The sequence below is a fragment of the Amblyraja radiata genome, chromosome 1, assembly GCF_010909765.2.
Source record: "Amblyraja radiata isolate CabotCenter1 chromosome 1, sAmbRad1.1.pri, whole genome shotgun sequence".
NCBI lineage: Eukaryota > Metazoa > Chordata > Chondrichthyes > Rajiformes > Rajidae > Amblyraja > Amblyraja radiata.
The window spans coordinates 92,460,745-92,532,833 of NC_045956.1; the positions used below are offsets into that span (position 1 = coordinate 92,460,745).

A 72,089-nucleotide genomic window follows, 5' to 3' on the forward strand; every position below is an offset into this window, starting at 1 on the left:
AAGGACGACCCGGTGAGGGGGGACCGCTGTGAGGGCGGAGGAATGGGACCACTGTGAGGGAGGAGGGAGGGGGGGGACCGCTATGAGGGTGGAGGGAGGGGGACCGTTGTGAGGGCAGAGGGGCCGCTGTGAGGGAGGAAGGAGGGGGGGTCCACTATGAGGGAGGAGAGAGGGGGGGGGGCGCTGTGAGGGAGGAGGGAGGTGGGGGAGGGGGTGAAGAACAAAGGGGGAACTGGCACGGGCGGAGGGGGATATGTGTAGCTTTGTATGCTCCCTTCATGGGCAAGCAAATAATTTCACTGAGACTTGTCAATTGACAATAAAGTATAAAGTAAAATAAAGTATGTAGTTACCAAAAATGGGAGAATTCAATGCTAATAATATTGGGTTGCAAGCTACCCATGTGGACTATGAGGTTTTGCTCCTCCAGTTTGCCTGTGGCCTCACACTGGCATTTGAGGAGGCCAGGGACCGAACGATCTGTATGGGATTGGGAAGGAGAGTTAAAATGGTTATCAACTGAGGGATGCAACCGGAGTCCCCAAGGCGACCTTCTGTACATCGGCAGGTCCAAGCGTAAACCTGGCAACAGTTTCGCTGAAGTCTGCTGGCCTACAGGATCGCCCGGTTGCTTTGTCTTCAAATAGATTTAGAGCCCACACTGGTTGTCTGCCTGTCTGCCTGTCTGTCTGTCTCTCTGTCTCTCTGTCTGTCTGTCTGTCTGTCTGTCTGTCTGTCTGTCTGTCTGTCTGTCTGTCTGTCTGTCTGTCTGTCTGTCTGTCCCACTTTCAGTCTGCATTGTAATTAAATTTGCGCAAAAACGCTATCCTATATCGCCATGGTTTTTCTCCACCTTGCTCAGCGTTCTCCTCTGCTCCAAGCACACCAAGTTTTGTTCTGATCGGTGAAAGATTATAAAAGTTATGAAGGTTTAAAAAATCATGAGGTGAACTGATTGGTCTTCTCGCCTGTCGGTCACCGTGAAGGTAACGCCCCTTCCGGCAACTGCTGTCCGGCGGGAAGAATAAAGCTGAAGCGGACTGCGAGTGTGGGCTGTGTTCTGTGAGTGAGGTGCTGTGTTCTGCAAGCGGTGGCGGTGACCACCACGTCGACCTGGGTGCGGATGTGTGCAGCCAGGGACGAGAGCGCAGGAGAGTGAGTCTGGAGACGGTGCGTGCAGTCTGAGTTGGGGCCAGGAGCCACTGAGCCTGCACATCCCCCTCCCCCCCACATCACTCCGCTCCCCACACCATCCCCCCTCACACCAACCCCCCGCACACCACCTCCCGCCCCCCACGCCAACCCTGCCCCCCCCACACTACCCCCCTCCCCCCTACCAACCCCCCCCCCCCACACCCCCTCCCCCAACCACATACACCCCCTCCCCTACCTCACAACCCCCTCCCCTACACCCCACATCCCCCTCCCCTTCCCAACTCCCCCATCCCCCTCCCCGTGCACAACATGCCCCCTTCCCCTACACACTCCTCCCCTACACCCCCTTCCCCTACACCCCCTCCCCTACACCCCCTCCCCCTACACCCCCTCCTCCCCTGCAACCCCCACCTCTGTATGCCCCTTCACCTGCACAACTCCCTCCTCTGCAGCACCCGCCCCTGCACCCCCCACCTCCCCTGCACCCCCACAGCCCCTGCAAGCCTCTCCCCTGCACCCACCCTATACTGCACCCCCTGTCCCCTGCACCCCCCTCCCCTTGCACACCACCTCCCCTGCACCCCCCCCCCCCTCCCCTGCACACCTCTCCCCTGGACCCCCCCTCCCTTGCACTCCCCCTCCCCTACATTCCCCCTCCACTACAACCTGCCCCTCTCCCCTACACCCTCCCCTCCCCCACACTCCCCTACCCCAGCAACCCCCTCAGTCCAGAGGTTCACAAGCTGTGAGTGACTGAACTGTGTCCACATGCCGTGAGTGACTGAACTGCGAGTCCACAAGCCCTGAGTGACCGAACTGTAAATCCACAAGCCGTGAGTGACTGAACTGTGAGTCCACAAGCCGTGTGATTGAACTGTGAGTCCACAAGCTGTGGCAGAGTGAACTGTGAGTCCACAAGCCGTGAGTCAGTGAACTGTGAGTCTAGAAGGCTCACCACACCCACCCACTCACCATAATCCCCCTCTTCTTGCAAACCACCCCCTGCCTCCCCCCCCCCCCCCCCCCCCCCCAAGTGGCAGGCCATGGCAGTGGCAGGCCACGGCAGCGGTAGGCCACGGCGGAGCTTCCCGCCCCCCACTGGCCCTGGCCTGAAGCCGTCCCCCTCCCCGTCTACAGAACGCCCCCGCCAGCCCCCATCTGAAGCCTCCCCATCCCCAGCAGCAGGACTAGTCCAAGAATCCTTTCGGACCACAATGTCCATACCAGCCCTCTGGAAACCAGTCCCTTCTACAACACCCATACTAACCCTCCAGATAGCCCCACCTCCCACTGGCCACAGCCTGAAGCCATCCCCCTTCCCTGGCTGCAGGACACTCCCCCCTCCCCCACTGGCCCCCAACAGCCCCGACTGAAGCCGTGCCCCTCCCCAAGCTGCAGGACGCTCCCCCCACCAGCCCCAGACAGTCCCCGCCTGATGCCGACCCCCTCCCCCGGCTGCAGAACGCCGCAAGTGACGCATCAAGAAAGAATGGACTGAATAAATCTCTTCAACTTTTAAATTGTTGTTATATTTTAAGAGTTATTCACATCTTAAGCTAATAAATCCAGTTTCCACTTGCTGTGCCCATCAGCTGCACCTGTGTAGTAATTCCTGCGTATTCTACGTCACACTGGGAACCTAATGGGAGGGAATGGCTGTGCTGCCTGAGAGCTGCTAAGAGTGAATGGGGGGGGGGGGGGGGGGTGGGTTTAGGTGGGTGGGATGGATTGAGTGTGTTGGGGAGGGAAGGGCAAGAGGTGGAGTGGGTGGGTGTGAGGGGAGGAGGGGCGATCAGGGGCATCACAACGGGAACCCGTCAGCCACGCCTGCGCAGTTGGGGGCTATGCATGAGTGGTGGAATATTGAAATTGGTGGAGTGGAGGACGAGCCCTCCCATGTGAGAATGGGACCCAACGGGTCCCACTTAGTCTAGTTCCTTTTTAAAATCTAACACTGTGTTGACTTCTGAACTTGAGAAGAGCTTTTTGACCTTGAAAGCCACAGAGAGGATGCCAGTGCCCTGCCTTTCTCTCAGTGGTGGCAGCCCCAATGAAATGGCAGCCAGTGCCTGGTATAAGATGAGTTCTGGGTGTGAAGTGAGTCTCGTCCAGCTCTCACAATGATCAGTGCTCCACAGTGTAGGAAGGAACTGTACAGGTTGTTTGCAACCGAAGATAGACACAAAATGCTGGAGTAACTCAGCAGGTCAGACAGCATCTCTGGGGGAAAGGAATAGATAATGTTTTAGGTTGAGACCCTTCTTCAGCTACAGGTACAGGATACTTAGTTGGATGATCAGCCATGATCATATTGAACGGCAGTGCAGGCTCGAAGTACCGAATGGCCTACTCCTGCAGCTATTTTCTATGTTTCTATGTTTCTATGTTTCATACTTAGTCTTAAGATCAGTCCGATCAGTATTCCATTGCTGGCTTGAGTGGGCGGTCTGGAGATCGACTGAGAGGTCAGATGCCCCAGCTGCTGGCTGTAAGCTACATTGGAAAAAAATCAACTTTATCAGCTCAATACAACAGTGGCTGCACATTGCGACTATTGTGAAAAGCAGCTCCATTGATTTTGTTGACTTACTACTCCAGTATCAGTCAATATTACACTGCTACTAGCAGCTCAGGGACGACCCGCAGGCTCACCTCTCACTACAAACAGTGGACACTGGTTGCAAGTGGCCAGGAGCAGGTTTGAGGTGAAACTGCGGCACATGCAGCAGTTTGCTGGAGTATTGGAAGCTTCCTCAGAGCAGTATAGGTGGGAACAAACATTGACTTGAGGAATTTACAAGATCTCTTGTGGCAGTGTGACTTTCATTTAAGCCTGTCGTGCCCTGTGTGAATGTTCTGAATGGCAAAGCCATGCTGGTTCATGTGTGGATGTGATTTGTGAACCACTCCAGAATCTATCATCCATGTGGTTCAAGCTGTTGGTTTAAAAAAAAAGTGAATACTATAAATATACTGCAAGTTAGTGTGAGTTTGTGAAATGGTCCAAAGGTACCTTGTTTGTATCCCGGTAAGCTACGGCCAAACCCACCAGCAGGGCCGACTCTCCTACCGCGGACAGAGGACCAAGTACCCGCCTAGTGAGTGGCAAAGATAGGGTAGACTCCAAGGTGGCGGATGTGCGGGAGTGGGCGCCATCTGTGTATGGCAGCCTGCCCGCAGTCCGCCTCTACACCTTTCTTTATTTTATTTTATGTTAGTGGAGGTCTTCTATGTGGGGGGTGGGGGTGGGGAAGGGGGAAACTTTATTCTTAGTCCCCTACCTGGTCGGAGAGGCAGCATCCCTCCGTGCTGTTTCTTCGCCCCGTCCTCGCGGCCTACCACCGAAAGTGGAGCGGCGTTTTCCTGTCGGGACCGGCTGGGACTACAGCTTCGGCGGCGGTGGCGCAGCGCTGGGATACCAACAAGGAGCGGGCGATGCCTGCCGGGTCGCCGTGCGGTAAGCTCCGGAGCACTTTGGTCGCCGACATCCAACATCGCGGAGCTGTGGCTGCGGGCGTTCGGCCGCGGGCGGCGCTGGATTTGGATTTGGAGCGCCGCAGAGCCAGAGATCGAGTTCGCCGGGGTCGGAGCTCCAGCCGGCGCGGCCGGAGGACTACGAATGCCGCGGTCTCCGGTCTCCGGGGAGGGGACAGCCGCTCCAGACTTTTCCAAGCCGCTGAGGAATGTTTCACCCGACGCCGATGTTTCATCTTTACGGCAAGAGGGCCCTGAAAATCATCGGACTGGCTGCACGGCCACAGATGGGCCCTGACCTCGGGTGTTTCACAGAGGAAGAGGACTTAACTTTCTGGTGCCTTTCCCCCACAGTGGAAATGTTTTGATTCTGCTGTGGGGGGATGTTTGTGTTGAACTCTGTAATATGTTGTGTCCATTTTTATTCATTTTTTGTAAACCTTTTTCTATGGTTTGCAATGGAACTTATTATTTAAATTATGTGAAGCACTTTGGGGTCAATGCAAATTGACTTAAAATGTGCTATATAAATAAAGTTTACTTAGTTTACTTACTTAGACAATCAGAAACTTTATCCCAGGATGAAAAGATTGGAAGGCATAACTTTAAGGTCAGAGAGAAAAATTTAAAGGAGAGGAGCGGGCCCGTTCTATATACACAGTGTGGTGGTGGGTGCCTGTAAAGTATTGTCAGTGGTGATGTTGGATACAATTATGATGTAGCGTTCATGATGCCTTTAAATAGGGACAAGGCTATGGAGGGATATGGATCACACGCAGGCAGATTAAATTAGTTTATCTTGGCACAGACATTGAGGGCCGAAGGACCTGTTCCTGTGCTGTATTGTTTTATGTTCTATGATAGGCAGTATCTTTGGAAGGAGATACAGTGTTAATGTTTCAGTCCGACGGTCTTCAAAACTGACAAACTGCTGATCCGGTTCCTATCCACCACCGTTTATAGTTCATTCCCTCCACTATCGGTACACAGTATACTACAGCTTCTCACAAAAATCTGTCTCGCAACTGATGTCAAACTAAAAGCCTCTATAGTAAGACAGCTATTGCATGAGGATACCACTGCCTACAGGACTCCTCCAAGTGGCATAATGTTATAACTTGGGAACATGTGCCCAGTCCTTCATCACCTCTGGGTTCAAATCATGAAATATCCTTTATCGACAAGCATTATAGGAGCACCTTCTCCAGAAGGAAGGTTGCCCAGTGCCACCTTCTTGGTAGGTAATTAATGCAATGTTTTATGAGCAATAGCAGGTAGATAGAGAGACAGACAGGCTGGCAGACAGGCAGACAGACAAGCAGAGACAGACAGGCAGGCAGGCAAATAACAAGATAGATAAAATGACAGACAGACAGACAGACAGACAGGCAGGCAGACAGACAGACAGACAGACAGACAGACAGACTGATAAAAACAGCTGACGACTCAATTTATCCTGTTTCGCTAAATCTCACACTCTGATGAGAGGCCGCTCTGCTGCAATTGCTTGCAGCATTGGTAAGAATTCTTTGACATCAAGCTCCTTCTGCTCTCGGAGATTGCCAGCACCTGCATAACTTGTGCAGGTCAAGTTGGTGCGCAGGCAGCATTCACGGGTCTCAGTCAATTCATCTCTGCCAAATTTTGAAGTGTTCCAGAGGTACAGCAACAGTGTAATTCAGCCAGGCACTCATTCCTGAGGCCTGAAATAAGCTGAAGCAGCATTATGGAATCAGCAGAGCTGACAGTACTATCTATATCTCTTACCCTGAGGGCAAGAGTGAAGTGAAATGCTGCTGAATGGTGTTAAACCTGCAGAACTACACTGTAGTCTCTGCAATGTGTTCTTTCTGTGAGAGCCAGCTTTTAAACTGTTTGCATTATAAGAGAGATCTCTAGGGAAATTAGGCAGTTAAGTAGTTATAACATTGTTTCAACAGTTGTGGATCGTAGAAAATAAAAAAATGAATTATGTGAAAATGTAGGGCTGAGAATCTGATGATGCTATGCTGCTTCACGAATGTCTAAGAAAATAAGAACATAATAAAATGTTAGACTTTAGACCTCTAGAGATACAGCGCAAAGACAGGCCCTTCGGCCCACCGAGTGTGTGCCGACCAGGTATCATTCCACACACTAATGCCCCAGTCCCACTAATGCCCCTGTCCCACTTAGGCAACCTGAACAGAAACCTCTGGAGACTTTGCGCCCCACTCAAGGTTTCCGTGAGGTTCCCGGAGGTTTTTGTCAGTCTCCCTACTGGTCGAAAGTGGTTTCCGCTTCTTCTATGTTCCGGCGATTATTTCAAAAAATTCAAAACCGGCCGCGACTAAAAATAAGTTGTCGTTTTAAAAATCGGTAATTTTGTAGTCAAAGCCGGTTGCGATGCTATTTGAAGCTGGTTGCAGGAGGTTGCAGGTAGTGGAAGGTAAGACCCGGTCACGGCTGGTTTTGAATTTTTTGAAATAATCGTCGGAACATAGAAGAAGCAGAAACCACTTTCGAACGGAAGTCTCCAGAGGTTTCCGTTCAGGTTTCCTAAGTGGGACAGGGGCATGACACTATTTTACTTCAGAGTCACATGAGTGACTACGTGAAGACCCCGTCCAGTACGCATGCGTGCCATATCGTCTATCGCATTGCGTGACGACTGGCAGGGTGAAGTGATTCTCCTGCCAGCAACAGACCTGAGGTAAGTTTTTAAAAATACTTTCAGGTTTTTAAAATCTTCTTGCAGGAACCTCTACCTAGAGGTCCTGCTAAAAGTCCAGGGCTAAGTCGGGACGGAGGGGAAACCCCAGTCTCGGACTTCAGGGCACCCCGGTCACGGGGAATCCCGCCCACGGACCTAGGCGCTCGGAAACGCGGAACGCGAGTAGCGAGCGGCGGTAAATTCACCTTTGAGCCGCTGGCAGTAAAACCAGCAGCTTCATATTGGTGGAGAACCCGCTCCGGAGACCGTGGGACGCGGGGAGCAGACGGCGGCGGATTCGCCCTCGAGCCGCTGGCTGTGGAGCCAGTGGCTTCATATTGGTGTTCAAAAGGGAACTGCAGATGCTGGAATATCGAAGGTACACAAAATTGCTGGAGGAACTCAGCGGGTGCAGCAGCATCTATGGAGCGGCTCTTCATATTGGTGCCGGGGGCACCTGGATAGCCGCTCCGGATACCGTGGGAAACGGGGAGCGGACGGCGGCAGATTCGCCCTCGAGCCGCTGGCTTTGGAGCCAGCGGCTTCATATTGGTGCCGGGGGCACATGGACCGCCGCTCCGGAGACCGCGGGAAATGGGAAGCGGACGGCGGTGGATTCACCTTTGAGCCAGCGGCTTTATATTGGTGCCGGGGACACCGGGACAGCCGCTCCGGAGACCATGGAATACGGAGAGCGACCTGAGAACCCGCTCCGTAGACTGTGGGATGCGAGGAGCGGACAGCAGTAAGTACTGTGCCGCTGGCAGTTAAACCAGCGGCTTCATATACCCCCCCCTTAGCAGGATAACCCCCCCCCCCCCCCCCCGACTTTGTAAATCGCGGCTATCCCTTTGATAGGGACCGCGGGGATATCTCGGCTGCAGTTACTGCGGGGATACCCAGATGGGGGGGCGGGGGGGGGGGGTGGGGGGGTGGTGGTGAAAGAAAGCCCCTGCTGGAGAACACCGTGGAGAAGCCCTTTTATAAGGGACGCGGAGAAAATGCTGGGGGGGAGAAATAACCCGCAATGGAGTGTTTCTACAAGGACCACAGAGGAACCCCAGCTGTAACAAACCACGACCACGAGACCAGGCTCGGGAGGAGTGTTGCTCCGCAGCAGAAGGTTTTAAAAGGACATGCAGGTAAATTCCTTACTCGAAGGTCGTTTTGTGCTATTTTGTGAGAATATGTTACAGGAATGGACGCAGGCGGGAGCAACTGTGGTCGCATATGCCGCATGGAGCGGTTGATGGATCAGAAGCACCAATGTGACATGCTCCGGTATATGGAGCCTAGTCACCAGGGGGTCCTGGGACGCCCATAGCAGCACCTTATTGAGGGCTGCATAATGCAACTCCCTCGACAGAGGGGTGCATTAGGAGTCACTTCTGGGCTGACTCTGAAGACAGGGGTTTGGCTGAAGTTACAACAAGTGTGCAGGGGGTGCAGGAACAACACTACCAGCAGCAGGAGCTCGACGAGTGGCCGTCGGGTTCAGGAAGACCACATCATCACGCAAGACCTCACATCTTCGACGGCAGCACCCCTACACACCCACCAACAAACCACGATGAACTGAAGCTGGTGAAAGCTTGAAGGCCGTACAACCAGGACAATGGTATTTTTTAGGCCACAGCCCAGAATGGCCTTCGTTGGAAGATGCGCCAACCTTGTATGCGAGCTCCTCTACCTCCAGGAGCAGATGTAAAATCATGCACACATGTTCGAGGCAGCTCCTGGTCGGGTTGCATAAGTCCTCCCATTCGGATTAAGCTATGGAACCTCATCGATGATGTCTCCAATCATGGATTCAAGTTGAATATTTACACTGGTTTGGGATAACACTAGATTAGCTTATACTGCACACAGATATGGTTGGAGTTGCCTTTCAAGACAAGGCTCACAAGAAAGGGATGTGGACTGATCATTGTCAACAGCCTCAACCCGCATGTGCAATATAGATTTTTCTGAATAACTTCCATGTGATCATTTCCGCTCACAGGGTTGAAGATATTTGAAATTTAACTGGATGAGGCAACGATTCACTCAGTAGCGTTACAATGGGCTAACTCCAGTTTCCAGATTATTTACCAAATCACTACTATCAGTGCTTCGGCTGCACTGAGCTAACAAATTAGTAGCATGGCCAATCTGGATGACATTGAACATACTGTATTTTACTAAAGTTAGCCTTATCAGCCACATAGCTATATTTGAGGAATTGGTTCTCACCCCTCCAGTTAAATTTAAATTAAGTTGATACCAACTGAAACTATTGATTGATGGGATACAATCATCCATTTATTGGTCTGGGATCAGCTCTGAGACAAAAAAAATTAGACCTCTGCTATTTTTAGCTGAAACAATCAAAGTCACAATGATGGACAGCTTTGCTCCACTGAAACCTCTTATCCGTAAATCTTCAGTCATTTCCAAACTGGTGCTATTGGCCAAAGATGGATAATTTACTAATATCATCTCTAGTTACGGAGGCAGAAGGGATTAGCATGAGTTATCAAGTGTTCAGTCATGGTATCAACTGCCGATGGACACCAGGTGCATTCTGGGCATTAAAGAGTGTGTAGATATGCATATACGACATGCACAAGTCCAAGGTGATACACTTTTGTGGTGGTATATGTTAACCACAAAGGTACAATCAAATCAAAGTATCCGGTGATAGTTTTACCAAACCACATTTAGCACTGGTGTATTATTATGCAAAATCAATGACAACACAGAATGAATGTGTGATCACAAAGTATTTAATGACAATGTGGATTGATAGAACACTAACTATTGAGTTGCTTGCATCCAGTTTCAATCAACAGTGAACGAGGCATACAGTGGAGAAGGGTGCATTCTCGCTGCACTAGGAAGGAATGTTCTTTTATGTCTTCCTCCATTTGGCCTCAATAGACGGATTTTGCAAAAAAAAATTAAAAAATCAGCAAGACTCCCTCTTCCGGGTTTTCATGGTGCCTGCCTGGGTTATACACCTATGGCTCTTGCTGAGGCGAAGAATGAACATAAAACCTTACATGGTTAATTCCGGATAAAAAGATGCTGTTTCAGTTGTGATGTTGAAACCATCCTCTGCATGATATAATCAATCATAGACTTACAGACTCTGAGAGATCGTTTCTGCGGCTTGGGTTGTCAAACCATGAGCGTTAAGAGTGCTCACTACAGATTGCAGGGAGAGCACCAAATAGCAGCTATCTGCATAGGAGATGGGAAGCATTGTTTATGCTTCCTTACGTTTAACTCGGCACGGATGACTGACACATTAAAATTCAGTTTTCTAGGATTATAACATTAAGTTACTATTCCATCACTGTGCCTTAAGTACCTCCTAATCATTTGGCTGATGAGTACTTGTGGGTTGTAACATTGTACTACATCACTTCACCGATGGGCATCAGCAACATTCCTGCCCATGGTCATACTCACGTACTAGTGATTATGCCATGGCGCTGAGTACAGCGCTATGGGTCCAGTCATTGCAACACTGGATAGGATGATCATATCTGCAGGCTATAATAACATGTTTTGTTTATGATTAATCAAGCAGATTAGACAGGGACACAAGACCAAACTAGAGTTGCATATCCCATGGACCTTGGGTTGCGTGTGATCACGCATTTACATCAGTATGTCAAGGTTCCTAAGAGCTTTATAGACTGACAGCAATATTATTAGTTACATAAAATTTTGTTAGAAGGAATCACTACGAACCTTCTCCAGATGGTTATATGGGTCTGGCATATACAGGAGTGTACATTGACATTGAGTCTCATTCCACCAGGACCGCTATATCTCAGCAGCAGGGATGGACCACATCCTAGCGGTTGCAGGATGGTCAAATTATTGATCTGTCCAAATATTCAGAATAAACTTATTACCAGATCAGGGGTATTTGCCAACTCTATGTTAGGTATGGTTCATACTTCCTCCAGGTTGAGGGATGTTACTATTGCCACTATTATTCATTAATAGCATCAACATGTCTATATCTATGTCATGTCTGAATGCATTCTTAATGTTCACTCATCATTGGCCTACTGATGCAGTATATGACGCCTGGACTCGGTTCCACGGCATGAAATCACAGAACTTTAAAATCTTCACGTAGTCACTCACGTGACTCCGAAGTAAAATAGTAAGATTAAATGAGAACTTACCAGTTTGAAGTTTGATCTTTATTTTATTAGGAGTAACGTTGAGGGATTACGTGCCCTCCGCTCCCAGCCCTCTATCATAAAGTTCAACAGGTATTATCATTATCTTATCTTACTATGTTCAGTTCAACAACTGTTTTCTGTGATTTCACACCGCTGCTTTGAAGATTGACACGCATGCGTACTGGATGGGGTCTTCACGTAATCCCTCCACGTTACTCCTCATAAAATAAAGATCAAACTTCAAACTGGTAAGTTCTCGTTTAATCTTACTATTCTACACACTTGGAACAATCTTTACAATTTTGCCAAAGCCAATTAACTTACAAACAAATAAGTCTTTACAGTGTGGGGGCAATCTGGAGCACCCGGACAAATCTCACCTGGTCATAGGGAGAACGTATAAACTCCGTACAGACAGCACCAGTAGTCAAGATTGAACCCGGGCCTCTGGTGCTGAAGGGCAGCAATTCTACTGCTGTGCCACCATGCCACCCAAGACTACAGAAGCCCAAACAGCTTCTCAAGTTTTCTCTGCTATTCAGTAAAATTATGCCTCACGCATCTCGTCCCCTTTGACATCTCCATGCAAAGATGCAGGCATATTTAAAGGCCTGTTGGAGGAACACCTGACATCAGTTTACATTCCTGTGCCGTGTCCATGAGCAGGAGCACATTGACACAAGGAACATTTAGAAACATAGAAATTAGGTGCAGGAGTAGGCCATTCAGCCCTTCGAGCCTACACCGTCATTCAATATGATCATGGCTGATCATCCAACTCAGTATCCCGTACCTGCCTTCTCTCCATACCCCCTGACCCCTTTAGCCACAAGGGCCACATCTAACTCCCTCTTAAATATAGCCAATGAACTGGCCTCGACTACCTTCTGTGGCAGAGAATTCCAGAGATTCACCACTCTCTGTGTGAAAAATGTTTTTCTCATCTCGGTCCTAAAAGATTTCCCCCTGATCCTTAAACTGTGACCCCTTGTTCTGGAGTAACATTTGTGACCTGTGCATTAAGGAGATGGTGTCGAAAATCTAACTGTTACATATCAGAAGTGAAGGGACATCCTTGTCGCTTCTGGTAGTGAAAGAAGGCTAGAACTTTCACCAAGCAGGAGCAGATGAGGTAGTGGAGGAAGTGTGCAAAGTGTACAAGGTGGTACGGTAGTGGTAGAGCTGATGCCTTACAGCGCCAGAAACCCGGGTTCGAACCTGACTACGGGTACTGTCTGTATGGAGTTTGTATCTTCTTCCTGTGACCGCGTGGGTTTTCTCTGGGTGCTCTGATTTCCTCCCACACTCTAAAGGCATACAGGTTTTTAGGTTAATAGACTTTGGTTTAAATTGTAAATTGTCCCTAGTGTATAGAATAGTGCTAGTAGAAGGGGTGATGATCACTGGTCGTTGTGGACTCAGTAGGCTGAAGTCCCTTTGTAAATTGCTCATTTCTAAGCTTTCCCCCCCCCCCAGTCTAGTTTCAGTAAAAACACTGAATCTGCACTGAATCTCATATCTGCCTGATCAAGCCCTCTAGGCCTCGCTCAAACAGAGACACTCCAGAAAGTCACGCAGTCCCAAGCACTCCCCCAGAAGATCGATGCTGGACCTCGTGGTAGTCGACTTTTATATGTCCCGGGACCTCGAGGGGCGGTCTCTTAATAAACCAATTACAGATATTGATTAACCCCATACATAACAGACATTTTCCTAACCAAATAATACAGCAGCTCAATACATTGTATTAAAACCGGAATTATCAAGGAAGCCAACTTAGAAACATTTACCCTGATCAGCCAGAAACCCAGACAAGGCTCAATACCTCTTCCAATCAACACTCGGCAAAGTAGAACTCTGCAACAATATTTACAATTATTTACCAGGTGTATGTCTGGTTTGCAGCCATCCAATCCATTCTATGCATTTTTGCACCTAATTGACAGGGTCTGCAGATGTTCTTGGTTTTTTCTTGTATCTAGGCTCTAGACACACAAGCACCACTCCGCAGCTTGTCCCAGCTCTGCAGAGAGCAATTCCAAATTGACCAAATCTCCCAGCAGCCCTGAAGCTTTTACCTCATTTTAAAGTCCTATCTTCTCCAATTTAGCCAGGATTAACACCTGTTTCCATGCTATATCTCTAAACAAAATTAATGCCTGAATTTTCCCACAAGGAGAGGTTGCACAAACTTGATTTGTTTTCTGTGCAGCGCCTCAGGATGAGGGGACATCTGAACGAAGCACAGAAAATTATGAGAGGCATAGAAAAAGGAGACAGTTAGAACCATTTTTTCCCAGGGTAGATTTGTCAAAAGCTAGAGGGCATAGGTTTAATATTTAATGCGTAGACACAAAAAGCTGGAGTAACTCTTTGGGACAGGCAGCATCTCTGAAGAATGGGCGATGTTTCATGTCAAGATCCTATTCCTTCTCTCCCATTCCACCCATTCATTCTCTCCAGAGATGCTGCCTGTCCCGTTGAGTTACTCCAGCTTTTAGTGCCTATCTCGGTCAGAGAGGCAAAGTTTAAAGGGGTGTGCGGGGCAAGTTTTTCATGCAGAGAGTGGTGGGTGCCTGGAACAAGCTACCAGGAGTGTGGGCAGAGGCAGATATGATAGTAGCATTTAAAATGCTTTTAAATAGGCACATGGGTATGAAGAGAATGGAGAAATGTGGATCATCATGAAGGGGACTCGCATTATCGCATCTGCAACTAGCCTGATATCTATATTACTAAATGTCTGATCTTGAACACTTCCTGTTGTCCTGTATATCGAATTTAGAAAAAACGCTGCCAATTACGGCTGTGATTTTTGGCTATCTTACTCAGAGTCCCCCTCCGCTGCGTAGGACAAGAGGATTTTTCCCATCGATGAAAAATAAAAGAGTTATTAGTGTTTAAAAAATGTTGAGATTCTCTCTCCTGAAGGCCACGCCCCTTCCGGAGGGACTATAAAACCCGGAAGTGTTGAGTGCCTCAGTCAGTCTCTGAAAGATGGGGGAAGCGAGAGGGTCACGTCTCTCAGTCTGAATTGTGAATAACACCGAACACATGTCTACTAAACTGTGAGTGTGGTTTTACTGACCTTGGGTGCCTTTAATGGGGTTTGAAAATGAAAATGTGGTTGGTTTGAACTAAAGCACAGCAAATGGTTGGTGGTGGTGGTTTGTTTGAACTAAAGCACAGCAAATGGTTACTGGTGGTGGTTGGTTTGAACTAAAGCACAGCAAATGGTTGCTGGTGGTGGTTAGTTTGAAATAAAGCACAGCAAATGGTTGCTGGTGGTGGTTGGTTTGAAATAAAGCACAGCAAATGGTTGCTGGTGGTGGTTGGTTTGAACTTAAGCAGCACGATTAAAAGTCTAAACTTGACAACGTCCTGTTTGCACTGTATATTGATTTTAGATAAAATGCTACCACTTACGGCTGTGATTTTTGGCCATCTTACTCAGTCCCCCTCCGATCATCAGGTGCAGAGGATTCTTCCTATCAATGAAAAATAAAAATGTCATTGGTGTTTAAAAAATGGTAAGAATCTCTCTCCTGTCAATCATACCATGAAGGCCACGCATACCATGAAGAGATTATAAAACCCGGAAGCGTGGGTGTGGCTCAGTCTATGCAAGATGGGGGAGGGAGAAGTCACGACTCTGTCTGTGAATCAACTGAACACACTGAATGTCTACTGAACTGTGAGTGTGATGTTTACGTAGTGTTTATGTGGTGTTTGTGTGTTTTTATGTTGGTTTTATAGTGGTCTCACCCTGCTTGAAATGGTATGAAACCGCATTTGCATGAGGTGGCCTTGCACCCTGCATGAAATGGTAAGAAACTGCACTTGAATTTGGTGGCCTTGCACCCGGCTTGGTGGAATGAAACTGCACTTGAATTTGGTGGCCTTGCACCCTGCTTGAAATGGTATGAAACTGCACTTGGATTTGGTGGCCTTGCACCCTGCTTGAAGTGGTATGAAACTGCACTTGAATTTGGTGGCTTTGCACCCTGCTTGAAGTGTTATGAAACTGCACTTGAATTCGTTGGCCTTGCACCCTGCTTAAAGTGGTATGAAACTGCACTTGAATTTGATGGCCTTGCACCCTGCTTGAAGTGGTCCGAAACTGCACTTGAATTCAGTGGCCTTGCACCCTGCTTGAAGTGGTAGGAAACTGCATTTGAATTTGGTGTCCTTGACCCCTGCTAGAAATGGAATTTCAAGGAATAGCCGTGAGTCAACTTCCAGCCCACCAGCCTTGAGTGAGCTGCCACCCCAATAATCCATTTGGCCCACAATGTCCATACTATCCTTCTGGAAACCAGCCCCTTCAGCCCACAACACCCATACTAGTGCTCCAGAACCCCCCCCGCCCCCTCCCACTGGCCACCAATATTGGAATTGGTGGAGTGGTGGAATATTGCGTTGCTGGACCAGCCCTCCCGTGTGAACATGGGAGATGCTGACTGTCAAGTCTTCTAATGTTTTTGCGCAGATTCCCCGCTTGAAAGGGATCTGATTCATCCACCCCGAAATGATGAACTGGATTTCACTCAATGACCAAACACTTCTTTTCCATTTTTTTTTCCCCTTTTTATTTTGGCAGATTCAGCAATTAATTTACAGTTCCACTTGATTTATTGCTTCAGCCATTACTTTGAAGGCATTTGGATGTTGTAGGTCTTAAGGTATTTAACAGTTTAGTCTTTTAGCAGGTGAAAAACCGGCTGCTAATCGGGTGCTGTAGATAATCAGTCCTGCATGCCTTTGCTGGCGATCGCGGCAGTTTTTAGGACAGTCTCTTAGATTATACTGTTCAAGTTTTAGCCAACTTCTCTCGCGGGCCTGTCCGCTTTTCTGTTCACGGTCGGGCTGACTCTGATCCCGACCGGGCTTTCTCTGTTTTCTCCCCCCACCGGGTTGACTGTTCCCGGTTGGGCTGAAGACTCAGCCTCTGTCGGTGGCTCTCTGGACCTGTCCGTGGCCTACACGGTACTAGGCCCTCACCTGACGTCTGTGGCTGCTACTGGGGCTGTCCGTGGGCTACACGGTCCTCTTGTCGGTGGCTTCTCTGGACCTGTCCGTGGCCTTCACGGTACTAGGCCCCCACCCGACGTCTGTGGCTGCTGCTTGGGCTTGGCTGTGGGCTGCACAGCCCTGGATACATTCCAGGTAAGCTGACACCGTGCTTGGTGACCCTTACTGCCCCTGCTTGTTTTCCTAGCTCTTCCCTGAGCTATTGCTTCCCGTTCCTACCTTTTTTCTTTTTGGCGCCAATTCAAAACCATTTGGCTTGGTGCTGTTCCACTTGTTTCCAAATACTACTTCCATTTTTAACTTTTGTTTTCGATTCTTCTTGCTGGCCTTGTTCTTATCTTCATTCTTTTATTCTCGTCGCCAATTGTTGTGTATTCGGATGCTTTGAACAGTCTTGAATAAAGGCTCGGACACGGGAGGAATCATACAAGCTTCTTTACTGCAGGACGCCAGCTCCAGTCTCCCCCTGCTCATGCGTACTTGCCCAAGACATCACAAGACACCAATTACTTATCCTAATTATCCCATACCTAACACTCCTCCCCCTTTAACTTGGAGGCAGGTAACATCACTTCTATTACATATATAATACTCCTCCCCCTTTTAACTTGGAGGCAGATAATAACATTTCTATTACATACATAATACTCCTACCCCTTTAACTTGGAGGCCGGTAACACCAATTATATTACATACATAATACTCCTCCCCCTTTAACTTGGAGGCAGGTAATACCTTTTCTATTACATACACCGCACTCCTCCCCTTTTAAGTCCATTTCACCTGTACGGTATATGCTCTTTTCCTACTATTGTGCGCTTGTGATTTTAATTTAGCATTAGTCCTTTCATTACAGTTTGACTTGACACTGACTGACCTGCTGAATTACTCCAGAATTTTGTGCCTATCTACAGTGAAAACCATTCCTTTGTGTGCTATCCATAAAAGAAAAAATATATATGCACGGATACAATCAAGCCATCCACAATGCATAGATAAAGGATAACGGGCACAACATTTAGTGCAAGATAAAGTCCATTAAAGTTCAATTAAAAATAGTTCAAAGGTCTCCATTGAGGTGGATGACTGTGAATGCTTACCTTGGAGAGCAAGCTCACTCTCACAGAGTTTCAAGTGCAGCTCTTAAGTTACTGTCTGTGGACCATGACCCAAGTCTGGACGCTTTTTTGATGTCAATTTGTTTGCCCGAAGGGCTGATCTGCATGAGATTGATGGGTGTGATGTTGTGCTGGCTTTGGAGAGTGATAATGGCAGAAGGAAGTGTGGAAAAGCAACACCACTCAACGCGTTTCTTCTCACGCATCATCCCAATCACCACTCCAAACTTACCAAAAGTCATACAGGCTGTTGTGATTCTGACTAAGCCTCTGGAGACAGAAGTTGGTACATGTAAAGTCTTTATTCATCACATACAGGTCTTCTGGTGAATCTCTCCTAACATTCAACACTGCGGTATTGATATAGTTTAGGGATATAGCATGGAAACACCCAATAAGCAACTAAGTACAGTTTCAATGGTTGTGATTATATATTTTACATTCTGAGATTTGACAGGTTAAACTGCAGAATTACGCATTTATGATAGTGGCACATCGCAAATGGGAGAACCCTTTGGAACATTCAAATGCCAGTGGCTGGTTCAAGGGGTTCTGAGCACAAAACACCAGATACCCAAAATGTCCTACTGTTTTGAATGTTTGAATGATACAGCATGGAACCAGGCTTTTCTGCACACCACCTCCACGCTGATCACCGATCACCCGTTCACACTAATTCTATTTTATTTCATTTTGGTATTCACTCCTGACAAGCTTGGTGCAATTTACAGAAGCCAATTAACCTCCAAACTCGCATATCTTTGGGATGTGGATGAAAACCGAAGCACCCGGAGAAAACCCATGCGGTCACAGGGAGAATGTTGTTACAGTGTTGGTAGATGGTTCACTGGATATATAGAATATCAAATGACAAAATGGGCATATCCTGAACTGTGTATTCCATGGCAAGAATATGTCGTCAATGGTATGTTATTGCGGAAGACGCTCTTTCTGAACTCATTAAGGAGTTTCAACAAGGATTAATTAATTAATATCTATCTATCTATCTATCTAACTATCTATCTATCTATCTATCTATCTATCTATCTATCTATCATATAAAACTGTGTGCCTGCCGGCGTCCGACGTCCGTCCGTCTGGCTACCGGCCGCCTTTCTTCCTTTGATTCCTTGCTACGCCGAAACCAGACGCAGAATCGCCGAGATCTTTTCCATTTCGGTAGAGATTTCACTTTTCTTTTAAAGTATCCACTCCTGATTACATTTCGTCGTGTTTATGTACACATTTTTAATCAAATCCTTCTCCCCCCCACCCCCAATATTAAAAAAAAAACTGGCTTCTCACCCATAGAAGCAGCCCCAGCCCCAGCCCCTGGTGAACGTTCCATCGTGTGATGTCACAATGCCCGATGCTCACAGATGTCCAATCGGAATGGATCCATTTACATATGCCTTTACAGGAGCCCCAGCCCATGGTGAACGTTCCATTGTGTGATGTCACAATGCCCAATGTTCACATATGTCCAATCGGAATGGATCCATTTACATATGCCTTTGTAGGAGCCCCAGCCCCTGGTGAACGTTCCATCGTGTGATGTCACAATACCCAATGCTCAAAGACATTGTTGCCATAGAGGGAGTACAGAGAAGGTTCACCAGACTGATTCCTGGGATGTCAGGACTTTCATATGAAGAAAGACTGGATAGACTCGGCTTGTACTCGCTAGATTTTAGAAGATTGAGGGGATATCTTATAGAAACTTACAAAATTCTTAAGGGGTTGGACAGGCTAGATGCAGGAAGATTGTTCCAGATGTTGGGGAAGTCCAGAACAAGGGGTCACAGTTTGAAGATAAGGGGGAAATCCTTTAGGACAGAGATGAGAAAAACATTTTTCACACAGAGAGTGGTGAATCTCTGGAATTCTCTGCCACAGAAGGTAGTTGAGGCCAGTTCATTGGCTTTATTTAAGAGGGAGTTAGATGTAGCCCTTGTGGCTAAAGGGATCAGGGGGTATGGAGAGAAGGCAGGTACAGGATACTGAGTTGGATGATCAGCCATGATCATATTGAATGGTTGTGCAGGCTCGAAGGGCCAAATGGCCTACTCCTGCACTTAATTTCTATGTTTCCCTCTCTTCTCACCCCTCTCCCTCTCCCACCCATCCCTCTCTCGCCCACCCCCTTCCCTCTCTCCCCCCGCCCCCTTCCCTCTACCCCTCTGACTCTCTTCCACCAGTCCCCCTACCCCTCCCTCCCCACTCTACCACTTCTCTCCCCTTATGCCACCCCTCTCCCTCTCCCACCCCTCTCTCTTCCCCTCCCTTCCCCTCTCACCCCCACCCCTTCCACTACCCCTCTGTCCCTCTTCCACCACTCGCCCGTCCCTCTTCCACCACTCCCGCTACCCCTCTACCCCTCCCTCCCTCCCCACTCTTCCACTTCTCTCCCCCTTCTCCCCCTCTCCCTCTCCTCTCCCCTCTCCCTCTCCCATCCCTCTCTCCCCCACCCCCTTCCATATCTACCCCACCCCCTTCCCTCACTCCCCCACCCCCTTCCCCCTATCCCTCTGTCCCTCTTCCATCACACCCCCTATCCCTCGCCTCGTCCCTCCCCACTCTACCACTTCTCTCCCCCTTCCCCTCCACTCTCACTCCCCACTCTTTCCCCTCTCTCCCCCCACCCCTCTCCCCCTCCCTCCCTCCTCCCCTCCCTCCCCATCCCCCCTCCCCCACATCTCTCTCCCCATCCCCGTCTCTCACCCCCTACCTCGCTCTCCTTTCCCTCCCAAATCTGTCCCGTTTCCTCCTCCTCCGCTCCCCTCCCTCCCCTCTTCTCACCCCCTCCCCCCACCTGTGTGTTTGGGGAGTGGTTAATGTGAGTGTGATGCCGCAGCCCGCCCCCCCCCCCGCAAACGCCGTTGGGGAAACAGACCCAACGGGTCTGCACTTGGTCTAGTTAATATATAAAACTGTGTGCCTGCCGGCGTCCGGCGTCCGGCGTCTGGCTGCCGGCCGCCTTGCTTCCTTTGATTCCTTGCTACGCCGAAACCAGACGCAGTATCGGCGAGATCTTTTCCATTTCGGTAGAGATTTCACTTTTCTTTCTGAGTATCCACTCCTGATTACATTTCGTCGTGTTTATGTACACATTTTTAATCAAATCCTTCTCCCCCCCCCACCCCCCCCAATATTTCAAAAAAAACCTGGCTTCTCACCCATAGAAGCAGCCCCAGCCCCAGCCCCTGGAGAACGTTCCACCCTGTGGTGTCACAATGCCCAATGTTCACATATGTCCAATCGGAATGGATTCATTTACATATGCCTTTGCAGGAGCCCCAGCCCATGGTGAACGTTCCATTGTGTGATGTCACAATGCCCAATGTTCACATATGTCCAATCGGAATGGATTCATTTACATATGCCTTTGCAGGAGCACCAGCACCTGGTGAACGTTCCATCGTGTGATGTCACAATGCCCAATGCTCAAAGACATTGTTGCCATAGAGGGAGTACAGAGAAGGTTCACCAGACTGATTCCTGGGATGTCAGGACTTTCATATGAAGAAAGACTGGATAGACTCGGCTTGCACATGCTAGTATTTAGAAGATTGAGGGCGGATCTTATAGAAACGTACAAAATTCTTAAGGGGTTGGACAGGCTAGATGCAGGAAGATTGTTCCAGATGTTGGGGAAGTCCACAACAAGGGGTCACAGTTTAAAGATAAGGGGGAAATCCTTTAGGACAGAGATGAGAACATTTTTCACACAGAGAGTGGTGAATCTCTGGAATTCTCTGCCACATAAGGTAGTTGAGGCCAGTTCATTGGCTATATTTAAGAGGGCGTTAGATGTGGCCCTTGTGGCTAAAGGGATCAGGGGGTATGGAGAGAAGGCAGGTACAGGATACTGAGTTGGATTATCAGCCATGATCATATTGAATGGTGGTGCAGGCTCGAAGGGCCGAATGGCCTACTCCTGCACTTAATTTCTATGTTTCTATGTTTCCCTCTCTTCTCACCCCTCTCCCTCTCCCACCCATCCCTCTCTCCCCCACCCCCTTCACTCTCTATCCCACCCCTTCCCTCTTTCCCCCCGCCCGCTTCCCCCTACCCCTCTGTCCCTCTTCCACCACTCCCCCTACTCCTGCCTCCCCACTCTGCCACTTCTCTCCCCTTACCCCACCCCTCTCCCTCCCCCACCCCTCTCTCTTCCCCTCCCTTTTTCTCTCTGCCCCACCCCTTCCCCTACCCCTCTGTCCCTCTTCCACCACTCCCCCATCCCTCTTCCATCACTCCCGCTACCCCTCCCTCCCTCCCCACTCCTCCACTTCTCTCCTCCTTCTCTCCTCCCCCTCTCCCTCTCCTCACCCCTCTCCCTCTCCCATCCCTCTCTCCACCACCCGTCTTCCATCTCCACCCCACCCCCTTCCCTCTCTCCCCCCGCCCCCTTCGCGCTACCCCTCTGTCCCTCTTCCATCACTCCTCCTACCCCTCTCCTCCTCCCTCCCCACTCTACCACTTCTCTCCCCCTTCCCCCTCCACTCTCCCTCTCCACTCTTTCCCCTCTCTCCCCCCACCCCTCTCCCCCTCCCTCCCTCCTCCCCTCCCTCCACATCTCCCCCTCCTCTCGCCCCATCTCCCTCTCTCACCCCCTACCCCGCTCTCCTTTCCCTCCCAAATCTGTCCCGTTTCCTCCTCCTCCTCTCCCCTCCCTCCCCTCTTCTCACCCCCCCTCCCCCCACCTGTGTGTTTGGGGGGTGGTTAATGTGAGTGTGATGCCGCAGCCCCCGCCCCCCCGCAAATGCCGTTGGGGAAACAGACCCAACGGTCTGGTACCATTTATATATTGTCATAAAATATTGTATTAAAATACATTGTTTTAGTAGGTAGCATAATACAGTGTCAATAAAAGGGATTGCCTTGTCAATTTTCAAAGCAAATCTCTTAAATAGCCTCCCATGGTTAACGGGCAGCCTACAATTTCAAACAGACATAGGTGGCTCTTTTGATTACTGCTAGTGGGTTACATGTAATTTTTCTTTGAGACAGATGCTTTTTTTGAATTGACTAGCAGTTTCCCTTATTCCAGAACCTCTGAATATATCTGATGCCTAATAATCGCTGACACAGGCCATTATATGAGCAATTATCTTTGACCACAGGGAAGTGGTGGAAAAGGACACACCATATTGAAGTAGCAGAAAGTTTAAGAGAAATCTCATTATGGAGGGTATGCACATGGGTGTCGCAAACTCTTGGGTTTCTTTCTCTTAATAAAAGGACATACCACGATTATTACTGACACAATTTTTCATCATTACTCACTTTTAGTTGTTTGGTGATAATTGTCAATATGCAAAGAGACCCAATGATGAGATTCCCCAATGAGTTCAAGCTATGAAAAACCATTATGTCCAAGGGGAAGTGGAAGTGACAATTGGACATCCGTTGGCGCTGGTGCTAGCTGCCTCCGCTTTCAGTTCAGTATCTTTTTTTTTTTGTTATGTTGAAGTGCGTTTTCTGTGGGTTTTTTTAAATGTCTTTATGTGGGGGAAGAGGGTACGGTAAGGGGGATACCGTACTTCAGTCACTTCCTGGAGAGGACGCGACTATTATTCGAGTCGCGTCCTCGCCCTCCCCCCCTCTCCCCCCCCCCCCCCCCCAGCGGCCTACCTACTGGATTGGCACGGCCTTTCCTGCCGGGACCGACCAGAGCTCCAGCAGCGGCGGCGCAGCGCTGGATACATCGAGGGGCGGGTGATGCCTTACCGGGGATCGCCGTTTGGAGCTCCGCCCGGCTCGGCCTGTGGACTCGGACTCCGGTGGGAGGTGGCTGATCTGGAGGTCCGGGCAGCTGAGGATGTTCTCCGTCGGGGTTCGGCGTCGGTTTTCCATCGTTCCCGGCATGAGGGCCTGAGCATCGGGCCGCCCATGGTGGCGACTGCGGGTGCTCGGGAGGCCCCGACCACGGGTGAACATCCGGGAAGATCGGCAGGGAGGCTGGCTGGACTATGGTAACTTCCTCAACTTTGGTGCCACTGTGGGGTTAGGTTGTGTCGTGGACTTCTATGTTTGTGCTTTTTTTAAATATGTTTTATTTATTTATTATTTATTTTTATGGTACTTGACTGTAAGGAAAATCATTTTGTTGTCTCTTATGATATAATGACAATAAATTGAATACAATACAATACAAAAAGATTATAGCAGTTTCATCTGAGCTGTTTTCCCATATGATTCAAATCTTACTGAATTAGCTGGTCATTACGAGATCCTGGGGAACAAACCATGTGAATGGCTTAGGACTTGCTCCATCTCGTCCATCACGTTCCTCTTATCTCTGATCAAGCACGTTCAACGTTAACAATATTGTACAACATTTTGCAAGAAGGAGAACATCACCTATTCTGGACACCTAACAGCTATGTGTGTCATGGTCACACCAGGGGAAGTGTGGATGGTGATGGAATTTCTCTGCTTAATTAAGTTTAGTTTATTTCAAAGATACAGCATGGAAACTGAATCTTCGGCCCATCATACAGACCACTGATCACCTGTTCAGACTAGTTCTTTGCCAACCCACTTTTGCATCTATGCTCACGCATTAGGAGCAATTTTCAGAGGTCAATTAACCTACACGCTCGCATGTCTTTGGGATGTGGGGGATAACCGGACCAACCATTTGAAACCCAAATGGTCACAGCGAGAACATGCAAACTTCACACGGACAGCACCCGAGGTCAGGATTGTACCCGGGTGTCAGGCGCTATGAGGCAGTAGCTCAACCAGCTGCACTGCCGTGGTTAAACGCCCCCAGCCTACCTTGCATTGTGACCTTGAATAAATTAATAGTCTCTGAAGTTTTGAAATTGCTGCATCAACACAGGCACTCTTAGTCAATTGTTTGCCAAAGGGAACTGAGACATCAGCTGTAATAAGTGAGCTTTTATTCAGATGAAATGATAATAAGCTTAAGTACTCTGCTCAAGTTTTGTGTTTCACTGGTGAGATTCATTAGCCCAGGGAAACTCACAATGGGGATATTAAATTTAACAGTCATTAAAGTTTATAGCAAAGGGCCACTTTTAACATTTTTAAGGACAATAAATGCTACTATAACTACCAGCAAACCTGCATTAATTAAGGTCCCAGCAGGTGAATATGTTATCCACGGGTATCCAAAATCACCTTGATTAATTCCAAAAGATCTGTCATGATCGAGAAAAACCATTAATGGGCAAAATCTAACCGCAGGCTTTAAATCCGCTGTAGGTAAACACACTTTTGCCTTACACAGACCTGTCTTAAGCCTAATAGGAGTTGAATGACAGCTGCCTGCACATCTCTCTCTCCACTCCAGGAGAAAACATGTAGGTTCTTTACATTTTCCTTAATTTGCTCTGATTATTATGATTTTGTTGCATCTCAATGAAGTTACCATAAATGTTATTTATTTTATAATATTTTTAAAATATAGGCAACATAACTTGCATTGCTGATAGATTAATATTGAATTGGAAATGTACTTTTGTAAAATTCCTTCAAAATAATGTTCTCAAATTTTCTTGGCGTTTGGTTCTTGTAAAAAAAAAATCTTATTATATCCCAGCTGCTATCATCGTTTATGTTTCAGTCTTTACCTGGTGGTTTTATTTTGCTTATGTTGCATTGTGCACCATGAGCCATATGTGCAAATTCTCCTTTGACCAAAACTAGACTTTGCTGAGATAGAATTTCAATTTGGTAGCTTCAGTAGTGGCTGAAATAAATAGAAATAAACAACGTAAAGTTTCAAGAGCTCGTGTATTACAGTCTTATTAAACACTTGTAAACTTCCCTTTGCAGCTGTGAATCACATGCCGGTGTTTCTCTGCGAGATATGAATACCGCACTAGCAACAGTCTTTTCTGCATCTGTGATATCAAGGCTTAGCCCACTGAGCTGTCAAAGGAAAGTTATTGGCCTGAAATATGCAACGAGAGTGACGGTGAAACTAACAGCATGTAGCAATTATAATGAAGGAAATCAGACAGCAAATTCTGGAGTATGCACATGACCAGATAAATGTGGATACACAGCTGAACCGATCATCCAGGGACTGGACTATGGCAACTTCTCCAACATGGAAAGCATTGAGCTGATGGAAACTTCAACTATTTACACAATATTCACACTGAAATAACCATTGAAACTTTTTAATGATGTATGACTGTTTTTCACTATTGGTGTTGGTTTATTATTGTCACGTTCACTGAGATAGGGAACAAACATTTTTTGGGCCATATCCAGGCAAATATTTCCACGTATGAGCAAACACAGGGGAAACAAAGAGAGAACGAAAACAGAGCACATAGTGTCACAGCAAGAGAGAAAAACTCAGTCCTACATAGTGGTTACTAATGAATGTCACGGTGGCATAGTTGTAGAGCTACTGCCATTCAGGTGCACAGTAGAGAGCATGCTGACCGGTTGCATCATGGCTTGGTTCGTCAACTTGAGTGGAAAAGACTACAAAAAGTTGTAAACACTGCCCTGTCCATCATCGGCTCAGACCTCCCTACCATTGAGGAGATCTATCGCAGTTCCTACTGGCAGTATCAGCTTCATGGATTTCTAAACACAGTACTCAATAGATAATGTAATCAACAAACAAAAAAAAACAATATAGTGCAAGAAAAAAACAAAACAAAGCCCAAGTTGCAACCCAGTTAGTTTGTAGTTTAGATGGAGTTTGTAGTGTTCAATAATCTGATAGTTGTTGGGAAGAAGCTGTTCCTGAATCTGTATGTTACAGTTTTAGTTTAATTTAGTTTAGATTAGAGATACAACATGGAAACAGTCCCTTCAGCCCACCAAGACTGTGCCTACCAGCGATCATCCTGTACACTAACACTATCCTAAACACTAAGGACAATTTACAAGTTTAACAAAGCCAATTAACCTACAAACTTCTACGTCTTTGTAGTGTTGGGGGAAACCAGAGCATCCGGAGAAAACCCATGTGATGACAGGGAGAGCGTCCAAACTCCATATTTACATTCGCCTTTGTCAGGATTAAACCCAGATGTCTGGCACTGTAAGGCAGCAACCACTTCACCACTGTGCCACAGTGTCCTATACCTTCTTTCTGATGGTATATCATTCATTCCTTTCTGCTATTCTTGACGGTGGAGATTGATGATGAGTTGTAGTTCAGGGATCCATTGTCCTGCTTAATGCCACAGACAGATTCCCACCCAAAGATAGCCAGCAGATACACAGTTGGAATGTGCTTGAAGACCATATTTTCAGCCCTTTTTTCATGGTCAGAAATGCTCACAATTCCCAATTCCAACTGCCTGCTAATGTTGGTTTCCTCTGCCCAGATTTGCCAGAACTTGCCGAAGCTGCCTCTTGTTTATGACTTACAGCCCGGCAGATTTTTATTTGATGGATGGTGTGCATCCAGAGTAGGTGAGACAGATTCACTAAAAGGCACGGGGGTAAGGCTGAAAGTGAGTGGTGGACTGATAAATGGAGAACTGATGAATTGCCTAGAAAGTGACAGCTAGGCTCTGCAGTATGTTTAGCGAACGATGAGATAAAGAACATATTGTGGCGTCAGCCTAAACACGGGCCAGGAGATACGAGGGCGGGCACGTGACTTCATGGGCTAGAGGGAGTGTCCTGGTACTTAAGGTCTCTCACCTCGAGACCTAGAAGAGTCAACAGGTAGCTGAGCCCGAGAGAACAACCTCACTCAGCTACAGCAACAACGTATTATAGTTAGTGCACCAACCTAACGTGTCACCACTGAATAAACGACTCTTTGAACCCACCTGACGTCTCACCTTTATTCACCACGTTTGGTTCCGCTACAATATAGTGAAATAGAATAAGGGGGCAAGACGTAGAGCACAGGATTAAATGTAGTCACCAAATTAGTGTCACAGATTCACAGAGTGGTACAATATAGAACATGGCTCTTCAGCCCATTACAACCATGCTGACTCTAAAGGTAACATTTACCAGCACTGTAGTCAAACTGTACTTGGATTTCTTCACTTGCTTTTTGACTGGCATTCATGGTAGGTATGCAACATGCCATCTGGTATTCTTCTCAGCAAGTTCCAACTGTGCCTTATTAGTTTGAGCCATAGGCGCCCTGTTGAAACGGCTACTGGCTTGCATCAAAGAGTTAAATCATGAGTGCTCATAGAACTTGGAAGATGCACAAACTCTCTGTGGAACATCCTTTGTTAACATTGAATGATGCAGATTCTCTCCCTATGTTGACTCATCAACTGGAGACAACACTGCATCAGGTGGCCATGCATCATTTCAACTGCGCAACCTGAGTTGGAAATTAAATGTCATTGCTTCAGCTCAATTACTTTGCACTGATTCCAGCTCGCCTCCTTGATCTCAGTTTTGCATTTATAATTTCATCCCTTTCACTGGCAGTTACCTGAACCAGGTTGTTTACTTCCTAGCATTAACTCTGGTTCCCAAAGGACCAATTGGACCATATATCAGTGCCATCACTCACACTAGAGATTGTCTGATACCCCCCCTGCCTCAGCCTGTGTACTGCTGAGGCTTCAGACATGGTTATGTTGGCTATTCCGGACCAGACCTTGCACCATCAGAAAAGTCCTTTAAGATTCTGTCCTTATCTTAATTCTTGTCACAACCCATTCATCCACTACCTCAATGTGTCCTCTCATTTACTGGTTCCTTTTCTGTCCATGTGTGGGTTTTATAATCTCTTTACTTTCAAATCTCTCCCATGTATTTGCTCTTTCTCTCTCTCTCCCTCTCCCTCTCCCTCTCCCTCTCCCTCTCCCTCTCCCTCTCCCTCTCCCTCTCCCTCTCCCTCTCCCTCTCCCTCTCCCTCTCCCTCTCCCTCTCCCTCTCCCTCTCCCTCTCCCTCTCCCTCTCCCTCTCCCTCTCCCTCTCCCTCTCCCTCTCCCTCTCCCTCTCCCTCCCCCTCCCCCTCCCCCTCTCCCTCTCCCTCTCTCTCCCCCTCTCTCCCCCCCCCTCCCCCTCCCTCTCGCCCTCTCGCCCTCTCTCCCTCTCTCCCTCCCCCTCTCCCTCTCTCCCCCTCTCCCCCTCTCCCCCTCTCTCCCCCTCTCTCCCCCTCTCCCCCCCTCTCCCTCCTCTCCCTCTCCCTCTCTCTTCCTCCCTCTCCATCTCCCTCTTTCTTCCTCTGTCTCCCTCTCTCTCCCTCTCTCTCTCCCCCTCTTTCTCTCCCTCTCTCCCTCTCTCCTCCTCCCCCTCTAATCAATCAAATCTGAATGTATCTTAACCTTATTATAGAACATAGAGCAGTACAACACAGGAACAATTCCTGTATTAACTTGGCATGATGCCGTTAAATTGACATCATATAACTGTATATGATCAAGATCAAGATAAAGATACATTTATTTGTCACATGTACCAGATGGCACAGTGAAATGTGATCACCATACAGCCATACAATAAAAATAAAGAACACAACACACGATAGAGTTCAACATAAAACATCCCCACACAGCAGAATCAAAAGTTTCCCAATGTGAGGGAAGGCACCAAAGTCAGTCATCTTCCTCTGATGTTCACTCGTGGTCAGGGCCTCCAGAGCCCTCCGCAGTCGCCGATACGGGCAGCCCGCCGCTCAGGCCCCCTCGCCGTGATGTTGGAACTCCGACGTCGGAACGGGAGGCCAACCTCAGCGGCTTGGATTTCCAAATCGGCCCCACCGGAGTCCGCAGATCCATGTCTCTCTATTTCCTGCTCATCCATGTGCCTATCTAAAAGCCTCTTGAATGCCACGATCATATGTTCCTCCACCACAGTGCGTTCCAGGCCCCACCAAAAATTTGCCCCACATATCTCTATTGAACTTTTCTCTGCTCACCTTATATCTATGCCCTCTAGTGTTGGACTATTCCACCCCTGGGAAAAAAGGTTTCTATCAACTCTCACCTTAACCTCTGACGTTCCAGAGAAAACAATCCAAGTCTATCCAACCTCGCCCTATAGTTGAAATCCTCTAATCCAGGCAACATTCTGGTAAACCGCCAGTGCACATTCTTCAAGGTCTTCAAGGTATTTTTTAAATTACTTACATTGATACCACCAGGGGCGCCGGGGAGATGGCAGCCCTGCCAGCAGTCTGTTTGTTTTTTCTTTCTTTTTGTTATTTTTCATTTTTTTAAAGTTTTGTTTTAATGTTCTTTGGTATGTTTTATGTGGGGGGAAGTGCGGGGGGGAGGGGGTATCGGGGGAAACTTTTTTTCAAGTCCTTACGTTCCCGGGGATATGATCAATTTTCGGATCACATTCTCCGGGCTCTGCGGCCTAATATCGATGAAGATGGAAGCCTCCTCAGACTGTCGTGAGCCCCACCGTGGGGCATGGACTTAACATCGGCGCAGATCCCTTGCCTGTGATCGCTCCCGCCGCGACCACCATGGACTTACCAACAAGGGATCACAGTCTCGGGTGACGCTAGTCGGGAGCTCTAACGTCGCGAAAGGCTCGACCAGCCCCGACGCGAGGTTCGATTGCCCGGCACAGGGGTGCTGACATCACCCCAATTAGGGAGCAGATCGTCTCGACGTGGAGGGCCCGAACGCTGCCGGCTACGGGAGTCAAGATCGTCCCATCAACGGGGGCTCGAGGCCCACGACCGAGGAAGAACTAAGGAAGGTCAAATTTTATTTCGCCTTCCATCACAGTGAGGAATGTGTAGGAGTCACTGTGGTGGAAGTTCATGTTAAAATGTGTTTTTGAGTGATCTGTTACTTTACATTGTATGACTGACCTGGCCAATGAAATTCCTCGTATGTTGCAAAACATACTTGGCAAATAAAGTGTGATTCTGATTTTAAATTGTTTTAGTGACCCAGAGAGCCTTTGGTGAGCAAGGCCATAGATCTTGGGGGGCCATTTGTTGCTTCACGCATGACTCTAGCAGCAAATCAAAAACTATTCGACCTGTGGGAATGCCAACCCTTTAGAGAGGTTGTGGGGATCACAAGGGTCCGTATTGTGGAAAGGATTACAAGGTGTGACCTAAGGCAAGTACACTAAGGCCTTATATATCCTCTGACATTGCCAAATGAAATAATACCCTGGGATGTTTGCGTTCACTGTTGATGGTATGAAAATAGAAATTATTGTTAAATTGTTAAGTCATAGGGTACTGGTGAACACTGCCCATTCCATCACGGGTACTGACCTCCCCACCATCAAAAGAATCTACAGGAGGCGCTGCATCAACAGAGATTCACACCACCCTGGCCATGCTCTAATTTCAGTCCTGTCATCGAGATAAGGTACAGGAGTAGACAGAGAACTGTAACATTCAGGTTCAGGAGCAGCTTCTTTCCTAGAACCATCAGACCATTAAACACGACAACCTCCAAACAGGCTCTGAACTATATAGATGGGGACATTATTTTTTCACTATTAATATCTACTAATTTGTCAGATTTTTTATAAAACTACTGAACTTTTTTGTTGTCGTTTTTTTATTTGTTTTGTTTATTTTATTAGAAGTTAATACAGTACAAAACAGTACAGTGGAACCTAATTTTAGGTGCCAACTATGTCATACCGTAATCCATTCTATGTACAACCTCTAGTTTTATGTTTTGAGAAGGAAGTAAGCAAGACAAGGAAAAGAAAACAATAGAAAGGGGAAAAAGAGGAAAAATAGATGGTAGAGAATAGAAAAACGTGAAGTGTGTATATATAAAAAAAGAAAAAGTTGAAAGTAGAAATAGGAGAGAAGGCCCCTTAAAAGAGAAATTTTCAAATCTTTATTCGGAGATGTAGATCTATCCACGGCATGAACTGAGATCAGCAATCTTTACAGTACCGCTGCATCACATGATTCCAAAAAGTCGATGAAAGGAGACCAACTCCTTAAGAATTGGTCATATTTATCTATTAGTCGGAGTCTCATTTCCTCAAGGCATGCTATGTCCATCATATTCCTAATCCACATTTTAACAGTTGGTATGGTTGTATTTTTCCAAAATTTAAGTATCAATTTCTTTCCAATTATTAACCCATAATTAAAAAAAAACGTTTTGGTCTTTATTTAAATTGATATCTTCTACTATTATTCCAAATATAATCCATTCCGTTTTAGGTTCTATTCTGGACTTGAAAAGCTTTGTAAATATATCAAATATATCGCTCCAAAATGTAATCAACTTTATACATCCTACAAATGAATGTGTTATATTAGCGTTTTGAAACAAACATTTATCGCATCTGGGAGAGTCGTTTGGGTAAAATGTATTCAACCTCGTTTTTGAATAATATAGTCTAAGTAATAATTTGAATTGAATTAAATTATGTCTTGCATTAATAGAACAATTATGTGTGTTCATCAGATACTTTTCCCATCTATCCTTCGAGATCTTTATTATTAGCTCATGTTCCCAATCTTCTCTTAGTGCTTCTGTTGAGGGTAATTCTCTATTTAATATATTATTATAAAAGTATGATATTAGTTTTTGTGAATCAGCCTTAATATTCATTACTTCTTCTAAAGGGTCTAAAAATATAGTTTGAAATCTATGCGTATATTTCTTCATAAAGTCACATATCTGTATATATTTAAAATATTGATTATCCTTCAGTTTAAATTTAAATTTAAAATGTTGAAATGATAACAGTTTGCCCAATTCATACATATCCCCTACTTTCCTAATCCCCAGTCTATCCCATTGTTGATATGTTTTGTCGATGAGAGATGGTTTGAATGCGGGGTTGTTCAATAGTGGGGTTAGTACTGATAGATTATTTAATTTCAAGGATACTTTTATTTGTTTCCAAATTCTTATTGTATTGTGAATAATTGGGTTCTTCTTATATATTATACTATTCAATTTTATCGGTGAGAGCAGGATCGTTCCTATATCGTGCGGATAGCACTCCTCTTTCTCCATTCTTATCCACTCCAACTGCTGAGTGGAACTATCCAACCAGTACATTATGTTCTTAATATACACTGCCCAGTAGTAATACATAAAGTTAGGTAATGTTGTCGTTTATTATGGGCTTTACAGAGTACCACATTTACATAACCGTTGAGCTGCTTTTCAGGACATATGACAATAAAACTCTCTTGACTTTCTTGACTATTGATATTGGCATCCTTGACTCTCCCAATGTTGAGCTAAACCTAATGCATTAATAAAACTAACTTAGCAAGTTGTCAATTGCTGCTGTGGTGGTTTAAAATATATAAAAATTTGCCAAATAAAGGAATCCAGCACAAATGATTGACAAGGACATTCTGGTCCCATTTCATTTATTATAGAAGAAAACACAATCAATATTATTGGAAGTGTTTAGCATAGTAAGAAATAGGATAAAATATTAACCAAAAAATTAGAAACCCTCAATTGACAAAAAATATATAATTATCCTGCCTGATATTAATTCCCTTTCTTATTCATCCTTGCAAAAATATTCTATTTAATTTTAAAGGTGAAATTCAAATGCTGCTTCTATTTTACATTTTGGAAAATTAAGTCTGATTTGCACATGTTTGCAATTGACTGCCGCTTGCATTTGCTCTTTGTTAATACCAGCTGCTAATATTTGTCCAAGGTAAAGCATCTATAAACCAGTGACAGTTTAAATGCTGCTCATGAAGTTTCCACACCTGTAGGGATTAATCACCACTGGATTCAAATCCAAGGTAAATGTAATTAAGGCAATCAGTAATAAGAACAGGGAATGGGGGAATATTATTAAGTTGCTGTGTTCCAATATAAGAGACGCTTATTGACATTATCTTTACTTTATTTCCCTTAAGTTACTAACCTTTTGCCTTCAAGGAAGTGCTTCAGAAGTTATTGTTATTCATATGTTTGTTTGCTTATTATAATACATACTTGGAAGGCAAGCACAAGCTACTATACAGATAAAGACAATTGCTGTACTTGCTCTGCAAGCAGCAATGTAACATTGAAATATTTTTGATTTTGCATGAATTTATATTCAAACTGACTCGAGAAATGGAATATCTGAGCTGTTTTTGAAACTGATTTTGATCTCCAAATCACTGGGATTCCTTTAACTGCTATATAACCAATGCAGGAATTTTTAAATCAAAAGATTGGGTTTCACCTCTTAGTTTGCATACAAATTGTGCACCATGTGCTCATGTTATGCTAGTTAGGCCAATAAAAAGTGGTTGTTGCCTCTCTTCTCTTGTTGGAGGTGCAAAGGGACTTGGGAGTGTTGATGCAGAATTCCCAAAAAGTTAATTTGCAGGACGATTTGGTAGTAAGGAAGGCAAATGCAATGCTAGCAATTATTTTGAGAGGACCAGGATATAAAAACCGGGATGCAATGTTGAGGCTCTACAAGGCGCTGGTCAGACCATATTTGGAGTATTGTCAGCAGTTCTGAAGAAGGATACAATACAATACAATACAATACAATACAATACATTTTATTTGTCATTTGAACCTCACATGAAGTTCAAACGAAATTTGGTTTCTGCAGCCATACAAAAAAAGAACCAAGACACACACCAACACAATTCAATTCACATAAACATCCATCACAGTGAGTCCTCCTCACTGTGATGGAAGGCAAAACTTGTCTCTCCCCTGCTCTCCATTCCTCTCCCGAAGTCGAGGTCAAAGCCCCCGGCGGGCGCTAGTAAGTCCGCGGCCACTCAAAGCCACGCCGGGCGATGTAGGGCCCTGCCCCGGGTCTTGATGTTGGAGCCCCCGGCGGGCGCTAGCAAGTCCGCGGCAATTTACAACCGCGCCGGGCGTTGTAAGGCCCCGCTCCAGGTCACTCTCAACCCCGCAATTCGGGTGGGAGAAGTCGCCGTTGTCGGTGCCCCGCAAAGCAGTCTCCCACCGGGGACCCGCGAGCTCCCGGTGCCACCATCCACCTGAGTCGGGTCGCAGCAGCTCGCCGCCGCATCTCTCCACGCTCCGAAGCTGTCTAGCTCCACGGAGGTAGGTCCGTAGGTCCGTAGGTCCACAGCTCCACAGCTCCACAGCTCCACAGCTCCACAGCTCCACAGCTCCACAGCTCCACAGCGGTAAGTCCGCAGCTCCCCAGCTCCACAGCTCCACAGCGGTAGGTCCACAGCTCCACAGCTCCACTGCTCCACAGCTCCACAGCTCCACAGCTCCACAGCTCCACAGCTCCACAGCGGTAAGTCCGCAGCTCCCCAGCTCCACAGGCTCCGTGACTTCAGCCCCCAGGTCGCTCCGGTTCGAGGCCGCTCCACGGCGCTAGGCCCCAATGGCAACGGAGACCCGACAGGGAAAAGGTCGGGTCTCCATGCAGGGAAGAGATTTAAAAGTTTCCCCCACCCACCCCCCACCCCCCACACATACACATTTAAAAACCCACTACAAACTAAACCCTCAACAGGACAAAAAAATAAAAAATACACAGACAGACTGCAGAGGCCGCTGCGACGTCGGTCGCGCCGCCCACACTCCCTGGCTGTGGAGAGGGTCTACGGGAAGTTTACATGAATGATCCCAAGAATGATGGGGTTAACATCACCATTCAATGTGATTATGGCTAATCATCACAATCAGTACCCCGTTCCTGCCTTCGTTTGGGCTGAAACCCTTCTTCAGCCTGAAGGAGGGTTTTGGCCCGAAACGTTACCTATTTCCTTCGCTCCATAGATGCTGCCGCACCCGCTGAGTTTCTCCAGCAATTTTGTCTACCTTCGATTTTCCAGCATCTGCAGTTCCTTCTTGAACATTCAGATAATAATCTGCCTCCCCATTCTTGCCATCAAACTGGATAACCTCACATTTATCCACATTATACTGTATCTGCCATGCATCTTCCCATTCACCCGACTGTCCAAGTCACCCTGCATTCTCATAACATCCTATTCACAGTTCACACTGCTACCCAGCTTTGTGTCACCTGCAAATTTGCTAATATTACTTTTAATTCCTTCATCTAAATCATTAATGAATATTGTAAATAGCTGTGGTCCAAGCACCGAGCCTTGCGACACCCCACTAGTTGCCGCCTGCCATTCTGAAAGGGATGTATTAATCCCTACTCTTTGTTTCCTGTCTGCCAACCAATTATCTATCCATGTCAATACCCTACCCCCAATAACATGTGCTCTAAATTTTCCCACTAATATCCTGTGTGGGACCTTATCAAAGGCTTTCTGAAAGTTCAGGTACACTACATCCACTGGCTCTCCCTTGTCCATTTTACCTGTTACGATGATCGTGATCGTTAGCAAATTTCTGAACCTTCTGGGGTCTTTCTACCAACCACCTTTTCTTTACACGTGGGATTTCTGTTGGACCATTGTACTCAGGTGCCCATGGAGCCGTTTCCTTGCCCTCAAGACCTGTTGGAACATCCAACGCAAAAACACCTTAATTTCATTTAATTAACATCTGGTCACTCCCATCAAACATATCAAAGACTTATTCAAGAGGTGATCAAGTTCTTGAAGGATATATGCGGAGCATCATAATTTACACTGTACCTTCCCAACGCTCACAGGGATTGGTGAAGCTGAATTTTTAGTCCAGTATCTCTCTCCAGGCAATGTCTCTGCACCTTTCCATTGACTGAAATCTATGTGCTGAATTCCTGATCTGGAACGAGAATCATCTTTTGTTTCTGTGGTAAAATTTCAGAGATTTATTTTCAATTAATAATCATTTCGAACCAAATTGAACAATGTCATAATAAGGAGAGTGAACAGATCTGCAATTGGTGCTAGATCTGGTTCCACCAGGCTTCATAAGTATATCAGATCAATGGAATAGGAGAAAAACACTTGTCTCACATGCTTGACATTCCGTTCAATTTTTTTTTAGTTTAGTTTGGTGATTATAGCATGGAAGCAGGCCCTTCAGCCCACTGAATCCATATTGACGATTTACAGTATCATCGATTGACACTAGTTACATGTTATCTTACTTTCGCATCCAGTCCCTACACACTCGAGACAATTTAGCAGAGGTCAATAAATCTCCAAACCTGCACGTCTTTGGGATGTGGGAGAAAACTGCATGTTCATAATTTTCCTAAAAAAAGGATATAAAAGATAAAGAAAACTGATCTACCCCAGGAGTCATTTTTTCTGTGATTTTCTTTCAGTAAGTTTCCAAATGAAACAGGAACTGAAGAAGGGTGTGTGTTGCATCAGTCCCCTTGCCCAGCCCAGTTAGTTTTCTGATTTTCACATTTCAAATGACAGATTCTTGTATTTTCTGTATTACTGGATTTGAAGCTATTCAAAAATGGGCACAACGTGCTGGAGTAACTCAGTGTGTGGCCTCACTCTGGGAAAGGTCAGTGTGGGAATGGGAAGGGAAGTTGACATGTTTGGTCACAGGGAGATCCCACAGACCTAGACGGACTGAGCGTAAGTGTTTAGTTTTCAATTTTCTCTTTTTTCTCTCCCTCTTCACCTGTATAGTGCAATTGTCTTTATTATTTCAATCACAGGAAGTCAGTCAAAAAACCAAGTGAGTTTTTGAGAAATAATACCAGTATATTGTAATATTTAAGTCACCAAGAGATGGCAAAACTCAATGGGTCAGGCATCATCTCTGGATGACATGGATGAGCGACATTTTGGGTCAGGACACTTCTATATGCCTGTGAAATAATATTGGAATATAGGCCTTTAGATTCAAGAGATGTGCTGCCTTTTAGTTTATTAATTCCTCCAGAACTATTTTATGTATAAATTCCATAAGTATCTCTCAATAGATCAAGGTGTGAAATCCATATTTGTCCATTACACGAATACATTACATTAAAAAAACCTAAAGGCCATTTCAACAATAGGGTATATGGATATATCTAAGTAGATGCCAATGAACATAGATTCCAAATCATTGTGGCCTCAGTTGACCTTTGGATATGATTTTGTTTGAACCACTCTTCCAGGGACTGTGAACAAATGTTTTAAAAGAACTGATTAGATTAAACTCACCATAGGATGCTAGAATCAAAATTGAGTGTCCATGACTCAACACCACAGGAAATCATTTTTACATTGTGTTACTTTATTTGCTGAAGCATAATTAATAGTGCCTCACTATTATTACAACAATTATTTTGACAACTTAATTTTTTGTTGGTTTCTTACTTTATAAATAATAATTTGTGCATATTTTTGTTTTACTTCCTTTAATTGAAATATTAACGGATATATCTTATTCATCCATTCTTCAAAGTAAAATGAAAAAAAATTATCAATCAAAGCAAACAATGGGTGCACGGGGAGATTTGAACCCAAAATCCAGGCGCACAGCATTCTGTATAAAGAGGGAAGCACAGATGGTTCTGAGGCGCAGCAGGGCTTAATCTAACATGCTGTGCTACAAAGTGATAGAACATAGGTTCACACCTGTTATCTCTGCAAACTCAGTTCCTGATCTGGCTGTGTGATCAGGGAGGTGCAGAGCAGTGACCAGCTGCTCTCCACAGAGACAGAGGGAATATCCAAGCCGCCCTGCGGTGTTTGAGTGCACCTTCTGGTGGACACCTACTGGGTGACATTGGCATAGTTGCATCTGCCTCTCTGCTGGAATGCGGTGTGTAATACAACATTGAAGAACACAAATATATTTGCAAATAGCTTCAAACAAATTGCAAAGCTGAGCCAATTTATTCGAGGAGTCTAAAAGGAGATCATTTGAATCTTGCAGTAGGTATATTTTTCCAAATGTTCATTCCTTCATCGCTGATAATTAGACAAATACCAGGTTAAGTCGTGAAAAGGCCGTCTTTCCAAATTACAGGAGTTAATAGATTTGCTCCGAAAATTAAATGCTGACTGCTATCTCCAACAGAACACTCTTAGTTCAGTAACAATTCTGTGTTTAATTCTAATCCAGGTTTCAATTTTTAAATCACTTTTAATTCAACTTGAAATAAGCTATTCATATTATAATGTTAAAGTTTTTAAATGGTCTTTGATCCATATTTCATAATATCACATGCAAGTGATTGTTATTTCTTGTTACCTTAAACAATGTAATGTAGCAATGTATCGATGTACATAAAACTATTGTAATCAACTTAACTCTAAGATAAAGTCACATTGGATCGTATTTTTTACATTCACCTCTAAAAGTACAAAATACACAGTGATCCAACTGTTAATTGCTTGATCCACCCTTCAAATAAATACTCTAAAAAATTGATTATTATTACAAAAGGTGTTAATCTGGACCTTCTATATTTGTTATTTGTTAAAGTGAATCACATTAAAAAACATGTGTATACTTTTTCAATGGTGACACTACACCTGCTGTAACGAAATTACTTTCAGTAAACTGAGTTTGTAAAATAAAGATGCTCATTTGATGTGTAAGCTTTATATGGCACAGTGGCAGCGCTGGTAGGGACCCGGATCCAGATCTCATCTGCTGTCTGTGTGGAGTTTGCACGTTCTTCCTGTAACTCAAGGTTTTCCTCCAGGTACAGTTTCATCCCACATCTCAAAGACATGAGGGTTTGTAAGTTAATTTGGCCTCTGTAAAATTGCCCTTAATATGTAGGGAATGGATGAGAATGTGGGATTACAGAATTTGTGTGAACAGGTGAACGATGGACTGTGTGGACTCTAGGATCCAAAGGGCCTGTTTTATGTTGTATCTTTCAATCAATGAATATCGGGTGGGCTTTAGCGAGAGGGACTAGCTTGGTCATCATGGACGAGATGGGCCAGTTTCCGTGCTGTTTAGCTCCACTACTCTATGGCTCTTATATCTAATGGCAAGTACCAGTGATGATCTGCTTTAACTAGCTTCATCATTTTATTTTTATAAGAAGCATATCAAATTCTTAAAGGATTGGACAGGCTAGATGCAGGAAAATTGTTCCATGATCAGCCATGATCATATTGAATGGCAGTGCTGGCTCGAAGGGCCGGATGGCCTACTCCTGTATCTATTTTTCTATGTTTCTATGTTCTATGTTTCTACTAATGGTGGATAATACCCCGTTGATTCGATTAAAATACAACTTTAGAGCTCATTTAGTGACTAAGGTTTAGAAATTTGTCAGATTTGAAAGAAATCTGTTTGAAGTGAAATCACTTGAAAGTAAACGATGGGGTATTTTTAAAGATGCTCTATCAAAACTATCAATGGGTGTAATCCTGAATATTGGATAAGTTGCACTTGACGGATGTTGATAACTATACTGGCACACGTCAAACATTTCTTTTTCAAACAGATTTCAGAGTGGAATCTGAATTAAAAAATCATTTTGAAGTCTTCTCGCTGGATGATATTCAAACGAAATATATTAGATTGAACAGATTTTCCAGGTGGTGTTGAAGAGGCAGCGTGGTTGCACAGCGGTAGAGTTGCTGCCTTACAGAGCCAGAGGATTCCACCCTCACTTCTTGTGCTGACTCGACTGAGTTTATACGTTCTCCCCGTGACCTGCATGGGTTTTCTCCGGTTGCTCCGAGTTTCTCCCGCACTCCAAGGACGTACAGGTTTGTAGGTTAATTGGTTTGGTAAAGATGTAAATTGTCCCTAGTGTTCAGAGATTGCTGGTCAGACAATAGGAAATAGACAATAGATGCAGGAGTGGGCCATTCAGCATTTCGAGCCAGCACCGCAATTCACTGTGATCATGATCATCCACAATCAGTACCCCGTTCCTGCCTTCCCCCATATCCCCTGACTGCTATTTTTAAGAGCTCTATCTAACTCTCTCTTGAAAGCATCCAGAGAATTGGCCTCCACTGCCTTCTGAGGTAGAGAATTCCACAGATTCACAACCCTCTGTGTGAAAAGGTTTTTCCTCATCTCCGTTCCAAATGGCTTACCCCTTATTCTTGAACTGTGGCCCCTGGGTCTGGACTCCCCCAATGTTGGGAACATGTTTCCTGCCTCTAACATACCCTAACTCTTAATAATCTTATATGTTTCAATAAGATAGCCTCTCATCCTTCTAAATTCCAGAGTAATCAAGCCCAGCCACTCCATTCTATCAACATATGACAGACAGGCCATCCCAGGAATTAACCTTGTGAACGTACGCTGCACTCCCTCAATAGCAAGAATGCCCTTCCTCAAATTTGGAGACCAAAACTGCACACAATACTCAGGTGTGGTCTCACTAGGGCCCTGTACAACTGCAGAAGGACCTCTTTGCTCCTATACTCAACTCCTCTTGTTAAGAAGGCCAACATGCCATTCGCTTTCTTCACTGCCTGCTGTACCTGCATCCTTACTTTCAGTGACTGATGAACAAGGACCCCCAGATCTCATTATACTCCCCCTTTTCCCAATGACACCATTCAGATAATAATCTGCCTTCCTGTTTTTGCTACCAATGTGGATAACCTCACATTTATCCACATTAAACTACATCTGCCATGCATCTGCCCACTCACCCAACCTGTCCAAGTCACCCTGCATCCTCATAGTATCCTCTTCATAATTCACACTGCCACCCAGCTTTGTGTCATCTGCAAATTTGCTAATGTTACTTTTAATCCCTTCATCCCTTCAGTGCAGACTCGGTGGGCCTGTTTCCGCACCGTGCCTCTAAACTGAACTGTATCCAGACAGTCACTTGGCCCATTGTCCAGTTGACTTTCAATGTGGGGGAGGAATACAACATTCAAATGCATATCCAGATTCTCATTATGCTTGGAAGGCAGCAGGCAGAGATCACTTTTCCCTGAGTTGTAAACAAAATTGAAAGAAAGTCGTCACAGACTACATTGTTGTAGCTGAGGAGCAGATGCATTGTGGCTCCCCTGATGACCCAGCAAGTTAGAAAGACCAACAAAACATTAGGTTTTCCCTTGCCTGTCCTGAGTAAGTCACAGCAGTCTTAATGTTGATAGAGACTCACGATTGCCTTCAGCATCCGTAGTTCAAAAACGTGATAATTAGCCACTGTTTTTCTTTATGATCATCTTCCAAATGATCTGATTGGAAATAATGATGTGTGAATATCAGAGGGGGATTAGTCTGCTCTTGGCTGTGGTGCATCCCAATTTGGTATAGCCTGCAACACTAATTGCTCCTTTCCTTTATGAATGTTATCTGCTGTGGGCCTGAAGAAATGCCCCAATGGTGACCTAATTTCATCAAGAAATTTGTAATATAAACAAACGTTCAGAGCAAAAAGATGCATTGAGTCGAAACCAGCAAACAAACTAGGGAGCCAAGCGAACTTTAGGGCTGAATTCCACTTACCAATTGCTCTGTGCAGTCTTATTGGTGATTGGGTGAACAGAAGAAGGAGATGACGGGGGGGGGGGGGGAGGGGGGGTGGGGACGAGGGGGCGGGGGGGGTGGGGGAGGGGTGGGGGGGGGGGGGAAGTAGCATACTGAAAATGTACAATTTTCGAGAGAACTCCTGCCTGTGGCTTTCTTACCCACTGTTATATTTCCAGCGTTCCCAGCCAATTGGGACAAAATGTATGATGATTAACTGCAAGCATCAATTTCAACTGCACTGTTTAAAGAACCATTGAATCATGAAATATGCTTTCTGGATTAGATCTATCTCCTTGGTGATCCACGGACTATCCTGATCGCACTTTGCTGGCTTTAACTTGCACTAAACGTTATTCCATTATCATGTATCTATACACTGTAAATGGATTGATTGTAATCATGTATTGTCTTTCTGCTGACTGGTAAGCACGCAACAAAAGCTTTTCACTGTACCTCGGTACACATGACAATAAACTAAACTGAAACACCGCAACACAAAGAAAGGAATCTTCATGAACAATGGCTGAATCTCACTTTGATGTCTCAATGTTGGCACTGCAAAGGTTTGAGGGAGATGGCTTTCTCAGCTGCCAGGAGGAAGAAGGCTTGCCAATGACACAATGAAGGCACAACAGAAGGTTAGCACACCCCTGATAAGTTGGTAATGCATTTTAGGATTCAGTGCTAAAAGCAGCTCAGTGACCTCATTCAATCAAGAAACCTGACCAAAGTAGCTAGTTTTCCCAATATCCTGCACTCTCTCTGCACCCATTCCGCTACATCTGTTTCCACTCTTCACTTCACCCTTTAGGTTTCTACACAAACTGACAAGAACATCTCCCTCGACTCCATCCAGGGAGCCCGACAGTCCTTTCAGGTGAGGCAGAGGTTCACTTGCACATTCTCCAACCTCATCTACTGTATCTTGTGTTCTTGGTGCGCCAAGATATATAGAATAGAATAGAATAGAATAGTTTCTTTATTGTCATTGTAACATGAACCATGTACAACGAAATTGTAAAATGTCAGCCAGTCAGTGCACCATTCAAACATTTCTAAAAGCTAACGATACATACAAGGTAAAATATTTAAAAAAGATAAACAACTAAAATAAATATCATAAAAATAGCACGCATAAACACCCAGCCCTACATCCTTCTGTCGATTTCACAGTCTCTTAGTATGTATCGCCCCTGCGTTCCTTGGCGGCTACATTTAGTGCCTTTATAGCAGTGGGGTAAAAACTGTTTTTTAGTCTGTTTGTCCTTGTCCTTGTAGATCTGTACCATCTGCCTGATGGTAACAGTTCAAACAGGGAGTGTCCGGGGTGGGAAATGTCCTTTATAATACTCTGGGATTTTTTGATGCAGCGGGAACTGTGTAAGTCCTCCAAGGTAAGGAGAGGGCAGCCGACAATCCTCTGGGCGTTGTCAATGGCCCTCTGGAGCGCTTTCCTCTGAGCCGCTGTGCAGCTGGTGTACCATACGCATACACAGTATATTAGGATGCTCTCAATGGAGCACCGATAAAAGGACAGCAGCAGTCTCTGAGTGATGTTATTCTTCCTGAGCACCCTCAGGAAGTGCAGTCTCTGCTGGACCTTTTTCAGCAGCGCAGAGGTGTTCACGCTCCACGTCAGGTCCTCCTCGATATGGATTCCCAGGAAGCGGAAATCCGCCACCCTCTCCACACAGTCCCCTCTGATAATTAATGGTACCATGTCCGTTTTATTCTTTCTGAAGTCTATTATTATTTCCTTTGTCTTTAAGGTGTTGAGGAGCAGGTTATTTTCTCCACACCACACTGTCAGCTGCTCCACCTCATCCCGGTAGGCGTACTCGTCCCCCCCGGAGATGAGTCCCACCACCGTAGTGTCATCCGCAAATTTGACAATGGTGTTGCTGTGGTGGGCGGGGGTGCAGCGAAACCAAGCGTAGACTTGCTGATCGCTTCACTGAACACTTACGCTCAGTCCGCCTTGGCGTAAGCGCAGATTCAGAAACCATTTTACTGAACACTTGTGCCTTGTCAAGCAAGCCTTGCTGAATATCTTGTTTGCTAACCATTTTAACTGCACTTTCCATTCCCATATCAGCCTTTCTGTCCTGGTCCTCCTCCTTTGCCAGAGTCGACCCGAAAAAAGGCACCTCATATTCCCTTTGGGGAGCTTACAACCCAATAGAATGAATATTAATTTTTCCAATTTCAAGCAATACCCTCCTACCACCTCTCTCTACCCTGCCCCCTCCCCCTCACCCCTAACCGCGCACCCATTTCTCCCACAATATCCCAACCACGCAACCACTAAATCAACCCATCTGCCAATTAAAACTCCCCTCATCTATATCCACATCACTTTCCAAGCTTTGTCCTGCCCCCTCTCTCTTCTCCAACTTTCTCCTCCCTGCTATAATCAGTCTGAAGAAGGATCCTTACTCAAAACTTTGCCTGTCTATTTTTTGCATAGATGTTACCTGACCCTTTGAGTTCCTCCAGCACTTTGTGGTTAGGTTAATTGGATACAAAATTAGCTTGAAGATGGAACACAATGGGTGGTGATAAAGGGTTGTTTTTCAGACTAGAGGCGTGTAGCAAGTGGAGTGCCATCGGAATCACAGCTAGGTCCACTGTTGTACTTAAAAAAGATCACCTTTAGAATTCTAAACGCCAATAAATAAAATGCTGGTTTGCTCAACCTCTCCCTCAATCTTAGACCCTCAAGACCTGACAACATCCTTGTAAATCTTTTCTGGACTTTTTCCAGCTTAATGACATCATTCCGATAGCAGGGTACAAAATCTGAACACAGTACTTCATATGTGGCCTCCCCTAAGTCTTGTACAACTGTAACATAATGTTTCAACTTCTACACTCAATATCCTGGTTGATGTCTGTCTGTCTGTCTGTCTGTCTGTCTGTCTGTCTGTCTGTCTGTCTGTCTGTCTGTCTGTCTGTCTGTCTGTCTGTCTGTCTCTCTCTATCTATCTATCTATCTATCTATCTATCTATCCCACTTCCGGTCTGCGTTATATTTAAATGTGCACAAAAACGGTATCGCTAGGATTTATTCGCCACCTTAAGAGCCTGTCCCACTTTCACAACCTAATTCATGACCTTTTTTACTCGTGGACATTTTTCATCAGGCTAGAAGAATGCCCCAACCTACTTGATGACACGAGTACCTACAACTAGCATCACAACCTACATACGACCTCCTACGTACCTCATGACGACCATGCTGCGAGTATGAGTCAATGGCAAACTCGACAGAGGTCGTGAATTTGGTCGTGAAAGTGGGACAGGCCCTTTACTCACCGTTTTCCTCTGCTCCAAGCACACCAAGCTTTGTTGCGATCGGTGGAATATTACAAAAGTTATGAAGGTTTAACAAATCATGAGATGAGCAGATTGGTCTTCTCGCCTGTCTGTCACCATGAAGGTAACTCCCCTTCCGGCACCTGCTGTCCGGCGGGGAGAATAAAGGGCCTGTCCCACTTTCATGACCTAATTCACAACCTCTGCCGAGTTTGCCCTTGACTTATACTCGCAGCATGGTCGTAGGAGGTCGTAGCAGGCCGTGATGCTAGTCGTAGGTACTCGTGGCATCAAGTAGGTCGTGGCATTTTTCTAGCATTTTTCTAGTGACTGAACTGTGAGTCCACAAGCCGTGAGTGACCGAACTCTGAATCCACAATCCATGGCTGTGTGAACTGTGAGTCCACAAGTCATGGCTGAGTGAACTGTGAGTCCACCAGCCGTGGCTGAGTGAACTGTGAGTCCACAAGCTGTGGCTGAATGAACTGTGAGTCCACAAGCTGTGTCTGACTGAACTCTGAGCCCACAAGTCATGGCTGACTGAAATGTGAGTCCACAAGCCGTGTTGACTGAACTGCTAGTCCACAAGGCATAGCTGACTGAACTGTGAGTTCACAAGCCGTGGCTGACTGAACTGTGAGTGCACAAGCCGTGACTGACTGCACTGTGAATCCAGAAGGCTCACCACCCCCATCCCCCTACCCATCGCACACAACCCCCTCCCACCCCTAGCGGCAGTCCACGGCAGCGTAGACTGCTTTCCCCCCCACTGGCCCTGGCCTGAAGCCATCCCCCTCCCCCAGCTACAGAATGCTCCCGCCGGCCCCCACCTGAAGCCTCCCCATCCCCAGCTGCAGGACGAGCCCAAGAATCCATTTGGTCCACAATGTCCATTCTAGCCCTCTGGTAACCAGTCCCTTCAGCCCTTACTAGCCCTCCAGAAAGCACCCCCCCTCACACGCCACCAGCCTGAAGCCATTCCCTTCCCTCAACTGCAGGACCTCAACCCTCCCCCACCAGCCCCCAACAGCCCCACCTGAAGCCGACCCCCTCTCCCAGCTGCAGAATGCAACAAGAGATACAACAAGAAAGAATGGACTGAATAAATCTCCCCTTTAACATTTAGATTGTTGTTATATTCGAAGAGTTATTCACATTTTAAGCTTTAGTAAATCCCTTTTCCACTTGCCGTGCCTGTCAGCTGCACCTGCGCAGTAATACCTGCGTGTTCTACATCACAATGGGAACCCAATGGGGGGAATGGCTGCGCCGCCGGTGAGCCGCTATGAGTGGATGGGGGGGGGGGGGGGGGGGGATGGAGTGAGTGTGTGGGGTGGGGGGGGGGGGAGGGCAAGAGGTGGAGTGGGAAGTGAGGGGAGGAGGGGGGATCAGGGGGGTCACAACAGGAACCCATCAGCCACGCTTGCGCAGTTGGGGGCTATGCGTGAGTGGTGGAATATTGGAATTGGTGGAGAAGTGGATTAACGTTGGGGTTCCAGCCCTCCCGTGTGCGAATGGGACTCAATGGGTCCCACTTAGTCCAGTTCACTATAAAGTTCCTGGCTTGGTTTGCCTTCCCAAAATGCAACACCTCACTCTTAGCTGCATTGAACTGCATCAGCCATTCTACAGCCCACTTACCCAGCTGCTTAAGATCCTGAAGTGATATTTGATAACCATCTTCACTGTCTACGATACCATCTACTTCACTGCCATCTGGAAAATTCAGATTCATGCCCTACACATTCTCATCTAAATCGTTGATATATACTACAAATAACAATGGATCCAGCACTGATCCCTGAGGCAGACTCTAGTCACAGGCCTCCAGTCCGATAAACAACATTCCACCACCACCATTTGCTTCTTTCCTTGAAGCCAATTCTGTATCCAGGCAGCTGCCTCTCCCTGGATCCCATGTGATCTAACCTTCCAGTGCAGGCTACAATGTGGATTCCTATCAAAGACCTTGCTGAATTCCATACAGACAGCCTCTATGGGGCCTTGCTCTCATCAATCTTCTCGGTTACCTTCAAAAGACTCAATCAAATTTGTGAGACACAATCTTCATGTTCAAAACCATGCTGACTATCCCTAGTCAGCGCCTGTCTATCTAAATGCATACATATCTTTTTACTCAGAATCCTCTCTAGTAACACCTACCACAGATGTTAGACTCACTGGTCTAGAGTTCCTAGACTTTTCCTTGCAGTCCTTCTTAAATAGAGGCACAATAATAGCAACCCTTCAGTTATCAGGCACCTCACCTGGGTCATACGGTCATAAGTGACAGGAGTAGAATTAGGCTATTCAGCCATCAAGTCTACTCCGCCATTCAATCATGGCTGATCTATCTCTCCCTCCTAACCCCCATTCTCCTGCCTTCTCCCCATAACCTCTGACACCTGTACTAATCAAGAATTGGGTCTATTGATAATTCATATATCTCAGTCAGGACCCCTACAAATTCTTCTTTAACTACCCAATGCATCCTTGAATACATCTGATCTGGTCTGGGAGATTAATGTACCTTCATACGGGTTAGGATGTCCAGCACCTCATTGGTGGTTCTTGTGTTGGCTACTGAGGTTCTCCAAACTAAGTTAGCAGAAGCAGCATACTGTTTAACGATTGAATTATACATTATTGTCACATGTGCCTAGGCAGAGTGAAATGCTTCATTATGCATACAACCCGGTAAAATCATATAACAGACCTCACCAAGCCAACACACAAGTGTTGCCGCATTTGGTGCCAACAGAATTACGAAAGTTCACCAAACTATCCTATCTCCTGTGACAGTTTAGAATTGGAAAGGTCAGATCACACCTAGTCATTCTTGTGCTAACTTTATAAATAAAGGGATTTTACTTGTAAAGTCAGCACTGATATTTTGGAAGTGACATCTCACCACAGATTCCGTGAATAACACATTACATACAGTCATATAAGAAAGCATCTGCAAGGTTGTATTAGTTATTGACAGATTTTCTTTTCAGCTCTTCAACGTCCTTCATTGCTGCTCTTTTCTTGCCTTGCACTGAGGAGTTCTGGCAACGCGGGGGAAATCCAGAGATATTGTGTTAAATATTAAATCTGCAGACAATTTAATTGCCCAGTTAACGTGTTGAAATCAGCAAAGTGGCCTCCTTTGGGGTTTCCTCACATACAGCTTGGTGCACGATATTGAAATGTAGAAATTCATATGTGAAGGACATCTCTCTGAGACATTGCCATTCAAAGCTTATTTAACCCCTCAGTATCTCAACATTAGTTAAACTTCATCCAAAATCTTCTCTTACATGAAGAAAACAGTGTATCCCAGAAAGATGAAAACAAAATATAAAAATAGCTTTATAAGATATCTTCAGATAATTGTTGGAGAGCAGCTTTGTCGAGGGAAGTGCCCTGTGAGAAAAATGCGAGTCTTTGGCTCGATAGTCTTCGGCGAGGAGACTACGTCAAAAGTTTGAGAGGGTGAGACGCAGTGAAGAAATGACAGGTAAGCTGATTCAGTTTGATGCTTGCAGGATGTGGGAGGTCAGGGACACTGCTGGTGCCTGTGGCTGCTACAACTGTGGAAAGAAAGTGTGTCCAGGTTCAACTCCTTAAGGACCATGTTAGGAAACTGGAGAGGCAACTGAATGGCCTCAAGATCATCCGAGATAATGAGAAATTCCTGGACAGGACCTACAGCGAAATCGTAAGATCAAAGTTAATGGAAGAGAGAAGGTGAGTGACGATGAGGAAGGGAAGGAAGTTTGGAGTACAGGAGATCCCGGGGATGTACCTCTTGAAAACAGGTTCACCCTCTTGGAAGCTGCTGGGACAGTAGACACTGCTATTATTAGTGGGGAACAGGTCTGCGAGTCTCCTAAATTTGAGGAAGGATATACTTGCTATTGAGGTAGTGCAGCATAGGTTCACGAGGTTAACCCCCGGAATGGCGGGACTGCCATATGAGCAAAGATTGGAAAGACTGGGCTTGTATTCACTGAAATTTAGGATGAGAGGGAATCTTGTAGAAACGTATAAAATTATAAAAGGTCTGGACAAGCTAGATGCAAGAAAAATGTTCCCAATGTTGGGGGAGTCCAGAACCAAGGGCAACAATCTAAGAATAAAGGGGAGGCCATTTAAAACTGAGATGAGAAAAAACTTTTTCACCCAGAGAGTTGTGAATTTGTGGAATTCTCTGCCACAGAAGGCAGTGGAGGCCAATTCACTCGATGAATTTAGAAGAGAGTTATAGGCCTGTCCCACTTACATGATTTACTCATGGGCCTGTCCCACTTACTTACTTGCCGGCACCCGTCATAGTCGCAGCAGGTCGCTGAAAATTTTCAACATGTTGAAAATCCAGCGGCGACCAGAACAAGGGCGACTACTCATGACTATACAAGCTTCACCCCGCGACATGTCGACAGGGTGTCGCCTGTATGGTCGTGAGTAGTCTCCTCAGTCGCCCAAAGAGTCGTAGCGTCTTTCTGGTCGCAGCTGAATTTTTAACATGCTGAACATTTTTGGCGACCTGCAACGACCTATGACAGGTGCCCGAAAAAGTCGCATAAGTGGGACAGGCCCATTAGATTGAGCTCTTGAGGCTAGCGGAATCAAGGGGTATGGGGAGAATGCAGGCACGGGTTACTGATTGTGGACAATCAGCCAATGTCACAATGAATCGCGGTGTTCCCTCAAAGGGCCAAATGGGCTCCTCCTGCACCTATTTTCTATGTCTATGTCTATGTCTAATTGACAAGTTCGATTTTCGTAATGCCTAAGTGAATCATCATACAATTAGGATATTTCAAATTGTGCAGATCACACCACTAATGAAAAGCACATAAATAATTAAATGATCCCATGTTATCCCACTTTTGCATCCACTCCCTACACCCAAGGGCAAATTTTTTACAGAGGAGAATATATGTAAAAACCTTCAAGTCTTTGAGATGTGGGAGCAAACCAGAGTATCCAAAGGAAAATCAGGTAGGTACTGGACCCCAAGAAAGGGACTTTGTAGAGTGCCTTCATGATGGATTCTTAGAACAGCTTGTATTGGAGCCTAACAGGGAGAAGGCAATTCTGTAATTAGTGTTATGCAATGAACCGGATTTGATAAAGGACCTCAAGGTTAATGAGCCATTAGGAGGCAGTGACCATAACATGGTCAGATTTAATCGACAATTGGAGAGGGAGAAGGGTAGATCAGAGGTGTCAGTGTTGCAGTTGAATAAAGGGGACTATGGGGTCATGAGGGAGGAGCTGGCCAAAGTTGACTGGAAAGATACATGAGCAGGGATGATAGTGGAACAAAAATGGCAGGTGTTTCTAGGAATATTACAGATGGTGGAGGATAAGTTTATTCCTAGGAGGAAGAAAGATTCCAAGAGGAGAAAGAGACGACCAAAGATGAGCAGGAAGCAAGAGGATTGGGTGATGTTTAAAGAACAAGAGAAGATAACCAAAAAGACAATACGGGAAGAAACGATGAGGTAAGAAGATAAGCTAGCCAAGAATATAAAGCAGGATAGTAAAGGTTCTTTAGGTATGTGAAGAGGAAAAAATTAGTTAAGACCAAAGTTGGACCATTGAAGACTGAAAAAGGTGAATTTATTATGAGGAACAAGGAAATGGCTGATGAGTTGAACAGATACTTTGGATCTGTCTTCACTAAGGAGGACACAAACAATCCTCCTGATATAGTAGTGGCCAGAGGATCTGGGGTGACGGAGGAACTGAAGGAAATCCACATTATGCAGGAAATGGTGTTGGGCAGACTGATGGGACTGAAAGCTATAAATCCCCAGGGCCTGATGGTCTGCATCCCAGGGTACTTAAGGAAGTGGCTCTAGAAATCGTGGATGCATTGGTGATAATTTTCCAATGTTCTATAGACTCAGTATCAGTTCCTGTGGATTGGAGGGTTGATTGATTAGTAGGACTGGGTGTTACAATCCCAAAGATTTCACTACAATTGACATTCATGGTTATGAACACTAGGTGAATTTGCTAACAATCAGACACATCTTCAGTTGTGTACCTCAACGTCACTGGGTGGTTCGGCCTTTTATCACGAGACACCCTCAGTCGAGGCAGGCCCACCGCAGGTTGATCAGATCTGGGTGTGTGTCTTATTGTTAGCATCTAGATGGTCATGTGGCAGCCCAGACAGCATCTTTCCTCTTCAGCCACAGCCAGTGACTGCTCCGTTCGGCGGCATTGGCAAGTTCTTTTATTGCCCTCCTTTGTGCCTGCCCTTTGACTCCTACTTCCCTCAGGAGCCTTGCAGTGGAACTGGCTACAAAGCCCCAGCACCCCACCTCCACTGGACACACCCTTACCCTCCAACCACTCTCCTCTGCCTCTGCTGCAAGGTTTGAAGGTAGCTTATGTTATCCCACTTTTTAAGAAAGGCGGGAGAGAGAAAACAGGGAATTATAGACCAGTTAGCCTAACATCGGTGGTGGGGAAGATGCTGGAATCAATTATAAAAGATGAGATAGCCGAACATTTGGATAGCAGTAACAGGATCGGACCGAGTCAGCATGGATTTACGAAGGGGAAATCATGCTACCTGGACTTTCAGAAAACATTTGATAAGGTCCCACATAGGAGATTAGTGGGCAAATTTAGGGCACATGGGATTGGGGGTAAAGTGCTGACATGGATAGAGAAGTGGTTGGCAGAAAGGAAACAAACAGTAGGGATCCCTTTCAGAATGGCAGGCAGTGACTAGCAAGGCTCGGTGCTGGGACCGCAGCTATTTACAATATACATCAATGATTTGGATGAAGGGATTCAAAGCAAATTTCCAGATGGCACAAAGCTGGGTGGCAGTGTGCACTGTGAGGAGGGTGCTATGAGAATGCAGGGCAACTAGGACAGGTTGGGGGAGTGGGCAGATGCATGGCAAATAAAGTTTAATGTGGATAAATGTGAGGTTATCCACTTTGGTAGCAAAAACAGGAAGGCAGATTATTATCTAAATGGCATCAATTTGGGAAAAGGGGAAGTACAACGGGATCTGGGGGTCCTTGTACATCAGTCTATGAAAGTAAGCATGCAGGTACAGCAGGCAGTGAAGAAAGCGAATGGCATGTTGGCCTTTATTACAAGAGAAATCGAATATAGGAGCAAAGAAGTCCTTCTGCAGTTGTACAGAGCCCTAGTGAGACCACACCTGGAATATTGTGTGCAGTTTTGGTCCCCTAATTTGAGGATGGACATTCTTGCTATGAGGGAGTGCAGTGTAGATTTACAAGGTTAATTCCCGGGATGGCAGGGCTGTCATATGCTGAGAGAATGGAGCAGCTGGGCTTGTACACTCTGGAGTTTAGAAGGGTGAGAGGGAATCTCATTGAAACATATAAGATTGTTAAGGGTTTAGACACGCTAGAGGCAGGAATCATGTTCCCGATGTTGGGTGAATCCAGAACTAGGGGCCACAGTTTAAGAATAAGGAGTAAGCCATTTAGAACGGAGATGAGGAAACACTTTTTCTCACAGAGAGTGGTGAGTGGTGGAATTCTCTGCCTCAGAGGGCAGGTTCTCTGGATGCCTTCAAGAGAGAGCTAGATAGGGCTCTTAAAAATAGCGGAGTCAGGGGATATGGAGGGAAGGCAGGAACGGGGTACTGATTGGGGATGATCAGCCATGATCACATTGAATGGCGATGCTGGCTCAAAGGGTCGAATGGCCTACTCCTGCACCTATTGTCTATTGTCTATTGTCTGTTGAAACTCCCGTAGTCACAGGGAAAATTTGATACAGCCAAATTCCAAAGTCAGGATTAATTGCGGGTCCCCAGCACTGTGAGGCAGTAGCGCTATCAGCTGTTCTGCCATTCTAAGCTTATTTAACCCCTCAGCATTTAAACATTAGTTTGCAACACTAACATTTGAATGATAAGATTTCACCAGTGCATTTATGACTCCATTTCACAGTCTTGGGGGCTGCAACTTTTTGAGTGAATTCGGCAGCTTAGTAAAATATTATGGCATTCTTAGATACTATTTCCATTGACACAGAAATGTTATAGGTAAGTTCATATTTCAGATTTAACATGCTCAAAAGCTTTCATTGGAGATGGCAATTTTGGGACAAAACCCTAAATGTCGCCTATCTATGTCCTCCAGAGATGCCGCCTGATCTGCTGAGATACTCTAGCACTTTGTTGTTTTTTTTGTAAACCAGCATCTTCAGTTCTTTGTGTCTCCATGTACAAATTGCCATATGAGCCATCAATATTTTCAACAAATTTGAAGATAATCTAATTTGAACACTCAGATTAGTAATGCCATTAACAATACACTGAGTCACAAGCAAACATGCATCCAAAAGAATTAAAGTTTAAAGCAATTAACATTTTTTCCATTTGTAAGCCTGTAGACTTACAATCTAAAAACGCTAAGTGCTGGAATAACTCAGCGAGTCTGGCAGCATCTCTGGAGGACATGGATAGACAATGTTTCATGTTGGGACCCTAAACATCACCTATCCTGCGTGATCTGCTGAGTTGTGATTCTAAAACTTACTTCAAGTTCAAGTTCAAGTTAAGTTCAAGTTACATTTATTGTCACATGCACCAATTGGTGCAGTGAGATTTGAGTTACCATACAGCCATACGAATAAAAATAACAGAATTTACCATGAACATCCCCACACAGCGGAATCAATGTTTCCCACTGTGAGGGAAGGCAATAAAGTTCAGTCATCTTCCTCTTTGTTTACCCATGGTCAGGGCCTTTGAGCCCTCCGCAGTCGCCGCTACGGCGGCCTGATGTTCAGGCCCTCTTGCCAGGATGATAGGAACTCCGACGTCGGAATGGAAGAGCACTGTCAACGGCTTGGAGTTTCCGAATTCTTACCAGAGACCGCGGCTCCCGAAGTCCACAGGCCGAGCTGGGTGGAGCTCCAACACTGGTGACCCTCGGCAAAGGATCCCATGACTCCGCGATGTTAAAGTCAGCACCGCTCGTGGCTGGATGCTCCGCAAACCACAGCTCCACAGTGTTAAACAGCAGGCCCAATACTCAGGAGCTTCAACACGGCGATCCCCGGTAAGGCATCGCCCGTGCCGCGATGATAACTCAGTGCTGCGCCACTGCTGAAGCCCTGGTCGGTCTCCGACAGGAAAGGTCATGCCAAGATGGTAGGCTGCGAGGGGGGGGGTTGAAGATGCGACTTGAAGAATAGATGCATCCTCGTCCAGTAAGTGACTGAGAAACGGTTTCTCCATTCCCCCCCTCACCTCCCCCACATAAAAAAGACTAAGAAACCTCCAAAAACATACTTTTAAACAGACTAAAAATAACAAAATGGGTGAAATGACAAACAGACTGCTGGCGAGGCTGCCGCGCGCGACGCCACACAATACTTTGTCTGAGAAGCATGTGTACCACATGATGCTGTTGTCCAAGCTGAATCACAACATGAACATAGAGACACGCAAGCATGTGTGCTTACATGAATGCACACACAGCTATGGGAAACAGTGTATTTCATGCTTAAGAGGATGGACTTTTGTTGGTGCTGAATAAATTAGCTTACCTTGGCATCCTTTTTGGCATGGACATTGTGGGCTGAAAGGTCTGTTCAAGAATTCAAGCTTCATGAGTCAAGTCAAGAGTGTTTATCCTGTCAACTATACTGAAACAAAACAATGAAATTCTTACTTTCAGCAGCTAATGGGTCTGTAAACGCAGTACTCAATAGATAACAAATAAAATAAAATATAACAGTTCAATAAATTAGAAAACAATATTAAAACAAAATGTAAAAAGCCCAAAGTCCCAAATGCAACCAAAACAGTTCATAGTTTGAAGTTTAGTTGTTTAATAGCATGATGGTTGTTGGGAAGAATCTGTCCCTGAACCTGGAGGTAACAGTTTTCAGACTCTTATACCTTCTTCCCAATGGCAGGAGTGAAGTTAAAGTGTGGCCAGAGTGGTGTGGGTCCTTGTTGATTCTGACCATCTTTTTAAGGCAGCGCCTCTTTTGAATCTCTTCGATGGTGCAGAGGTCAGTATCCGTGAAGGATACTGTCTCCAATATTTTGGCATTCTGGCATTCTGGCATTCTTAGATACTATTTCCATTGACACAGACATTTTATAGGTAAGTTAAAATTTTAGATTTAACACACTCAAAAGCTTTGATTGGAGATGGCATTATGGGACATGGGACATTTTGGGACAAATGTTGACCACATTTTGTAATCTCCTTTGCTCGAGGTGATTAATCCAGGCTGAGATGCAAGTGAGAACCAATGGCAACCAGTCTGAAGAAAGACCTGAAGCATCACCTATTCCTTTTCTCCAGAGATGCTGCCTGACATGCTGAGGTATTCCAGCGTTTGTATCTATCTTCAGTGTAGACACCATCAACCGCAGTTCCTTCCTACACAACTAGTCAGTATGCTCTCTAACATACACCTGTAGAGTTTCAAGAGAGTATTTATTGACATACCATGTTTCCTGTGCTGCAAAGTTCTGTGTTCTATTTTCTAAGTGCCTTTGCCTCATATCTATATAGAAGAAGTTTCTAAGCAGAGGTAAAAAACCTTTAACAACAGTTTGATGATAACAGGCCATATGGTGGACCATGATAACCACATTGCTTTCAGCAGAATTATCATGGGGAGTTGTACATTGAGGTTAATGGATACAACAAACCATTCAGATGAGCTAAGCCTTTTTTTATCTTTAAATAGACTGCTGCTTTACATTTGATTAAATCTACAAACAGAATTTAAAGGTTAATTAAAATTAAAATTATAATGTCTTTTTCACGATTGGAAATGTGCCGTGAGTATTTCATGGCTTGTACGGTGGAAGCCCTGCATTTCTTATTGTTTGAATAGGTCCCTGGAGCAGTTTCCTCTACGCATCCTGCCTTGTAGTAGGGCCAAGGGTGGAAAGAGTCTTATCACGGTGTGGAACTTCTGATTGCCCAGAGCAGGTTATGGAAGAATTCGATAGAGAATATCAGAACACTAAATGTTTCAAAACAAAAATCATTACAAAAGACTCCAAACAAACCAATCTCTATAAAAGTATTGATGCAGGTGTGATGCTGATTTAACATCTGTTAAGGAAACGTCTGAAGAAGATTCTTGATCTGAAACGTCATGTATTCCTTTTCAATTCTCCAGAGATGTTGCCAGACCTGCTGCCAGAGTTAATCCAGCATTTTGTGTGTATCTTCAAGGAAATGTACAGTCTTGATTGAAGAAAATAATTGTCACAGTGTCTCCTTAACTTTGATAAAGTAATATGAAAAAGTTTGGCATTTGGAGCAAGACTTTAATATTAGTGAAGCCTCAAGATTGGTTGATGTTCTCAAGAAGCAAAAATTAAAACCCAGGAGACTGGTAAAAAACAGTGTTAAACAAATGACTGTACTCACAGGTTGTAAATCAAATAACATTTTTTTCCAAAGAATTAGTTTATTTTAAAATGTATTGGGGTTTTTGGTGTTACATGAAAGACCAGCAATTACTATCTTTCCCCATTAGCCCTTGAGAATGTGACTTTGAATAAACTGCTATAATTCTTTGGTGAAGTTGGTCCTAGAATGGGAGGGAGTCTTAATTGCTGATCTAAATATCTAACATAAAAGATGCAAAGTGGTAGAGCTTCTTAAAATGCATAAATCTGGCAGTTATAAAATGGAAGCCAGATCATAGTATAATTAGTTGAGAACATCAGGAAATGTTTAAAGGTGGTGAATGCCAAGCAAAACATTGTCATCACTTGCTAGATATTTACTGAAGCTGTTCATTTGGAGTACACTGAAAGCCACGTATGTTCTTGTTTGTAAAGCAATAGTGAATAATTAGATATTTTATGTTTAGAAAATGACAGCTAACTTTAAAATTGAATATTGACATGTAATATAAACATAGAATATATAACAGAGAACAGTACAACACAGGAACATCAGTATCTGCCTTCACCACCTCCTTGTCAGCATGTTCCAGCATCCACCATTCTGTAAAAAACCTGTCCTGCATATGTCATTTGGCCCTTTAAAGAGAGCAGTTACCTACAACTCTCATAATGTTATATACTTCGATCAGGTCTCCCCTCAACCGGCATTTCAGGAAAAACAATCAAATTCTGTCCAACTGTTCCTTATAGCTAATACTCTCCAATCCTGACAAACAAGGCCTTTTGAATTAGAAAACTAATTCACAATCCAGGTGAGAATTGTCTCACCTTTTTGATAGCAAATTACAAACTCCTGGATCAATTCTATGGTTCAGGCAACATTTTTGGATAACTAATGTTCAAGCCGAGGCTCTGTTTCAAGATTGAGAATGTCGAGGGTCATTAACCTGTATAGAGAGGACAGTGGGAATGTAGGGACGACAGATGGCACAATGGGCTAAGTGTTCAGCTGGCGACTGGAAGGTAGCCGGTTCGAATCCCGCTTGGAGTGCATACTGTCGTTGTGTCCTTGGGCAAGACACTTCACCCACCTTTGCCTGTGTGTGAATGTGTGTGAGTGATTGGTGGTGGTCGGAGGGGCCGTAGGCGCAGAATGGCAGCCACGCTTCCGTCAGTCTGCCCCAGGGCAGCTGTGGCTACAGAAGTAGCTTACCACCACCGAGTGTGACTGAGGAGTGAATGAATAATGCGATGTAAAGCGCCTTGAGTATTAGAAAGGCGCTATATAAATCCCATCCATTATTATTATTAGGGGCTGGAGGGTGATAGATGGAATCAGATCAAGAGGGGAATGATGAGCAGATGGAGCTAGTTTGGAGTGATGACATTGGGATAGTTTGGGGTGGAGGTAATATCAAATGCTGGAAGATAGGTGGAGACAAGAAAGGACTGGAAATTCTGAATTCTGATAAGTAAGGACGGTGATAGATGGAACAAGATAAGGGAGGGATGATGGGCAGATGGAACCAATAGGGATAGGATAGGGAGACCTCATGGGTTAAGTATAAGAAATTAGGGAACCCTAAGTCTAACATCTGCTGTATGAAAACTTCTGGAGATGATTCTGAAGGATAACATATATATACATTCAAATAGACAATGCTTGATTAGGACAAGTCAGCATGGTTTTGTAAATGGGAGATGGTCTCATGAATTTGATTTTGGAGAAGTAACCAAGAAAGTTGATGAGGGCAGGGTAATATACAAAATCTATATGGACTTCTGCAAGGACTTTGATAAGGTTCTGCAAGGTAGGCCACTCAGGATAGTTAGATCATATGGAATCCAGGGAGAGCAAGCTAACTGGATACAGAATTGATTTCATAGCAGGAAGCAGAGCATGATGGTGGAAGGTGGTTTTTCAGACTGAAGGCCATTGACGAGTGGTTTGCCTCAGGGATCTGTGCTGTGTCCATTGTAGTATGTAGTTTATATCAACATTTTGGATGAGAATGTATGAAGCATAATTCATAAGTTTGCAGATGACACCAAAATAGGTGGTAATGTAGACAGTGAAGATGGTTAAAAGAATCAAAGCGTGATATTGATCAGCTGGAGAAGTTGGTTGAGGAATGGCAAATTAAGTTTAATTTAGATAAGTGCGAGGTGTATTTTGGGAAGCCAAACTAGGGCAACATGTTCACAGTGAATTGTAGGCTCCTGGGGAGTGCTGTCAAGCAGAAGGATTTAGGAATACAAGTGCATAGTTTCCTGAAAGTGGCATCATAGGTAGGTAGTGTGGTGAAGGAGATATTTGGCATATTGGCCTTTATCAGGCTGGGAATTGAATATTGTAGTTGGGACACAACCTTGGTGTGGGCAACCTTGGAATATTGTGTTCAGTTTTGGTCATCCTGCAATAGCAAAGTGCTACTAAGCTGGAGAGGGTGCAGAGATGATTTACAAAAATATTGACTCGAGACCCTGAGTTAAAGGGTAGGGATAGAGGTAGGTTTGAACTTTATTCCTTGGAGTGCAGGAGGCTGAGAGGTAATATTGTAGAGCTGTATAAAATCATGAGTGGAATAAATAGGGTGAATGCACACGGTCTTTTGACTGGATAGTACGCAACAAAAGCTTTTCACTGTACCTCGGGACACGTGACAATAAACTAAACTAAGGTAGGGAAATAAAGAACTAGAAGACATTGGTTTAATATGAGGGATAAGATTTATGAGGGATAGAATCTGAGGGCCAACTTTTTCACTCGGAGGGCAACAAAACATTTAAAATATATTTAGACAGTACATGGATAGGAATGGGTTGGAGGGAAGTGGACCAGATGTGGGTAAATGGGATGAGCATTGATGATGCATCTTGGTCGCCATGGATGAATTGGGCTAATGCCATGCTGTGTAATTCTAGGATGTTATGATGCTAAAAGTATGGGTTATGAGCTTTAGGAGGGAAAATAAATGGCGTAACTTTGGGCAGACTGAGTGAGGTTCAATAAATGGTAAGGTGAATTAAAAGGATGTAGAAAGGGGCACAGGCGTTACGGGTTACCTGTAATGGTCAGAAACTTTAATTGATAGTATGCTTTGAAAATAACAGCATACAGAAAGTTCTTGTTAGGAATTTCCAGCCTGAGGGTGTAGATTCCTGACAAATTTATCGCTATAACACTTAGAAAAGTGAGAGGATTCACAGTGTTGTAGTTGGAAGGATCCTACTTTGGCATTTAGCTCATGTTTTCATGCATAGGAGAAAATATTGTATTTAGAACATGCTGTCAAGTTAAATTAATCTCTTCTGCCTGCGCATGATTCACATACTATACCTCCATTCCCTGCATATTAATCTGCCTACCTAAAAGTCTCTTAAATCCGCCTATTGAAATTCTCCACACTGATCTCATTGTCCTTCATGTCCTTATTGCCCTTCTTCATGGTGAATACAAAGCATTCATTTACTTTAAGTACTCATTTATAAAGTACTCATTTAGTACTTTGCCTACATCTGACTTCATGCATAACTTCTCTCCTTTATCCTTCCGCGGTCCTACCTTCTTCCTGGTTACCCTCTTGTTTTTAATGTAGATATAAAAAGCCTCAGGTTTTTCTTTAATCCAACTTGCCAATGACATTTCCTGACCCATTTTGACTTCTCGCTTGAGGTCTCTCCTGCTTGCTTTATATTCTTCAAAGGCCCTGTCTGATTTTATCGTTCTAAATCTTATATAACCTTCCATTTTCTTTTCGACCAAATTTACAACCTTTTTGTTCATCGAAGGTTGCCTTACCTTGACGTCCTTCTCCTTCCTCCTTATTAGAACATGATTTTGATGATCAGATTTATTCTTTTGAAGATGAGATTTATGCACGTTGTCAAAGCAACATGTGAAGGAGCTGCACATTGCCGTGACCCCAAAATCTTTGAGGTTATTGCTGGATGCTCAGTGATCCTCTCCGTGAGCTTGTTCCATTTATCAATAACTGGTCTAGATTCTTAATCCCATCCAGCCTTTTGACACAGTTTCACATTAAAGTGAGAAACAAAAATGTCAATCTCAGACTTGAATTTTACTCAGCTCATTAGAGAAGCCCATGTAAACAGAGGCGACCTAGTTGTTCTGTGGTTGGACCTCACCAATGCCTATGGGGCCATACCGCACAAACTGGTTGAGCTTGCACTACACCGACACCATGTTCCCAGCAAGATCAAGGTCCTGATCCTGGATTTTTACCATAATTTCAGGCTGAGGGTGACTTCTGGGTCAGAAACATCAGACTGGCATCGGCTTGGAAAAGGAATAATAACGGGCTGCACCATTTCTGTTATTTGTTTTGCTCTTGCCATGAACATGGTGGCCAAGTCAGCCGAGGTGGAATGCAGAGGCCCCCTAACCAAGTCTGGTGTACGACAGCCCCCAATAAGAGCTTTTATGGATGACCTTACCATCACCACAACATCGGTCCCAGGAAGTAGGTGGCTCCTACAAGGTCTTGAAAAACCTATCACCTGGGCAAGGATGAGTTTCAAGCCAACAAAGTCAAGGTCCATGCTGCTGAAGAAGGGGAAGGTGACTGACAGATTCCACCTTACTATCCGAAACTGCCATTCCTGCCATCACTGAGCAACCTGTCAAGAGTTTGGGGAAGGTTTTTGACGCAACTCTGAAAGACACTGCCGCCATTCACATGTCCATCAGAGACCTTGAAGCCTGGCTCACCAAAGTCGACAAGTCAGGTCTGCCAGGCAGATTCAAGGCCTGGATCTATCAGCATTCCATCCTGCATCGAGCCCTGTGGCCTCTGCTGGTTATCGCTGTTACATTGACCACAGTTGAGTCCCTCGAAAGGAAGATCAGCGGCTTTCTCCGCAGGTGGCTTGGCCTTCCCCGCAGACTTAACAGTGCTGCACTGTATAGGACCAGTAACATCTTGCAGCTCCCATTCAGTGGCCTCACAAAAGAGTTTATGGTGGCGCGAACAAGAGAAACTCTGCAGTACAGGGACTCCAGTGACCAGAATGTGTCATCGGCTGGCATCGAGGTGAGAACAGGGAGGAAATGGAGGGTGGAGAAAGCAGTGGAGGTGGCAGAGTCACGCCTAAGACAAAAGGCATTGGTGGGAGTCATGGCAACTGGCAGAGCGGGTTTGGGAAACTTCCCTAAAACAAGGCCCGGGCAAGGAGAGACACCATCTAATCCAGGAAGAGGTCCGAGCAGGTGTGGAGGAAGAGCGTGTGAGCAGGATGGTGGGGCTCAGGCAACAGGGAGCGTGGACAAGGTGGGAGAGCATAACGCAGCGCAGGGTTACCTGATCAAACATCATGCAGGCAGACTTCCAGCGCGTCCGGTTCCTTGTCCAAGCTGTCTACGATGCCCTACCAAGCCCAGCAAACCTCCACGTCTGGGGCAAGAGTGAGACACCTTCCTGCCCACTTTGCTCTGGAAGAGGATCATTAGAACTCTCCTCAGCAGCTGCCCAAAGTCTCTTGGGGAAGGTTCGCTATCGATGGCGCCATGACCAGGTGCTCAAGGTGGTTGCTGAGAGCATAGCCACTGCCAACGGTAACAGGAAACACCACCATGTCCCAAAGAAATCAATGACTTTTGTCAAAGCTGGAGACAAGCCTCGACCTAAACCAAAAACAAGGACGGGCCTTCTCCACACAGCCACTGACTGGCAGCTGCACATCGATCTGGGCAAACAGCTGAAATTTCCACAGCACATCACAGCAACATCACTCCGGCCAGACATGATCATCACCTCCGAAGTGACAAAACAGCTGATCATTCTGGAGCTGACAGTGCCCTGGGAAGAGCGTATTGAAGAGGCTAATGAGAGGAAACGTGCAAAGTACCAGGAACTGGTGGAGATGTCCCAGGACAGGGGCTGGAAGACATACTAAGAGCCCATAGAGGTGGGCTGTAGAGGCTTTGCAGGACACTCAATCTGCAAAGTCCGCAACCAGTTGGGCATTACAGGGCTGGCAAAGAAGAGGGCCATTCAATCCGCAAGCAAAGCCGCAGAGAAAGCCACTAGGTGGCTTTGGATTACGAGGGCTGATCCATGGGCGGAAGCTGCTGGGACAGAAGTCGGGGCTTGATCAACCCCGGCTGAGTCGCCTGGGCGAGGGTGTCTGATGTTGTGAGACCCGAAACACCCGATGACCCCAGGACACATCCCAGCGCATCTAGAAGATGTATCTTTCATCCTTTGTTTCATGAATAAATGTCTTCTAACTTATTGACTGGTCGAGCTCTTCGTTTAAGTCATATTCCCTGGTTTGAGATTCTCACTCCAGAAGTGTCGCTATTATATTATTCATTTGACACAAAGTAGAATTTCAATGTTCCATTTTCAGTATATGTGACAATTAAACTCTCTTGACTCTCCAGATGTTATTCTGTTGGTAAAAGTCTCATTCCCATCTTTGGCACTCCAGGCATCAGAATGCAAAGATAGGCACACAATGCTGGTGTAGCGGCTCAGGCAGCATCTGAGGAGAAAATTAATAGGTGAATTATTGGGTCGAGAACCTTCTTCAGATTGCAAATTGTCTCTTGGCCAGTCTGCCATCCCCCACTGTCCCCATTCAAAATTCTATTGCCAACATCCTATCGCATGATTAATTCCATTCATAAAGTCAGAATCGTAGGACTATGTAATAGTGAGGGAAGTGATCTTTATGCTGGAAAGAAAATTGGCATGAAAGTTCAACTCTAGGTGTAGATCACTCCAACATTGCACTCGATTTCAAACACAGTTTATGCAAAGAAATGTGTGGTGAGCATATGGAGTTTGTGCTGCTGTATTCCCATGATTTAAATCTCAGCATTCTAGCTTCAGGAATGGAGGCCAGGAAAGCTATCTGCCAACATTGAGGCAGCAGATGATGGAGAGATGGAGGGGAGGATAATAAGATCTAATTATCTTTAGATAATTGTTGCTTTCCCAGAAATAATGCAGTCTGATTTTGTAAGACTTTTGTCATGTAAAACTGTGAGCCTGTTTACTAATTCTTATTTCATGGATAACTCTCAAATGGTGTGTGGATAATTGATTTTATTATTTTAAGCAGAACTGAAATAAAACTAATTGGTCTTTAGTTCCCCATGTTTCTTCTGTTATCTTTTCTGAATATGATAACATGTCAATGTTTTAGGATTTCCCTAATGGCCTAAATAATCGTTCATGCCTCATAAATCACTTTGTTTGTCTTTCTCGATGCTATACGATAAACATTGCTCCACCCTTCATATGTGTTTGTTTAATGCTCTTTTGGCTTATGTTTAAGCTCCATTTCATTTCTATTAATTTTGTAAATTTTGGCCTCACACATTTTCTAAAATATACAACGCATCCCTTGGGTGAAATTAAATAATTTCACATCTGCACTGCAAGAGATCCCAATTCATTAGTTATTTTTTAACATGGAGGAGCTGGTGGATTTGGGAGTGGAGTTTTAAGGTATTGAAAGTGATAGCAATTAAGGAAACCAGCTCCATGCCACAAACCTCCACATATAATTGGAGAAATGTCTGCCCGTTTTACAAATGATAAGGTAATGATGTATTCACACCCATTTTTTACTTTAACTCAAGACTCATTGGTTTCATTCACTCCATTGAATGTAACGTGAGCACATTGTAGCAACTGAGGGGAGACAATGATGCTCAGGATGGCTGAATGGAGAAGCACTTTTTGCTGCTTTTTAACGGACCTGAGGGATTACTCTACACACTTGATATTTGACATCTGACACTGTCACTTATGGTGTCTTTGGCCGTCAGGTGAGAACCAACTTAAACAGTCACAGAAACTGTAGCATTGTAGTTTCATGCTAGGACAGAGAGCACCAACGGAGCATATCAAGCAGGTTCAGTGGGCTGATTCCTGAGCACAGCTGCCAGGAAACCGCAAGGAACTGGAGCTTTACAGGTGGATTCGATATTGTCCAACACTGGAATCCACACAAAATGAGAGCAATGAGCATATCTTAGGAAGCTCAGAAGTTCCAGTTCATGCATTTCTATGCAGAAGTCTAAAGCTTCCTGTCAGTTAAGGAGGGAGGTGTTGGGATTTCCAAAGAAAATCAAGTGTTATCTTAGATTTTCATCACCTTACCCTGTACATGTGAAGACTCTCTAGAGATTTTAAAACATTCAGAGGAGTCCTGGCAAGTTAACAATGTTGCAAGTTCTCATTAAGAACCCACTGTTGCCAACAAGTCAATATGACTGAGTTCCCTATAGTAAGTGACATTCAAACATTTAATTCATAAACCAGAAAGTTATCAAGTAACTATTTTCTCATCTCCGATTTTGGGCTTTGTTGATAGTTCACTCATGTCCAGGCCAACCTCCTCTGTATTTCTGTGTTGCAAGATAACTGGATAACCTCTTTCTTTGTCCTTCCTTGTTGTTGGATGATTTGCAAGGAAAGTAAGAATTAAGCTATCTTTGCTGTAACGGTGCATGTATATCTGAAAAATTATTTTAAAATACGTGCTGGAACGATATTATGTCAGCATTGCAGGGATAGGTGAGCAAAAAAGTTTAGAGATGGGATTAGAGAGATGAAAAGGACTTGATCCATCTGAAAAGCAAAGAAAGATATTCTCCACAACAGGATGTAGGAATATCTGCCATTCATCTTGATTTTCCTGACCTAGTAAAATGTTAAAATACCTCATAATTTTCTGCTCTGGCTGGTTGATCTCTGAGGCAAATTTCTACCTCCTGTTGCTGGAGAATGGTATTTTCCTCTGCCCTCTCCCAACACCAACAGCATGTGCAGGGAATTAACATTCCCTGGCAAAGAGTGGCAATAAAGGGATCTTTTCCGGTTGGTGGCCAGTGACTAGCGGAGTTCCATAGGGGCTGGTGCTAGGGCCGCTATTCTTTACGTTGTATATTAATGATTTGGATGAGGGGATTGAAGGCTTTGAGGCCAAGCTTGCAGATGATACAATGATAGGTGGAGAGGCATGTAGTGTAGAGAAACCAGGGACTCTGCAGAAGGACTTGGACAGGTTGGGAGAGTTGGCAGAGAAGTGGTAGATGGAATATAGTGTGGCAGAGTGTGGAGTCATGCATTTTGATAGTAGACGTACACTATTTTGTAAATGGAGAGAGAATCCAGAAATCAGAGGTGCAAAGAGACTTGGGAGTGTTGGTGCAGGACACCCAAAAAGTTAATTTGCAAATCGAATCAGTAGTATGGAAGGCAAACACAATAGTAAGATTAAACGAGAACTTACCAGTTTGAAGTTTGATCTTTATTTTATGAGGAGTAACGTTGAGGGAATACGTGAAGAACCCCGCCAGGACGCATGCGTGTCATTCTTCAAAGCAGCGGTGTGAAATCACAGATAACTGTAATGACTAAACATAGTAAGATTAGAGAAGAGATACCAGTTCAAGATATGATCAAGGGTGGGAGCGGAGGGCACGTATTCCCTCAACGTTACTCCTCATAAAATAAAGATCAAACTTCAAACTGGTAAGTTCTCGTTTAATCTTACTATTTTACTTCGGAGTCACGTGAGTGACTACGTGAAGATTTTAAAGCTCTGTGATTTCATGCCGTGGAACGAGTCCATGCATCACATCTGCCTTGATTTCGGGGAGAATAGAGTTAACATCATTAGACATCAATACGATATTGAAACCCAACGGTAAAAATATTAATACCAATTATTGCCCCTATTTATGGGGTAAATTATATACAGAACTTAAAGTTGTTTCTGCAAATGTTCCAGGTTCAATGACTGGTTTGTTATAAAGTCGTTGGAAAGTTTCTTCCATTGACCATCCTGCTGTCTTGAGGATTTGGTCCATTGGTACGTCCAACTTCATAGCTGCCTATGTAGCTGCAGCCCTGGCGGAGTGAGATTTAAAACGCTAGTGTCCACTCCAGCCTTATTTAGGACTTGTTTTAGCCATCTAGAGATGGTCTGGACTGTCACTGTTTTGAGTGGCTGTTAGTAGCTGATTAAAGTGACATTTCTTCCCTCTGATGATCTTAGTATACTTCATGTATGATAGTAAGTGTGTTATAATACAGAGACGACCATCTGTAGGGTAGGTCCTGAATTCTGTTTTTTAGGCCTGCTGACCCCTGTCTGTTCTGTATGACTATTACATTGATGTGAAAATTAAATTCCAGATGAATTAATCATGTTGTCCAACCTTATTTTCTGTAGTGACTGGACCCTTTGTGCCGTGACCAGGGCCATCAGCATGACTGTTTTTCATGGTCAGTTCCCGTAGAGACAGAGCTGTAGCTGGAGACCAGTTTCTTAACATGGTCAGTACAATGCTCACATCCCAAATTTGGGAGTACCTGGTTCTTGGGGATTCATTTTAAAATGCCCCTCATGAGTTTGGTTACCAGGGTGTGTCCCAACAGAATGCCGCTCTGTACCTACGACAGGTATGTTGCCAGAGCACTTCTGGCGCAGTTGATAGCACTTTGACTGAGCCTCTCATCGTAATGGAGGCTTGCCAGGAATTCCAGAACAGACGGGATGTTCATAGATCTGTGGGTGATGATTATTGTTGTGACAGTACTTCCCATTTCTTGATGATACCAAGTACTGATGTTTGGGTGGACTGTCTGTGACCCGCTGAAATAATTCCGCATACGGTCCGTCAGTCCCAGGTGTAGAAGAGGTGCTTTCAACTCTAAAAATAAATAGGTTTATATATAATAGTGACATGGGTAACTCCCCTTGTTGCGGGAAGAACCAGTAAGTTAGGTCTATGATGGATGGTGATGTATGATATCTAACCCATGTTGATATCACCAGGACCCATGGTTGAGTAGGGCAATCAGGTATATCAAAATATGAGACGTGGAGTCTATAGTTTCTTCCTAAATACCCGACTGATGAGGCAGAGGGAGGGATGCATAAATGATTCCCCAAGCAGCGAAGATACATCTGAACCTCTGCCCCAGGTTCTGGCTCCCAGAACATAATTTGATAACTGGTAAGAGCATGGATGTGAATAGGTCGTTATCTGGTGTTCCATATCGTGCTGTTCCAACAATACATATTTTATCCAACACCCATACAGTGTTTCTAGACTTACCGTGGCCTGTTGTCTGCCACTAAATTCAGTTTCCCTGGTAAGTTGGTAGCTGATATCCAAATATCTATCTGGATATGCTATTCCCAAATAGTGTTGGCCAGATAGTCACATGATGTCGATATGTTTCTACCGATATGGTTGACATATGCTACCCCGGTGGTGTAGTCAATTTGTAGTCTAACATAATGGTGATATAACCCAGAACAATATGACTTAAAGCCATGCACTCACATGGCATGCACTCACTTCCCCAGGTATTTATGCCCAACGTTAGTAATGATGCCTCCTGTGCATTCCATCTCCCCCACAGCTGGAGATGGAATTAGTAGCATCCCAATCTAAGGCCCATCAGTATGTGGTTCCATAGACGGGTAACTGTTAATGTTTGGTTTGGAACAATGCCTAATATTATGTTTCCACCATTTTTGTACCATAGTGGCCTCTGTTGGTTGCTTCATTGGTCTGTCAGACTGACCCCCCCATAAATTTATGAGTGACGCATGTTTGCGCTCAGTAATTTGATTATGTAAAGGTCCGATTTATGTGGCTGGCACACAGCCCCTAATGCCAATTATTCTACTATCAGTCTGATGGATGGTTTAGTTTCCTGCAAGCCTCCATTAAGGCTGTACCCTTTCTTACGGCAAGTACTGCCATGTGAACTGTGTTAACGGTGAACCGCAGATGATATGTTGTGTTAAATACATCTGTGGGCACCTCCAATGAGTACTATATAGCAAGCATATATTAATACGATGCTTGCCATGTAGTACCCTTGGATCAATACCTTAGTTGCAACAAAGGTTCCCATCTAGTAATGAATATAAAGTACAAGAGTATTCAAATTAGTCAAATCTATGATGATGTGGCAACCACCATCTATATTATGAAAAGGATTTTTTTTTTGGACACGAATTCCTGTGATTCGTGTTGGATGTCCTCCATCACTCCTATTTTATTTGGGCACTGTAGTTCAGTATGCGCTTAGTTTGTTTCTTTTCCTGTAAGCATGAACATTCAGTTCGGTACATGCTGAACTGGAGGATAATGTGATGAATAATTCTAAGGTATACCCCTATACTTCTGAAATTTAAGTGTCGGTAGTAATAATTCTATGCATCCAGATAGATCTGTTATCTCCCACCAACCTCGTAAGGAGCCAAACCCACCTTCCTCCATGGTACTATTAGTAGGTTTGTTACTATTTCGGCATCCTCCGTGGTCTTTGAGGTGCCGGTGTCTGTGATGAGGGTTAGCGCATTTCCCAGGAAGTAGTTTTTAAGACGTTCCTTAATGTGCCCCAGAGTTTCCCTCTATGTGAAGTTCTTTACCTGTTAAGATAAGATGCCTCCAAATTTTAATATTGGAGGTTGGGAGGTTCCAGGTTTGCATATAAGGCCAGTGCATCCTGGTGATCTAGTGTCTTTTTGTTTATAGTGCGGCCGATCCCGTCCAGCTGTTAGGACTTAGAACTTTCTTTCGTTTCAATTCCCTGTCTTACCATGTTTTCAATTACACTGGTTGATACTGGGAACATTCAGGTTTTGCAGTTCCCTGATGGTAAGTGTCTTACAATAGGTTTTCTGCACCCTATGTGTACTAGGGGTATGTTCTGCTCCCCTGTTCAAGTGCAGCCCAGAATTGACCCCCTATACTCCCCTCTGATGAGGGAGAACACTGTGCAGCCCTACAAGAGGTACTGCTGTAGGACTTACTAGCTGCCCCCTGTGACTAGTCTCCATCTCCCGGAGCCTGCCACTTACCTACTCCAACAGCCGCTCCAGCTGGCCCCGATGCTCTCGGGCACCCAACCGGCTCCAATGCACATGGTCACTGGCCGTCGCGGCTGCTCCTGAAGCCGCTACTCTTGAGGCCGCTCCTGCTCCAGTTCCTGCAGCCACTCCATCCGGCTCCAATGCTCACGGGCACTAGCCGTCACGGCTGCTCCTGAAGCCGCTCCTGCTCCAGCTCCTGCAGCCAGCCCAGGATTGACCCTCGGTGTTCCCCTCTGATGAGTGAGAAACTCTGTGCAGCCCTACAAGAGGTACTGCTGTGGGGCTTACTATCTGCCCACTGTGGCTAGCCTCCATCTCCTGCCACTTTGGGGTATTTCCTCCAGCAGCCGTTCCAACTGGCTCTTATGCTCTCGGGCATAGGCCACTCCCGGCTGCTGTTGCCCCATCCTGCAGCCGCTCCAACCGGCTCCCGTGCTCTCGGGCACTGGCCGCTCGCGGCTGCTTTGTTTCTCCTGCAGCCGCTCCAACCGACCCCCATGCACACGGGCACTGGTCGCTCGCGGCTGCTTTGTTTCTTCTGCAGCCGCTCCAACCGGCTCCCATGCTCTCGGGCACTGGCCGCTCGCGGCTGCTTTGTTTCTCCTGCAGCCGCTCCAACCGACCCCATGCACACGGGCACTGGTCGCTCGCGGCTGCTTTGATCCCCGCTCCCAGCCGCTCCAACCGACTCCCGTGCGCACGGGCACTGGCCGCTCGCGGCTGCTCCTAAAGCCGCTCCAACCGGCCCCCAGTGCGCACGGGCACTGGCCGCTCGCGGCTATTCAGAGTCGGACTCCTCGGAGTCAACGACTCTGTTTATGCTTACCTCTCCATACCGGCCGGGGCCGGCGCGGGAGCGAAGTCGGGAGCGAAAGTCGGGCACAGCTGTTCCCATTACGGGAGTTTAGCGTGCCGTTTGCTGCTGCTGCCGGCTGCCCGCAACTCCGCGGTTCTCTCCCGCCAGCTTTCCCGCAGCCTTCGTGGATCCAGTCCATGTCTCCACCTAAAAGGTAAGTGGAAGGAACACAGAGACTCTTACCTGCTGTTCCCGACTTTCAAATTCTGGAATGCAGAGTCTTCTTACCTGCTGTTCCCGGCTTTCAAATTTGCCGCTAGGGGAACGTCGTTCCCCCTGCTGCGACTCGTTGCAATGCGTGTAGCGATATGACACGCATGCGTCGTGGTGGGGTTCTTCACGTACTCAATCACGTGACTCCGAAGTAAAATAGAGCCTAATTTATTTTGAGAGGACGAGAATGCAAAAACAGGGATGTAATACTGAGGCTCTATAAGGCACTGGTCAGACCGCATTTGGAGTATTGTGAGCAATGTTGGGTCCCATATCTGAGGAAGGATGTGCTGATGCTGGAGAGAGTCCAGAGGAGATTTACAAGAATGATCCTGGGAATGAGTGGGTTAACATGTGATGATCATTTGACCGTGCTGTGCCTCTACTCGTTGGAGTTTAGAAGGATGAGGGGGAACCTCCTTGAAACTTACTGCATAGTGAAAGGCTTGGATAGAGTGGATGTGGAGAGGATGCTTCTACTAGTGGAAGAGTCTAGGACCAGAGGTCACACTCAGAATTAAAGGACGCTCTTTTAGAATGGTGACGAGGAACTTTTTTTGTCAGAGGGTAGTTAATCTATATCACAAATCTGCTAACCCACCATTCTACATCCAGGTCCCTCAGGTCGGCCGACTTGGGTTTACTGACCATCCAGGTATAAGCTCAGGGGCGATCGTGCTTTTGCGGTTGCAGCACATAGACTGTGGAACAGCATCCCTCTTCTCATCAGAACTGCCCCCACCAACGACTCCTTTAAGTCTAGACTTAAAACTTATTTCTACTCACAAGCGTTTCTTGAGGTCCTCTGAGTGAGCGCTGTATGTATGTATTTATGTATGTATTGTTAGATCTATGTACCACTGTATGTAGCACGTTAGTACCTGCACTGATGTAAAGCACTTTGGTCAACGAGAGTTGTTTTTAAATGTGCTACAGAAATAAAATAGTAAGATTAAACGAGAACTTACCAGTTTGAAGTTTGATCTGTATTTTATGAGGAGTTACGATGAGGGATTACGTGAAGAACCCGCTCAGTGCGCAGGCGCGGCATACTTCCAAGCAGCGGTGTGGAATCACAGATAGACACAGTTATTTTGAAGTAAACATAGTAAAGATAAGGAGACATCAATTTATTAGTTTGATCCATATAATGAGGGTGGGAGCGGAGGGCACGTAATCCCTCATCGTAACTCCTCATAAAATACAGATCAAACTTCAAACTGGTAAGTTCTCGTTTAATCTTACTATTTTAATTCGGAGTCACGTGAGTGACTACGTGAAGATTTCAAAGCTCTGTGATTTCAAACCGTGTAACAGTTTCATTTCACTCACTGCCGAAGTTCTTGAGGGAGGAAGTGTTATCGTAATGAACCAATGAGTCTATTTGTAGAAAAACACAATGGTATTTTTTAAACAATAACAACAAAGAATTAAGTTGCTCCCCTGGGCTTAAATTAAATATTTGCAGTTCGTAAATCTTTACTGCAAATAAACCAGGTTTTGCCAACGGCTTATTATAAAATTTCTGAACGGTCTTTTCCCTTCCCACCATCCTGCTGTAGCCAGGATGTGGTCTATAGGCATGTCCATTCTTTAGC

At 45.3% G+C, this 72,089-nt stretch overlaps 1 long non-coding RNA gene across 1 annotated transcript; it reads right to left on the reverse strand.

Annotated features, from left to right (window-relative positions):
• Positions 1-20,145: 20,145 nt before the first annotated feature.
• On the reverse strand, positions 20,146-36,563 carry LOC116973339. Its single transcript, XR_004412045.1, has 3 exons — positions 36,530-36,563; positions 21,671-21,680; positions 20,146-20,155 (listed from the first exon to the last, which is right to left on the reverse strand). It is a non-coding gene; the product is annotated as an uncharacterized LOC116973339 (long non-coding RNA).
• Positions 36,564-72,089: the final 35,526 nt, after the last annotated feature.